Here is a 71,163-nt window from a genome sequence, read left to right as displayed (position 1 = left end):
AAATCACCGCAGCACACGATGAGTGGAGTGCGTCAGGAACGATTAAAAGACAGAATACCAGAGGATTTAAACAGATGCAAATGATCATGTGTTAATAATAATGTTTTGTTGCGCCACTTTGTGAATGTATCGTGGGCCGGACTCAGCGCGCGCACCAACGATCAGCACTCTGCGTCCTCTCCGCTCAACAGAATCCCGCTACGCTGAGAGTCCATAAATATTGTAATAAAGGTAGAAACTGGATCTTTCCCTGAAAGATATAGATGCCATAAGTCGATCCCAGCTCCTGGATGAAAAACAAGACACTTTATTCCATGTAGGAAACCCTGCCGAACGTCCCGGACAGAGAGTGAAAAGTGGACATGTCCGGGGTAGAGAGGACGTATGGTCACCCTATTTAATACGTCATTCTGTGGAGCTTTTCTGATCTGATGGATCACCACAAAAGCCTGAGAGATGGTGGACAGAATCAGCCCAGACTCACAGTTGAAGTTCAGGGGAAGGGCAGAAACATGGAGACACAATATAATTTGTTATCACATTTTTGGCTGTTTCCCTTTGGTTATTCCTTTAACACAGTATTTTGCAAATGCAAAGGACTTCACATCTTTTTTAGCCCATGTTTAACCCTGAAGTTTCCATTGATATTAACTAGGCCCGATCAAAAAAAATGTTTTAAGGCTAGTCTTAAAAGTAGAAAAGGTGTCTGCCTCACGGACTAAAGCTGGGAGCTGGTTCCAAAAGAGAGGAGCCTGATGGCTAAAAGATCTGCCTCCCATCCTATTTTTAGATATTCTGGGAACCACCAGTAAACCTGCAGTCTGAGAGCAAAATGCTCAGTTAGGAACGTATGGAACTATCAGGTCACTGATGAATGATGGAGCTTGATTATTAAGAGCTTTATATGTGAGAAGAAGGATCTTAAAATCTATTCTGAAGTTAACAAGCAGCCATTGTAGGGAAGCTAAGACAGGAGAGTTATGATCTCTCTTTTTGATTCTCATCAGAACTCCTGCTGCAGCATTTTGGACAAGCTGAAGACGTTTAACTACCTTCTGTGGACTTCCTGAGAGTAATGAATTACAGTAAACCAGTCTTGATGTAATAAATGCATGAACTCGTTTTTCAGGATCACTCCTGGAAAGGATGCATCTAATCTTAGCAATATTCCAAAGGTGAAAAAAGGAAATCCTACAAACCAGTTTAACGTGAGAGTCCTGGTCGAAGACACTAAGGTTCCTTACTTTGTTCTCTGAGACTAATTTAATGTTGTTCAGGTCAGATGATTGGCTAAACAATTTCCTTTTCTGAAGTTCCAGTCCAAAAATGAGAACTTCAGTCTTGATTTAAAAGCAGAAAGTTTAGAGTCATCCAATTTTTTATGTAACAGGAAGAAACTTGCAAAGGATCCTGGAGCCATCCGCCATGAACCACTGGGGATTGAGAAGACAGAACACACACACACACACACACACACACACACACACACACACACACACACACACACACACACACACACACACACACACACACACACAGGTGACTTTATGACCATATGTTTTGCACGTTTAAAACACTTTATTATGTACACATTTTGAGAAAAGGTTGCAGGAAACACATTTTCATAGATTAACAATATTAATATAAAAACAGGCATAAATATGACTCACACACACGAGTCATGTTTTTATATGAAATTTGTTACGATAAAAACAGAATTCAATACAAAAAGACAGTCTTGAACAATAGAGGAAACATCAGCTTGAGGTAAACTCCAGAGGAAAAACATGACAATGTGTTTATTTCCAGTCTACACTAAGCAGATCATTTCAGAACATTAATATAAAAATAATATTATTCTTATTTCTATGCTGAAGGATTGTTGCTTTATTGTTCAGTGTTATTGATCACTGCAGCTGTGAGAGAAGAGCTCCACAATCATCCAGCCTGTCCAGCTCCTCCACCACCTCCACCAGCCGCTCCACCTTCTCTGATGGCAGCACCACCTCTGCGTTGCTTCTGAACTTCTTCCTCAGGCTCTTATTTGTCAGTGGGTTGCGCCAGTGGCCGTAGAAGGTGTCACAGCGGCCCTTCAGGAGGTCTCCTCCAACTAGAGTCACCTGGACTTCTCCGTACATGCGGTTGAAATTGGCGGGGTTGTCCTCAGGATGCTCCATGCGAACACGGCTCAGCAGGAAGTGCAGCTCTGGGCGGCTCATGGCAGGCGGGCTGAAGGACTGCACGGTCACCTCACCGTCCAGCAGAGCGCTGCAGGCGTTAAACTGGAAGGAGTGGCGTGCCTCGTGCTCTGACTCGGGAAAAGGCCTGTTGATGTATTTAGACTGGGGGACTCTGAGCAGGATGTCCTGGACCTGATGTGGGGACACCTGTCCTAGACCATGTCCCACAAGGAGCTCATGGACCGCAGCTGCAGCATCAGCTACCCAGTGCATCCCCAGATGGGCAGGAAAACGCTTAAAAGCCATGTCCTGCTCCTCTAACAGGAACACATGTCCACCATCATCAGGTGACTCTAAAGGCTGAGGAACATAATCTTCATAAAAGGCACTGAAGCCCGCCACTCCTGCAACAGCATCCAAGACCAGAGGACTGGCCTCTAGGCCTCTGGAGGCCAGCAGAGCAGCTTCAAGCCCCAAACGAGAGGCGTTGCCGATGTGAAGGGGCTTGGACTGAGTGGCAGCATTAGCCATCGGAGCTCCAGCTAGAGAAGCTGCTATAGCCAAGGCATGACTGCACTGAGACGGATCCAGAGACAGGAGACGAGAACAGGCTGCTGCACTTCCCATAGGACCCACCACAGTGGGAGGATGGAACCTGTACACACACACACACACACACACACACACACACACACACACACACACACACACACACACACACACACACACACACACACACACACACACACACACACACACACACACACACACACACACACAGTTCAGTTAGGACATTTATTCTGTTGTAACTGAAACAATCACTGATCTGCATCACCACTTAAGAATGTTTCTATTGGTTGAATCTTTAGAACAAGATGAATTGATTTGACTCGTTTCAGGTCACCTGAGTTTCTAAAACACCCACCAGATGAAGGGTTTGGTTTGTGCTAATTCTGTTAACGTTACACCAAGAGCCCCTGCTGTTCCTACAGTAAGCATCATTACACTGACATCACTAAAACAGCCTCTTACACCTCAGTGCTGAGATCAGCACAGTCAAACAAGGACGTCTTTAAACGAACGTGTTCATGAAGATCGTGCTAAAACCAGACTTTCTGGTTCAAGCTTGACTTGTGCTGTGAGGCACTGACCTCTTGGGAATGCTGCGTGCTTCATTAGAGAACCTCATCAGACGGCCCTGGATCTCAATGCCGACATTGAAGGCCAGTAAGAAGTCCAGACCGCTTGGTTTGCTGTTAGCCGGCATCATGTCACTGAGAGCAAACAAAGCTGGGAGAACAGCTCCTGAGGGATGAGTGGCTGGATGCCACGTGTCGTCAAAGTCCATGGAATGAGTCTGGAAGCAACCAGTTTGTGTCTCATCATACTGAAGCTGAAAGGAGTCAGAATAATAACTTTTTCTGTGAGGGTCATAACTAGATCAGAACCCAGCTATGTCTATATCCTAACCCTGTGGTCTTTGGGAGCCACGCTGCACCAACAGCCGAGAAAAGCTTTTTATACAAAATGTCTCCACTGATGTTTATGTGGTTATTTATATATGGTTGTTTTCCACTTATGTTTCTCACCGCTACTCCATTAACGAAAGCTGCCAGTGTTGGGGAGAGTCTGATCCCTCTGCGTCCGTACACAGAGCTGATGTGATCCGGAGCATACATGTGCTAAGAACAAACACAGAAACAACCCTACATTCACTCATCTGTTCTGGACATATTTGGGTTGGACCTGACTCAGACTTTCACTTTGCCTCACCTGGCAGAACTGAAGAGCCAGCTCAAACACATCTGTCCTGCTCCCTATCAGTCCGACCCCGATGCTGTCCAGCACCATCCTTTTGCTGCGATGGAGCACAACCGGAGACAAATGCTGAGGCTTTATTTCACTGATGAACTTCCCAAAACTGGCTGTGACCGTATCTTCTGGGGCTGGGTGCTTCTGGACTGCAGGAATGAAAAGATAAAAGTTGTTTAATAAAGGTTATTAATTAAGATTATTATTATTATTTTTAATCAAAGTCAGCATATCTGTTTACCCTCCACTGCAGTGTTATGCAGTCTTCTGGCAGCCCGCACTGGTCTGATGGTTTTCTTTGGGACAAAACATAAATCAGAACAAAGCATTTCAGTTATTTTTCACATCTCAGGATGACTACAGGCTGATGAGTTCCTGCATTTACTTGTTAGCGTCTTTAATCTAATGTTTGTGTTTGAAAGAGCCAGTGTAGAGGTGTAACAGGTGTTTCCCAGCATGAGTGTTCTCCTCAACAATTAGCAGGAGTTATTTTATAGTTCCCTGCCTTGGCCGCACTACAAACCTCTACTTTTAGATATTTTTATGACTTCTTTATTTGAAAAGGACTTAAAACCATCACTTTTAGAGTCTGAAAACTGACTAAAAGCATAAATATGTCTGTAATCTTACCTGTAGCGTGGAGAACATGACTTCAAGTTTCTGTCACAATGATCTTGTTTCTTGTTTCTCTTGGATGCAGCAGCTGAGCAGTGAAGGATGCTGATGCATTTGTGGCTGAAAGTCCACCTGCCTTATATAGTCCAGGACTTACAATGACCGGAAACACCAAAGGAGCAGGAAGGGCAGGTTCCTTTTGCAATCCTGTATCACATCAGAATGAGGCTTTTCCACCCGGGTCATTATCTGTGGTGTAACGTTCACCATCATCAATAGCCTTGAGGGGGAGGAAGGAGAAAGAAGGAGGAAACGCCACTTTTGGGTAAAGTGAAAGGCAGTGATGTCACCTGTAAGTATGCTGCTGTGTGACAGAGTGGGGAATTCTCAGTAACTCCTCCTTTACACAAACAGATCATATTTAAGGCAAACCTTCGTCCCTCCTTCAGCACAACTCAGCTTTCCATCAGTCTGAACAACTTCAACAGGTAAAACTTTGTTCTTTCTTTTATTGCTGACAGGAGTAAATATTTTGTTTCTGCATGTCACCCATCAGAAATCCTTAAACCTGTAGCTAGATTATTATATACTCTGCTTTGTAGATTGAATCAGACCTAAATCTGCATAAAGGATGCTCCCTGACAAGAGTTTATTTATAAATATTAAAACTATTATTGCAATATCTTGTAGTTTTTCAACAACATGAAAATAACAGTAATGTTAGGGGTATTATTCTATTGATAAAATTGTTTTCATTTAGAATAAATTCTTCCTCTTCAGAGAGCCTGTTAGAGGAGCGTCGTAATAAATGACTTTTACATTAGTTACATGACAAGAGTGGCTCAGCCTACTTATGACAGGCAAGGACCGTTTTATGTTATATTATATTATATTATATTATATTATATTATATTATATTATATTATATTATATTATATTATATTATATTATGCTCAATCTTTCATTGGTTCCTTTTAAAATTAATATATTAATGTTGTTGTTGACGATTACCATTTTAGACTTTTATCATATGTTTGGATTGTCTACAGAAACACCATGGCAGCAGACAGGTTTCCTGCCAGTTTCTACGGAGAACCAGGAGTGTTAGGAATGTTAACACTCCAGGCAGCCTATGGATTCACAGCTGGAAGCGTTGCTTTACTGGTCAATAATGCCTTCCTCATGCTGATTGGTAAGGTCTAGTATCTGCTTTCAGCGCTGGAATTCACAGTTTTTATTCATTCATAATTTTGTACTTTTGTTTCTTCTATTAGCTGCTCATAGGAACGTGGTTCTGTTGTTTCTAACAACAATCATGGAGGTTGTTCTTGTCTGCTTCCTTCTCTCCACCCTGCACAGACTTCCATACCAACTTGAAAGTGAGTTAAAACCGCCTGTTATAAACTTTATGTATTTACGATACTGACTCTCATCAGAACAAATAAAGTCTAACATCCAGAAACGATGTATTGCAGTTGCCATGCTTGCATTGGTATCCATCATTTGCTTTTATGGCACCTTGGCTTCACTGATGAACTGCATCTTCTCACAAAGAGCTATCCCAATGGGTCCTCCCATAATAAAGGTAATGACTGAAGTTTAGATTGACCTACCTTTAAGAATCAGCGTGAATAATTAATAAAAATGTGTGTGTGTTTTGTTTTAGGAAAAAGTGAAACAGGAATCTTGTGACGAGCCGTCCTGTCCGATGGCTAGCTCGGGTCTCACCAGCGGTCTGTTGAAGATAGCTCGACTTCTCGAGGACGGGGGTGTGTGTGGTATTCCCACAGATACTGTGTACGCTCTGGCTGCTTCCTGCAAGAAACCTCAGGCGATAGAAAAAATCTACAACATTAAAGTAAGAAGATAGAGGAGGCTTGTTTAACAGCAATATACATTTTCATGAAGTCACCATCTTGTTGAATTGGACCTTTTGCAGGACAGACCTGCAGAGAAGCCTATATGCATTTGCATCTCCAGTGTGGAACAGCTGGTTGCAGCCAGGCCTCCTTTCAGCCCTCTGCTGTGGGAGTTCATGAGGAATGTGTATCCTGGAGGCATCAGCTGCATTGTCAGCAAAGGAGACTGGCTTTACAGACTAGGTCAGCAGTGTAGAGTGTTTGAATGTTGAGTGGCAGAATTCTGTATCAGTATTCAGTTTTTACGTGAACTTTAACCTCATTTCTGTAGGAGTTGGACCTGCTTATGACCGTGTTGGTACCAGAGACAGCATCATGATCCGTGTCCCAGACCACACCGTGACCTGCCACCTATGTGACATCACTGGACCCCTGGCCATAACATCAGCCAATCCCAGTGGAGAATCAGACAGCACCCACCACAGCATGGTCATTAAGTAAGAGTCTCCTCAAAGAAGTTTAATGCAAACTAACAAACAACACATCTCTAAAACTTTTAGCACCATACACTAATTACTGTTTCAAACTGCTTCTTTTGCTGCAGTCGACTGGGACACAAGATCCAAGGAGTACTTTGTGATGGTGACTCGAATGAAGTAGTTGCTTCAACTGTGGTCAACTGCCTGAGGATTGATGAAGGTAAGGGGCCATGATTTCTTCCTACTGGGGCTGTTTAAGGTCAAGTTTCTAACTGAAGCTCTTCTAACCTTTGTTCAGGAGTCATCACCATTGTGAGAGAAGGCTGTGTCCCTGCTATCAAAGTCCAACAGATCTTTGACAGACTGAAGAACTCCATGATTTGAGTGTCTCTTAGCGAAGACTGTCTACCTGGCTGATCATGTTCAAGTCAACTTGTCTAACCCAAGCTGTGCTTTGCTTTTCATACTGACAAACAGCAAAAGAGGGGAAAAGAAAACTAAAGATGTGTGTTTATATGGATGTAACTTTTGTGTCTTAGTGGATGCATAGATAGATGGCTAATTCAAAAGTCATCTTAAACTGCATGAACTCCACAATGTTTTGGACTATTTATATATTTATTGTTATATTTATTTTCAAAATATATCAACACAAACAATTTGAATCTGTAAATAAATATTTATGCTTTTTAATTTATAATGTTTGAACTCATTGTAAAACAGAATGTCTTTTTGTGGTTTCTGCATTGAAGCTCTCTCGTGCATTAATTAATTTGTGCAATAAAAATAATTAAAATGTATTAAGGCTTGCATCTTTAAATAATTACTAAATGTTATCTAGATGAATGCATTCTCTCCCTCGATACATCTTTATTCAGATCTTCAGATAAAACAATAACAACAATGGTGTTTAAAAGCTTGACATAAATAGATATATTTTTGAACAATTACTAAATAAGCACTTGAAAGCATCTAGTTATTTGCCAGAGGTCATTAGCAGCTAAAGAACTCTGAAACAATTCAACCATCTAATTTTATTATGAGCTCTTTATAGATGGGGATCCCTTGTTTAATGAATACATTTGCAGTGGTCTCTAGTAGTGATGAAGGCCTTGTAAGTCGTACTCTGGGGAAAAGAGAGCTCTGGTGCACCAGTTTCAGGAAGTAGAAATGAGCCACATCATAGTTGAGGATTTGCCTGAAGTAGCTAATGCTAAAGGTTATCTTATACTGTTGGAGACCCTAAACCAACAACAGCCTTCCCTGTTGTGAGTCAAGATAGACTAGTCCATGAATGCTATGTGACATAAATAAATAAATAAATATATATATATATATATATATATATATATATATATATATATATATATATATATATATATATATATATATACATATATATATATATATTAGTGGTGGGCATAGATTAATTTTTTTAATCTCACTGTAATCTTGGAATTAATCTAGATTAATCATTAAAACGGCTCATTCAAATTCTGCCAAAGGCATGTGTGTGTGCTACCACACTAATGAATAAAAGCAAGTCTTTGAGAATGGAGGCATATTTCTTGTTTCAATAATGCATCACAGACTGATAAAGCAGTTTTACTACGATAACTGATGATGAAAATAAATAATGATCAATAAGTATTTGTCTTTAATAGCTGTTTATTCAGTTCAACAAATTCTGCACTAAAGGTCTACAGAATAGGTCATGATTAACTATTTACAGTCAATAGCATTTGATCAATCAGTCCAAGCTCTATTTCTCCTTCTTCCACCAGTCACTCAAGCAGACCAGCTTGTTTACCAGTGGCGGCTGGTGAAAAATATTTTTGGTGGGGCTGTGCTATTTTTTTTAAACAAACTTGTGCTGTCTGAGCTTTGTGCACAACTTCACTATTTCCTGAATTAAGCACAGCTCTTTTATTTCCTGTCTTACATTATTGGACAAACTGATTAATCCAGGTGTGTCTGACTATTGGCACACTGCCTTGCGGACCAAGGTTGAAAAATACTGCATTAAATTGCACATAAAATAACATGACCATAAATGGTAACTAGGCAATGCAAGAGGCAAGTAACAAAAACATTTTGTTTAATTTCAACATTTGAGTGAACACGAAAAATTATGAGCAGGTCACTGTTACAGTAATGGTAGTAAACACTACTTAGACAAAATGCCAGAAATTTACACTGTTAGGACTTATGGAAAGTGGAAACACTTTCATAGGAAATAATGTCATCAGTATCCTCTTACAAATGTCATATTTCCCACTTCTCAAGCCGGGTAAATTTATTTGCTGCAGCAGAAGTGTAATAAGTAAAATGGAATCAGATTGATGTATGTACAAATTTACTTGAAATACACATTTACATGATTAAATATGTATAACAGGTATGTGTGTTGAAATTAGTTTTTACAGTTATTGCACATTAAACATTGTACATGTTATTAAACAAATGTCCCGGTTTGTGGGACAACCAAGGATTTCTGATTCTGTTTGTCTTGTTTACAGAAATGTAATGTACAGCTTACCTCTGCACCCAGCTGCTGTTCTCCCTGTCCAAACGTCCTCCGTTTCTTTGTTGGCTGCTGCACTGATGCGCTGCATTCCTCAGTCAGAGAATGAATGGAGTCCCCAATGAGACACAAGTTCCACATCCACCTTCTGTGGATCCCAGCCGTTTTGAATAACAAACACAGAAAGCAAAATAACGCATTAGCGTGATTGCATCCAGCTAGCCACTGCTTCCTGGTGTACCAATTTTGGGAGAAGCGTTGTGTGTACAGTTTACCCTTCTCCTTGTCCTGCTGGCTTATCTTTACGTCGGGCTGATCTGGTCCAAGCTCTTTGACATTAAGTTTTTCCACCATAGTTCTCCTCTCGAACGGATACTGGAGGAGACCGAACTGAATTCAGTGACTGCTGAGATCCGGTATCCATGTTGTAGGCGCACTGTCTACGTCTGCATCACGACCACCAAAACGTGCTGGAGTCGAGACTCTCCGAGTTCTAACGAAAGCCTTGGCGGTAGCTCTATCGCCCATCATGCTTCTGAAACGTTCTGAAACCATGTCGACGCTAATTGGATACATTGCCATTCCTACCCTTTGATTTTCTTGTCAGCAATTGGACAACTGGTCCCGTCCTGTTTGGGCGATTGAAAAACAGCACACAGCCTCCACCGCTCGGCAGAGACCGGCAGAGATCGGCAGAGACCGGCAGAGACCAATAGAGATATATATACATATATGATTTATTTTTGTTACAAAACACACAATTAACTTAGAATATGTGATTATTGTTAATTTTATTTATTTATTTTTTAAAATAAAAATTAAAAACACAGGGGAAACTGGGAGGGCGGCGCCCTATCGCCCTCTACTGGCCAGCCGCCACTGTTGTTTACATTGTCTGGTGACAAACTGGATCTTCTCTTCTGCACAATATGGCCTGCTAAAGAAAAAAGTCTCTCACATGGGACAGTTGTGGCAGGAGTCCCCAAATATTTACGGGCAATGTGGGCCATCTTACCATACACAGCAGTGTGTTCCGACCACCACTTCAGTGGACACTGATCTATATTGGCACTGGGCTCTACCTTGTACCTCTCCACAGTCAGTGCATTTACATGCAGCCAGTAACCCTTTTAAAACCTGAATATCCACAATAACCCGGTTCCGCAGGTCCTTGTAAACACCGCCAAAAACCCGGATCTGCTCATAACCGGGTTTTTAAAAACCCGGTTACTACACCTGGGGTAACCCTTTTCTAACCCGAATGTTTGGTCGTGTAAACGCATAGCGGGATATCCCCATCAAAGCGTGTGTTCTGCGCATGCTCTGTTCGCAAGGAATCTTGGTCTTTTGAGTAGCGAGACGTCTTGTATGCGCCAGAACACCGGAAGTAAACAACAAGTTGGGAGCAAAATGGCGAGTCGCGGCACAGCACCACACTTTTGGAGTGACGAAGAAACTAAAGTGCAAAGAAACACGGTCGCTATCTCTTCCGAACTGGGAAACATGTTGTTTTCACGGATTCTGGAACAAGAAGAACCGGAAATGACGCATATTGCGTCTGGACGTAGTCCACACGTCCTGACGCTACCCCAACGTCCGCATTTAAATCGGGTTATGCAAGTTAGAGGTAACTCTTTCTATTTATGCTTGTAAACGGGTTATTCTGATCAACTCAGAAACCTGAATACCGACCTTAACCCGATCATAACCCGGATATTGGCTGCATGTAAACGTACTCAGTGTTGTCTACTGGTGTCTCCTCATCTGAATCCGAGTCTGATCCCATTAGTAGAAGGGCTCTTTTCTTCTTGGGTGGCTCAGGGTTCTCCTCCCTGAGTGGCTTCAGAGTAGGTTCTCGTCCCTTCACGAACTCACGTAGCTTTACCCACACCGGCTCCCTCTCTGCTCTGGGCAAGCACTTGAGGTCCTTAAATTGTGGATCTAAGGCAGTAGCCACCTTTAATAAATAAAACAATAATTATTATTGATGAAAATTTCACTTTCCAAATCTAACCTCCATATTTGTTCATGACTCCTTCATTTATTCATTTGACCAACCTACTAGATGGCTTTCATTTCCACTGCGAACACCGCAAGAGCGATCTCTCTGGCAAAACCAAAAGGTGTAGGTGTCTGTTATACTAACAACAGTTTGTTTGGTGTTCTGATGTGACCATAATCTCCCAGCACTGTTCTCCTGATTTAGAATGCCTACTCTTCAACTGTAACCCTTTGTACTCTCCCCGTGATTTCTCCTCATTTATTCTGGCCACGTCTACATCCTGCCGAGCGCAGACATGCACGCAGTGCAGCGTGCACGTGTGGATAAAATTTTGCGCGTGGAGCAAAAATATTGTGATTCCAGCATTGTTCCAACACTCACCAGACTGTATTTCAATAACGACAAACCATGGCCAAACTCAGTCAGCTCAAGATGGAGAAGGAGATTGCATTTAAAAACAAAGACACAGAGAGCTACAAAAGAGGTGAAAGCAGGTTCAGCAGGGAGGTGAAAAATGCTAAATCAAGGTACTCTAAGAGGCTGAAAGAACAATTCTCAGCTAACGACTCGACATCTTGCACAAGTTCTGCCTGTTCTTGTCCAAGGGAGGCTTGCTGGGCATTCAGCTCGTCTGAGTTTGCTGGACTGTGTTTGAAATGTCTGACCACTTTACGGCACTTGACCAGAACGCCATCAAAACCACTTTCCCGAAGTGACACTACTATAGCTCTCTGAATAACATGTGCAACGCAGGGCAAATGCTCGAATGGCAGTATCCTCCCTGCTGCCACCATATTACGAGCGCTGTCTGTTCCAATAGTGCTGGTTTTGTCAGCTATCCCCCACTGATTAGCAACGTCAAGAAACTGCCTGGCACATGCGTCTGCAAATTGGCGCTCCTCTGTTTTCATCACACCTAACGGTCAAACAAAGATCAGAATAATTTCACAAGCAGTAAACAACTAGCAATCATTAAGAAGCAAACATATTGTGGTGGTAATTCATGGTGTTGTGCTAATTAATAAGTAGGCTAATTAAATTAAATTATACAACAGTTAGCTCTAACCAAGTCATTTGATTGGACAAGAGACATTCCTTGAGTGCTGATATTGCAGTACAACAGCACTGGGACATTTTACAAATATCAGGCATTCTAATGTTATGTTGTGTTATTGTTGTGTTGCCTAGCAACAGCTTTCTAGTTGGAACCATTTGTGTTGGTGGAGCTAAATAAATGATTGAATACACTAACAAATTATAATCTTATGTCGCTTATTATTGTTGAATAAGAAAATTTGCTCTTAGAATTGTTGTATAAAAACAATATCAAATGAGAGGGATTGCTGTTTTGCTAAATATCAGCACTGGTGTGATTATTTACGTATTAATGATATGAATCACACAAATGCATATAGTCAACACAACAGCACTCCCTCTCGCGTGTTAACCTCTCTGTTAATTATGAAATTTAAAAGGACACAGCCTACCTAAAGCAAAGGAGTGAAGTTCCCAGCTGGCACCGATGAGGTGTGCAGTAACACCGAAGTTGTTATTGTGACAATGTGAGCGTCCTGTCACAATGTCCCGATTGATCATGCGCCCTGGCTACTTGGCCAAGGGGATGTCGCTTTGGCTGACTGGTTAGAGCGTATGACTCTCACCTGGGAGTCTGGGGATCGAATCCCGCCCGGGCCCTCGTTTCTCCACCTTGCCACATTTGGCGTTGTTGGCAGGATCCATGTAGTACTGTCAAGTAGGTCCATGGATGTGAAGTTTGTGGCAGCCTGCGCGGGAGCACGAGGACGTGCTTGTGGAAAGAGGGGGGAAGATGTGACAGTGTGAGCGTCCTGTCACAATGTCCCGATTGATCATGTGCCCTGGCTACTTGGCCAAGGGGATGTCCCTTTGGCTGACTGGTTAGAGCGTATGACTCTCACCCGGGAGTCTGGGGATCGAATCCCGCCCGGGCCCTCGTTTCTCCACCTTGCCACATTATCATTACTGACAGAGGTCCAGTGGTCCCCAGTCAGTGCTACACAAGTTGCCTCCACCAACTTCTCATCTTTCGCGGCTTTTTCTGTTGCATGCTGGTCATGTATTTTCCTCACGATTGTTCTCCTCGCAGGTAGTTTGTAGGATGAGTCACCCGTGGCCGCCTGGAGAACAAGCTCGAGCCCATCATCCTCGACCACGCTGATGGGCCGGCAGCTCGTGGCAATCCACTGAGCAAGGAGATCATTGAGCTTACTTGATAGAGCTGCACTGATGGGCTTGCCTCGGTTGCACTCAAACATAGTAGTTTGACGAAAAGTCTTCCCCTGCGCAAGACCTGGTCCAGCATCTTCCAAATTAGCTGAGGGATCCTTAGCGTTTAGGTGGTACTTGAGACTGGAAGAACTTCTACAGTAAACAAATTCCGCATTGCACAAGGTGCATACAACTTTAGTCTTGTCAAGGTTTCCATTGGGAAGCTTCTTAAAAATAAATTTTCCCTGGAGCAAACCCAACAGCTTCATAGGTGCATCCATGTTGGCGCGTCACGTTTGAAGATTCCTCCGGCATTAAAGATGTTCTCATTCGAGCGATGATCCGCGCCAAGTAAACATCCGTGCCAACCAGGAATCCATCCGCGCAATGTGAAAGTCATCATAGCTTACTTAGTATAGACCCAGATACCAACCCAACTTTGAGAATAGATTAACGGCGTCATTATTTTTTTATCGTGCGATAAGAGTCTGGCTTTGCCGCAGCGCGTTAACGCCGATGACGGCCCACCCCTAATATATATACAGTACATATATGTTGAGGGTCTGACCTCATGAGGAAATTACTATGCAGTGATTTTCTCCAAAATGACTGTGCTTAAATTGCTCTGAAAAGCAAATAATCACATCAGCGCCAAGAAACTTCATTTCCCATGATGCTTTGCACACGGAAGCATTGGGATGATGTCACCGCCTAATACCAGAAACACGTTCTGCGCATGTGCGGGAGGCCGTGGAGCTTTTCCCGCGAACTAAGACCATAAATCTTCAGCAGAGACAAAGAAACCTCGTTCTTTTGCCCAGGATACCTGGCGGTAAGGACACGCTTATCGAACGCTCCGACTCCCTTGAGCACGCGGAAGCTCTTAGTGCCCAAGTTGAGGACACAGAACGGCGGAGGAAAGCAACAACTCCATCCAGCTCTCAGAGACGCTGTAAGTTGTCAAACTCAGCACAAAAGAAACTTCGTTCTCTTTGTGTCCAGCCCGTGGAGAAACACTCACGGAGAACGCCAAACAACGGAGAAAGCGACAACTCCATCAAACCGACGGACGACGCCAAACTGCGGAGAAACACGGAGAAACACGGAGAACCGTCAAATCAAAACAGTGAGGGACGCCTTGCATTTTCTGGTGATCAGAAAACTCATTTCTCTCTCACTTTTCTTCTCCCGTTTCCTCTATAGTCCAGAATAAGCAATAAAACCGCGCTATTGCTTAAAAAGTAGCTTCGTGTTTTCCTCTTTCGCTCCCAATACGTCCTTCGGGTCATTGTGAAAGAATAAACTGCTTATTGATCATTGTTTGGTATCTTAAAAGGATTTCGGCCATGGCCAGGCTGATAAACTAAAAGATATTAACTTGTGATTAATCTTTTGTGTTGTTTCATGATCCTTTGAAATGTTTTGAGTGATTTAAGGTTAAGTTACTACTGATTTTAAGTGCTTTGGAAGTTAAAGTGCAAGTTGCCACCCACACTTTAGCCAGACAAAGGGGTCAGCCATCTTGCATACAGACTCCATTTTAGAAACACACACACACATACATACACACAAAACACCTTGAACATTATTTTGAATATACATCCTTTTATTATATCATATGGTTATTATTCATTTATGCCACTGTTTATTCATTTGACAAATTGTTAATTAAACGTTATAAAATTCAGATTTTCGTCTCCAGTAGCTTTGTTGTGTCGAAGAGAAGTCTCTGCTCCAAGGATTCTACGAACTTCAAGAAAGACGGATAAGAGTTTTGGATTCAATTTTTCCCATTTGAAGGAAATGGTGCCCCGTATATACTTAATTGTATCTTAATTAATTAATAACTCAGTAAATATTACCATATTTACAGAATTTATTGAAGAATCCAAAAGTAAGTTGAAGCTTACTAATTGTTCGCTCCTAATAACCCCAACATATATATATACGTATATATATATATATATGTATATATATATATATATATATATATATATATATATATATATATCATAAATATGTCAGGATTTTCAAATCTTTGTGTTTCACTGTTTATGTTTTATCAGAAGCTAATGCAGGAGATAGGTGTAAAGAACGATTAGTTGTCATACACACTGGTGTGTGGTCAATATTGTTCTCTGCATGAGATCCATCCCCTGGGGGAGCGGTAAGTTGCCGACACGGCCATCCTCGGGAACTATGTGGTGGTTAAAACCCACAATCGAACCCTTTAACTCATTTACTGCCATTGACGACTAAAGTCGTCATTTGCATTTTTTACTCAGTGGGCGTCGGAACGAGCCCCCGCACCGTGACAACAAACATCCCAGCTCTAAAGCTGATTTTCTTCTGCATATGTCACACTTCACATGATCAGGAAGTAGAAAATCCATGTGTTAGGAGATCGTTTTGGGTCGCTGCTGTAAAATAAGCGAGGCGACAACGGATGAGGAAAGCACGGATAACACTCGAAACACCCAGATTCTTTCTGATGTAAGAGGTGAGTCTGCTCTTTGTTTTGGGAGTTTTGACATTGACATCATCATAGAAGGCCACTTTCTGTTTCAAAAAACTGTGAAAACGCTGAAAAACGCTGGCAGCGAGAGGCTTTTCTGATCAGGAAACAGTTGGCAGTTAATGAGTAAATGTTTAGTGTCAAGCAGGGAGGCACTGCGTTCCATTTTTAAAGTGTTTGACATGACTCGACCAGGTGATGAGATTATTTTTTTTGCAAGTCAGTTTTCAGATGTGCTCTAACCACATATCAACACTAGGGTACGTCACAGTGTCGTTCTTAATCATCACACCATCTTAAATGATGAAATTAAAGCAAAAATACGTGTTTTCAATTACAGTTTAAATCTGTAATACCTGTCTGAATCCAGGCTTGATCTGTGTCAAGAAGCTCATAGAGGAGGCAGGAAAAAAAAATGAAGCACCAGTGTTAGCACAGCCAGCTAACTAGGCATCTTCTGTCTGGGAAAAAGTAGACTGTGGAGAGCTTCCAGTTAAACTGAGACTCTGGTTTTCTGTGCATGCTTCAGGTGCAAAACCTGCGCCCAAAGGCTTTGTATTGGAGGGAGATCCAGCGTGCATTTGCCAGTTATGTTTGTCTATAGCAAAGATGTATGTGCCCTAAAGGAACAGGAAATGCATCAAATGTCTTTTTGGTTGTGGTAAAAGATCAGAAAACATTTATATACTAATGCAGATTATACACAGTATTTATAATATGTATGATGTATAGATTGTTTTGTTTATTATTCAAGGTGTTTTAATTGCTGACACTGGAACCCACCATGGATCTGAACCCACAACCTCAGGGCAGACACTCATACCACTAGACCACTGAGCTGGTGGAAGACTACTTTCATGTTCAGCCTGCATGAAAAACTTAGAGTGACTGATTATAACCAGAAGTAAGATTTATAAATGTACTTTTCAGTGTTCCACACCTTTAAGTTTGAAATGACCCTAACAAGGGTTCAAACCTATATATGTGAATATCTAGTCTGTCCAAGACCCATAGAGAGAGCTCAGTCGTTGGGTGGAATACAGTTGTCTTTCAAACTGTCTCTGGATGCTATTGGACAATTAATACCATGACGTACTCTCTGCTATGGATGTCGGTCAATGGGGCAGTCCGCCATACACCGCACTGCTCCGGCTAATGGTGGATGTGCGGAGGCTTCAATGGACCGACCTGCGAAGCAGAATTGTTTTGTCTGTACTACAGTCTGTCTAAATCTCTAGGCTAGTTTATCACAGCTTGCTTCTGATTAGGGAACAGTGCTTTATCAACTAACTCCATCATCTGCAATAGGCCATTTTTAAAGCCACCATCTACTCGACTGGAGCTCGCCTGATTACCAAAGCTAGCTTCTCAGGTGAGTCGGTTGGAATAGGCTGTTTAATTCCCTCTTGTTTCTTAGAAGACTTCTCTCTCTCTTCGATGCCATGACTATTATTGTCCCCAAGAGACGTCTGTCCATCCATTCATCCACTTTAACATTCACATTTCCAATATTATGTACAAACAATTAAATGTAATATGTAGCAGAAATCCACATTTTATATCCTCAGGTTAACTTTGTATGGATTTACATGGAAAATAACAATAAAATTTTCACACAAAGGGTTCTTTCACCCTTAGCAGGAAAAAGGGGGGATGGGAAACTGACCTACAATCATAAATTTCAACGGACCATTTTCGAACATCTGGCTAACTCCTACGACTCTCCCAGGATTGTAAATTGCACCAATTTGACTGGCCTCCCTTTTGCGCCAATCTGGAGGCGCAAGACTGGGCTGTTTTACATCAACCTCAGAATGACCCTTTTCTCACGATAGGGGAAGTCGTAAAAATTTATTTTAAGTCCTGGGAGTTTCAAGACCTGAGTCTTTATAAACCACGCATTTCTGTTTATCTACAATCAAAGAAGTTGTTTACCGTATTTTCCGGACTATAAGCCGCTACTTTTTTCCCAAGCTTTGAACCATGCAGCTTATAATGACGTGCGGCTTTACTGAAGATTTTCCTTCACCTGCCAGGGGGCGCTTTAGCAGAAAGTGAAACAGGTGGAAGTCAAAAGTGGAAATCGAAGAAAGTGCTCATTTTAATTTAGCACATGCAAGCAGCCAGCACGTTGAAGAATTTTGTTCTAATCCATACCCCCTCAACATGGTAACTACATGTATGAGTTCATATATTGCCGCATTTAAGTTGAAGGCCATTGATCTGGCAGTAAAGGAGGGAAACAGTGCTGCCGCACGTAAGCTTGGCATGAAAGAATGAATCCATGGTTTGGCGCTGGAGATGGCAGCGGGAAGAACTCATTCAAGCCAGCTTCACCTGGGGATGATGACAGCAACACGGACAGCAACACTGACATCGCCACAGAAAAGGTATGTGATGAAGCTCTTCTGAGGCTGTTCAACTCCCGACACTGAAGAAGAGGACTTTAATGGCTTTAATACGCATGAGGAAGATGAGAGCGAATGACTTCATTTGGTAGGCAAGTGTTTTATTTACTAACCAGGCATGTTTTGTGTGCAGTTTTTATTTTCTAATCATCCAGGGCTTATTAATGCTGTGTCAGCGCTGTTCTTTTTTTCTGAACATGCATGCAAATTACTGGTAAGTTCTGTTTTTATTTTATAACCATCCAGAAAGATGTATGCTATCAGTGCTGTTTTCTTTTCTAAACTTGCAGGCATGTTCACCTGTGTTTAAAATTTGTTTTGTTGAATTAAAACAACAAGGAAAAACCTCCGTGTAGCATCTTTCTGTCAAATTATCTTATGTTATGGCCATACATGCGCTGTGCGCCGGAGCCTCACATGTGGCTGCTGTTTTGTGTTTTCTTTTATGTTAAACCTCTGTGATTTGGTGTTTCTCCAGTTAAAATTCATGCTAATGGTAAAACTGTCCAGTTTTAAGACATGAATTTTATTCTTTCCTGTTTAAAGTAATACTTTGACGCTAAAGTAATACTTTTTGAGGCTCTATATGGATAACTGTGTTAAATTGGGTTCATGGACTTTCCTTCTCAGAGAAGGTAGTTTTTTCTCGAAGAGCCACAGTGCCTTCCAGTGGTTTTTGAGTGAGAGACAGGTGGGTGTGCCCAAAAGGTTATATTAGCACTCATCTGAACCTCGTGGCGGCAGTTTAAGAACCACAGACGCCTTAAGCAAACATTTGCTTGGCTTTTACATCTTGGTCTAGCAAGAAACCTTCGCTCTAAAGAAACCAAGCCATTCGCTCTCGAAAGTTTCAGCAGGACAGAGGCAACTCCGTTTGTTTTGTTTTGACACCCCACATGCAACCGAAAGTTGACGTGTTCAAGACAAGTTTGTGCATTAAGAGTTGAAAGCAATTTGGAACAGTTCTGATTTGGCACCATTTAAGCCACGGTGGAGGAACGTATCATTCTCCAATCCACAGACGTCCGTTGACCAAAGCTGAGGTGACAAAAAGTCCTACAACCCCTGAAGGCCACATTCAAGCTCCTGGACCGGCAGAACCAGCCCATAGGACGCCTCTTTGGCGACGGAGAAAAGGTCTGTGAATCATTTTCATCTGTCTGACTTTTCCTGCTAAGCCCGATTAGTGAATTCAGACAAACTTTTATGGCTTGTTATTTTCGATCCAAATTCCGTTTTTTTTTTTCTTTCAAGATTTATCTTCTTTCTCTGCTGCACACGAATTCTTATTCACACACACACACACACACACACACACACACACACACACACACACACACACACACACACACACACACACACACACACACACACACCCTCCTGTATTGCTATATCCATAGGAACGCACACACACACACACACACACACACACACACACACACACACACACACACACACACACCCTCCTGTATTCCTATATCCATAGGAACGCACACACACACACACACACACACATACACACACACACACACACACACACACACACACACACACACACACACCCTCCTGTATTCCTATATCCATAGGAACACACACACATGCTCACTTCTCCTTACAGAAGTTATTCCTAATATTTACTATAATCCCATGTGTCACCAAATTTCCACCTTTATTACAGACTAGTTATGTCATAGCACTGCCACAAAGCCTTGTGTTTATCATCTTACTTATTCTCATGCATGAAACAATAAGCTGTGTTTGGTTCTCTTTGTCAGGTGTCACAAATGATGTTTGTAATTAATTCACAAAACTTAAATCATGCCAGATATTTTCCTAGTGATCTTGAGAATAGCCGGCACATTCTGACAAGAATTCAGCTTTCAGATTAAAATGTGGTGTTAACTTTGAGACTTATTTTATTGAGAAGATATAAATATTAAATCCAGTGTCCCAGTTCACACAGGCAAAACTGGGTGGTGCCACGAGTTATTTAATATAAAATTATAAATGGCGAAGACAAGCTAGGTCTACAGCACATTTGAAATATAGATGTAATTCTATATTTAGCGCTCCAGTTTGTAGTATACATTATCAGCCGATACAGGAAATTACTCACTTGTAACTGATGCCTGTACTTTCTTCAGGTACCATAGTCTAGATAAGGAACAGCTGTTTGAAAAGAGACATAATGGTCTGTGAAGATTTCTTGCGGGGAAAATGTGGAATTTCTAGTTTCAGGTTGTTTGTTCTTCTGGCCTCGTGTTGCTGGGTCGTCTCAACCATATCTCAGACATCTCTTGCATTGTTGAATGAGTTGAATCGGCTTTCTGAGGGGGTGCTCGACCTGAAAAAGGTTTTCTATGACAGCATTGTCCCTTGTTCTTCTGAGTCACTTCACAGCAGATGTGAAGAACATCCTCATCTGTAGGACTTTCCAACCACTGGGAGGAATCGGTAAAACGAGACTCCACATTGAAAGATGATAAACATTTTTAATAAGACACTGATTGGGTTAGACTTCATTTAAAAAAACTTGTCTATGCAGCAAAACTGTTATGTAAGAACGTATTAGTAATCTGAATAGTTAATGTGTGAACTGATTGTGTTTTTCTATTAATTAGCCATTTCTAGATTGATTCAAAAATTATGAATAAAAGTCCCTGGAAGCTTCTTATAATTTTAAAGTTGAAGGGAACATTTCCACATGTTGGAGAGTTTTGAACAAATACTGAACATGTCACAATCTGCCCCATCCTTCCTGATTGTGTCTCTCTCCTGCCCCGATTAGTCCATATTGTTTTCACCTGTCCCTCGTTAACCTGCCCATGTTTTCCCAATCAGCCTTGTGTATTTATACCACCTGTTTTGCTCCTGTCCTTTGTCAGATCATTGTTGTTTGTTGTCACCGTTGTGTTTGTTCCTGCCGTTCCCGTTCTGTAATTAAACCATTTTTATTTTTCATCCGTGCCTGGTCTTCTGCCTCCTGAACCCTCCACCACACTTGGTCCGCCATCTCCACACCCACAACGTGACAGAATGATCTGACCAACCTGGACCTGTGGTGAGCTACCATCTGTTTTTTGGAGGATTCTTATTTTTTTTCTCTCTTTTTTCAGTGGAGGGAGATTCCGGCCTGAGGGGCTTCGGCGCATCCTACAGGTTTTCGGGGTGCTCGAGCCCGTTTGGGAGATTTTGGCGCATCCTACCTGTTCTCGGGGTGGTCAGAATCATTTCTCCTCTCCTGCTGTTTCGCCCCGTCCTGTTTTTTCCCACGGAAGCTGCGAATCCTGGAGTTTTGGTGAGATAAACACCCCTGCGCACACCAGCGTTCTTCGGAGTGGTAGGGCTGGTCTTCCTGCTCCTTTCCTGCTTCCCTTCACCCGAGCCTCCGCCGATGGACCCAGCAAATCGGGAAGTGCACCCGCTCTGACCAGATGTCGAGTACCTGCCGCCGAGCTGGGCATCCTCGCGTCGCTCCTGCAGTCCCATCCACTTCCTCGTCCACGCCTGCGGGGCCTACGCCTGCAGGTCCTTCTGGCTGCAGCCTTTTCAGCGTCCTGCTACTGCAGCCCAAACCAGAGCTCATGAAACTCACAAGGACCAGAGTTGTGCCGCCGAATTCAGAGGCCCCTGCTCTGCCATCCAGGACTGAACTCAAAGAGCCCTCAGAAGCCAGAGTTGTGCCGCCTATATCAGAGGCCCCTGCTCTGCCGACCCAGTGTTCGAGTTTCCAGTGTCCGAGTGTCCGAGTTCCTGAGTCTATGTGTCCCGAGTCAAGTGTTCCTGTGCCCCGTGTTCCAGTCAGCCCCGAGTCAAGTGTTCCTGTGTCCCGAGTCCAAGTGTCCCAGTTCCCCGAGTCCTCCGAGTCCAAGTGTCCCAGTTCCCCGAGTCCGAGTGTTTCCAAGTCTCCTGAGTCAAGTGTTTCCAGTCGAGTCCATGTTCCAGTCAAGTCTTCGAGTCCCCAGTCAAGTCTTCGAGTCCCCAGTCAAGTCTTCGAGTCCCCAGTCGAGTCTTCAAGTCCCGAGTGTTGTGTGGCCTTGTGGGCGTCTGGTATCCGCCCCTTGGGGGGGGGGGGGGGTACTTTCACGATCTGCCCCTTCCCTCCTGACTGTGTCTCTCTCCTGCCCCGATTAGTCCATATTGTTTTCACCTGTCCCTCGTTAACCTGCCCATGTTTTCCCAATCAGCCTTGTGTATTTATACCACCTGTTTTGCTCCTGTCCTTTGTCAGATCATTGTTGTTTGTTGTCACCGTTGTGTTTGTTCCTGCCGTTCCCGTTCTGTAATTAAACCATTTTTATTTTTCATCCGTGCCTGGTCTTCTGTCTCCTGGACCCTCCACCACACTTGGTCCGCCATCTCCACACCCACAACGTGACAGAACATTACCGGTTGCTGGAGTCTCATTGTTTAAAGAAAACTTTCGCTGTCACACGGAAAAGACAAAAGGGCTATTTTAACTACGCTTCTCATGTCAGTTCTCTTGTTCGCTCTTCCTTCTTCCATCTCAGGAACAGTGCTAAGCTGAGTCCCATTCTGTCCTGCTCTGAACTTGAGACTGTTATCCACACCTTCATCTCCTCACGCTTAGACTACGGCAACTCTCTTTTCATGTGTCTGAGCAGAACCTCCCTGAACCGTCTACAGGTGTTTCAGAATGCCTGTGCTCGGCTTCTGACCAAGTCCTCCAAGCACACCCGCATCACCCCGCTTCTCCTCCAGCATCACCGGCTACCAGTCAACTTCAGGGTTCATTTCAAGATCCTGGTTCTGGTTTATAGGGCCTTACATGGGCACGCACCATCTTACATTGGTGATCTTCTCAGTCCCTACACCCCCAGCAGGTCCCTGAGGTCCAGTGATCAAAGCCTACTGGTTGTGCAGTGCAACAAGCTAAAGACCAAAGGTGACAGATCATTTGCTGCTGTGGTCCCCAGACTCTGGAACTCTCTCCCCTTGAGCTTGAGATCAGTGGACTCAGTGGTCTGCTTTAAAAAGCAGCTGAAAACTCACCTGTTCAGGCTGGCTTTGGTGTGATCTTCATCACCCTCCCCTTGTTCTGCTCTTTCTACCTATTCCACCTTCATCAGTATCCACTGATTTCCCTCTTTCTTTTTTACTCTCTCTCTGTCTTTACACTTTTTAATCAAAATTGTCAATAATTTGCTCATTTTAAATATACCTTTAATAATTTTCTAAATTCTTTTTATATTTTACATTTTTTTGTTTTTTGAAGTGCCTCGTGATTTTTATCTTGAGAGGCGCTATAGAAAAGATCTTTTCTTCTTCTTTACTCATTCAGTAGAAAGACTGCAGGACAGTTTCACCTAAAACACTTTTAACTACTTAATATTTAATCTGTTATTGCAATTGGTAACTTAACAAGGAAAAGCTTTCCAGGCTGAGGGATATTTGTCAGTAACTTCCTGTTGAAGGCTGAAGTAAAACAAATCTTGTAAATGGAAATGCTCCTGTAATTATAGATCCTCTCAAAGTTTCAGTCAAAGACCAAACAGAATGAGAAAAGTGTTTCACACGTGTGTTAGCTAATGGTTTCCAAGAGGAGGAAAGTCTTTGTCAGTTCCATAGATCTACTGAAAGGGAACCAGTTTTATTTTTCTGCAGCTGGTTTCCGAATGACACCGGTACTTGTGGGAAAGTGTTTACTGAAAACCGTAGGATTTCTGAAGTAGCAGTAAAAGAGCTGTGTTTGAGAACAGGGCCAGCCAGAAATCTCAGGGAGTCATTAAAACTTTATCATATTTGTATTAGTGGTGACACATCATACATCACTGCACAGTAAAAAATGACCATGAAATTTACATAAAAATGGTGTAAATACACAACAGAAAAGTACTGTAATCTGAAAAACACATTTTCTGTTGTAATCACAGTAAATGTTTGAAAAATCAAAAATAATATGTTTATGTAATATTTACATTAGCAAAATTCTGATTTGCCAACTTGACCAAAACTCATAACATTGTGATTTATTTAAACAAGAATTACTTCCCAATTAATTCAGTTTCTAGCTGACTCTCGAACCGGCCAATTCAGGAACAAGCATCTTCCAGACATCGCTTTTGACATACAGTCAAAGCCTCTTTGCACACTGTAGGCTGACACAGCCAGACGGCTCTTTTAAGAGCCAAACATCCGCTACACACAGACACAGGAGGAGGAGAGTGAGCATGCGCTGACGGCCGATCACCGGATACACGGCAGCTTTTGAAGCTGATGGCAGCTCGTTAACAAACATCCACAAACAATTAAGACACATTTTCGCCTAATTTATTTACTGACAATGCAAAAAATAATCTGGTAAGTATAACTCAATCAATCTGGAGGTAAGTGAAGAAAATTCAGAAAGTTTACTAAATTATATTGACGAAGTTTTTGAGTTATTCGTCATGGGTCCGAAGAAATCAGCAGCTGAGGCTGAAACACCTGCTGGGACTCGCCTGAGGCCTCATCTCCCCGGAAGGACGTATTAGAATTATTAGATTCTATAGATAAACGGCTTCTGGGATTTGAGGGGCGACTTCATCTGCTCGAGGTTCTTCACCAGGAGTTTCAGAACCTCCGAACATCTCTGGAGTTCAGTCAGGAACAGGTTGAGCGGCTCGCTGCTGAGAACGCGTCTCTGCGGGAGTCCGTTTCTTCCCTGGAAGAGGGAATGACGCGGATAACCCAGGACAACAAAACTCTGAAGGAGACGGTTTTGGACCTTCAGGCCCGTAGCATGAGGGATAATCTGGTGTTCGCAGGTCTGCCGGAGCAGACGGGAGGGGCGGAGAACTGCGAGCATACAATCAAGAACTTTCTCCAGACCGAAATGAAGATACCCGAAGAAAAGGTACAAAAGATCACATTTCACCGGGTACATCGCCTTGGAGCTAGACGAGTGGACAGCAGAAGACATCCCATCGTGGCTAAATTTGAACATTTTAAGCAGAAGGATCTTGTTAAAAGTCACGGAAGAGAGCTCAAAGGGAAAGATTTCAGTGTGAAGGATCAGTTCCCAAAGGAAATTCTGGATCGGCGCAGAGTCCTCTTTCCGCTGCGTAAAAAGTTTATCCAGGATGGGAAGAGGGCTGTCATCTCGGTGGATACGCTTTATGTGGACAATAAACTTTACAAGGAGCGAGGAGTGACTGACTGGCTGTATTAGTCCAACATCAGGTCAGACATTTACTATTCTTATCAGGATTCACTGGGTTTGATCACGTCAGGATTAAACAGCTGCTAAATCCGTTTTCTAGATGATAAGATCACCTGTTCATCACCACCTTACACCCCATCACCTCTTCTTTTTAGTTCTTTCTTTTTTAACCTGTATCTGTACTTTCCCTTCCTCTTTATCTGCTTCTGTACCTTTACACCTGTACGGCACAACCACACAACTTTCCAACACAGCGTCAGACTCGACACACACACACGCGCACACACACACACACACACACACACACACGCACGCACGCACGCACGCATGCACGCACACACACACACACACACACACACACACACACACACACACACACACACACACACACACACACAGATATATTAAATTCACAGCACAATATCATAATTTATGCGTCAAATAATACAACCACAAACACTGTTGGATCTTTATTATTATTATTATTATTTTTATTTACTTTTTTGTTATTTATTAACATACTTTTTATCCATTTATATACTTATTCCATCTTATTCACATGAAGGCGTCATATTTTAGCAACTCACACACACATCTATGGGTACACTAAGGTTGGTCTCATGGAACGTACATGGGACTGGCTCTAGAGAGAAGAGATTAAAAATTTTTGATCAGTTAAAGACAGTGTAAGCAGACGTAATATTGTTACAGGAGACTCATAGATCTGCCACATCCGCAGATGAACTTAAGACACCTGAGTTTCCCAGCATGTTCTCTGCCTGCTATAACTCTAGGCAAAGAGGTGTAGCTATTTTAATACACAAAAACATCAATTTCACAGTATTGGACACAGTTTCTGATCCAGAGGGTAGATTTATAATGTTAAAATTATCTGTACAGAACCAACGCTTATGTATTGTCAGCATATACTGTCCAAATATTGATGACCCTCCATTCTTTCATAATTTTTTCTCTGTACTCTCCGAACACTTGGACTGTCCACTTAGGCCCTGTCCACACGTAGCCGGGGATCTGCCAAAACGTAGATATTTTTCTACGTTTTGGCCTGTCATCCACACGAAAACTGAGTTTTTTCACACGAAAAATTTTTTAAAACTCCGGCCAAAGTGAAGATCTGCGTTTTCTCCGTTTTGGGTGTCTGCGTGTGGACAGACAAAACCGGAGTTTTAAGGTCCGCAACGTCACTTTCCGCGACAACAAATGCTGACATCACGTGTGCGACCTGTGTTTACACTAGCCGACAGCATGGATGCCCTCAGAGCTGCACTCGCTTTATCAATTGTCCAAACGCTTTTTGCTTGTTTGTTTTTGCAAGTGGAATTACTGACCACAGACGAAGGACGAGGTTAAGAACGGGGGAAGTACTGCCACCTACAGGTCTGGCATGTTCTTAACAACGTATTTATCCGGGTACGTGTGGACAGAGTTTGTTTTTAGAACGCGGTGATGTGGATGCAAGTTTTTGGAGAGGCGGATATTCGTTTTTAAAAAAACCCGGCTACGTGTGGACTAGGCCTTAAACTTGGAGGTGATTTTAATCTTTGGATGAATTCCTTAACAGACAGGCTCAGTACAGCTGGGACTCAGCGCAATTGGCAATCCACTAACATAGTTAAACAGTACATGAGTGATTATGGGCTTTGTGATGCATGGCGATCTCTTCATCCTAACCGTAGAGAGTATACTTTTTTTTCGCACATCCATCACTCCAACTCACGTTTGGATTATTTTCTAGTCAGCAGCTCATTGTTGGCTGACATTTCAGACACTGAGATACACCCCATAGTTGTCAGCGACCATGCTCCGGTTTCTTTAGCTCTGGTAAATAAGAAGGCAATCCCACCAAGCAAAAACTGGAAGTTTAATACATCACAGCTTAAAGACGAAGGTTTTATAGATTTTTTTTTAAAAAGGAGTGGGCTTTATATTTAGAACATAATGACCTGCCTGGAACATCAGCACCTATTCTTTGGGAGGCAGGAAAGGCAGTGATGAGAGGTAAAATAATCTCTTTCTCATCACATAGGAAAAAAACAGAAAACAAACGTATTCAGGAGTTAGAGGAAATCATCAAGTCTTTAGAGGCATCCACAGAAGAAGAGTCAATGAGCAAATTATGTAAAGCTAAATTAGAACTTCATGGAATTATTGACAAAAAGACACAATTTTTAGCACAAAGACTACGAATAGAAAACTTCGAACATAGTAATAAATCAGGTAAATTCTTAGCTAGCCAATTAAAAATAAATAAAGAGAAAACTACCATATCTGCTGTTAAAGACTCAACCGGGAATATAGTTAATGACCCTGAAAGAATAAACAACACCTTCAGAGACTTTTACCAAACTTTGTACTCACCACAGATAAACCCATCAGATAATGAGATCAATGAGTTCCTTGACAGGATAACACTTCCTAAATTATCAGACAGCCAAGTTACAGTCCTGGACTCGCCACTAACATCAGCGGAGCTCCAGGAGGCCCTTAAATCCATGACTAATAGGAAAGCTCCAGGTCCAGACGGGTTCCCAGTAGAATTCTACAAAGAATTCTGGATCATTCTGGCTCCAACATTTTTCAGAATGGTGAGGGAAATCGAAGAGAGCGGGAGATTACAGCCAAACATGAATTCAGCCAATATTAGTCTCTTGTTAAAACCAGGCAAAGACCCAGCATTTCCAACCAGCTATCGCCCAATTTCTCTTATTAATGTTGATCTCAAAATAATTTGTAAAGCCCTGGCCAAAAGATTAGAGAAGGTAACCCCCTTCATAATACACCCTGACCAAACTGGTTTCATTAAAGGTAGACAGTCATCCACAAACTCACGTAGATTACTTAATTTGATCGATTTCTCTTACAGTAGAAACATAGAAACTAGTATATTATCTCTAGATGCAGAACAAGCTTTTGATAGAGTTAACTGGAAGTTCTTATTTGCAACTTTACATAAATTTGGCTTTGGGAACTTCTTCATAAACTGGCTAGAGACATACAGTTCACCAACAGCACGTGTCAGGACGAACGACCAAATATCAGCTAGCTTCTGTCTTCAGAGGGGGACCAGGCAGGGATGCCCACTCTCCCCCTCACTTTTTGCTATCTTTATCGAACCACTAGCAGCAGCAATTAGGCAAACAACAGATATTAAAGGGATAAAGTGTAAGAAAATAGAACATAAGATCAGTCTTTATGCAGATGATGTTTTACTCTTTCTCCAGAATTCTCAATCCTCTCTCTCCCAAGCAATAGAACTGATAAACTCTTTTTCCAGAGTTTCAGATTACTCTATAAACTGGTTAAAATCCACAGTTCTACCAATTAATTTCTCATTTGTCAATTTGCTTAATACACAATTGGAGTCAGGGAATATCACATACCTGGGAATTAATATCTCTCCCAAGTTAGCAGATCTAACCGCTGACGTCGTTAGGTCCGTTTTAGGGGGGCTTCAGCCCCCTAAAATAATCACAAGCCCCCCTATTATTTAGAGTTTTTTTTAGGGCTGGGACTTTAACGCGTTATTATGATTAATTAGAAAAAAACGACACGTTAAAAAAATTTCACACGTTTAATCGCAGCTTGCATTTCGAGCACGGCGGAACCTTTGTCATTGCACGACTTCCTCGTAGACTGAATATCACTGATGCACACAAAAATGCACAGTGCTAATGGCTACTAACGGAATAAAAACAGAAAGAAGTTGCCTTGCTTTGACTGATGCAGGATTTAGGAAACCTGTCCGCCTCTTTTCTTAACTTGAAAAAAACAAACTTCCAGACAACGGAGTCCGTGTCGCGGACATTTTTCAGAGATCGTCTCAGCTGCAGCTGCCCGTGGCAACGGGAACTTTACAAAAGTTGCGGTAAGCTATATTTTTAACATTTACGTAACATCTGTGCAGCGCTGAACGCACCAGCCAGAATAATTCTGTGCCCTAACAGTAGTTTATGAAAGTAGTCAGACAAACGAGAGGCACCTGGCTGCTGCTGGGAGAACGCTCCGTGTTCTCACTACTCTGTAAACAATCACAAACAATGTGTCTTAAAGTTGAAAACAGAAGTTTAAGTTAAAACAGAAACACTCTGAAACTTTTCTGATGATTTTCTAAACAATTCTGTCGAGGAGTTATACGTTTCTGAGACGAGTCTCTGTCTAAACATCACATGCATTACTATCATTAAGCAGCGAGGTGTGTTGAAGCTGTCATTCACTAAGGGGCGGATGCTTAAGTGCATCAGGGGCAGCGAGGAACGAGGAAGTTGTGATCAGGCTGGAGATCACACCAGATTCTCTGCTGCAGGTGTGAATCTGCGGGTCTGCAGCATCCCCTTCTTAACGTAACATCAGGACTTCCCATGTAGGTCCGCTCACCTGTTCGTCAGATCATTATTTCCTCACCATGATCTTTAATCTTCCCATCATCCTCCAGTCATCCAACTGGAACCATTTAGTGTTCCCGATCATTCTCAGAATATGTCGCGCCTGCTCTGGTGTTAAAAGTTAGTACATTTAAGTCCTAGATCATATTTGTGCCTGTTCTACTGTCCCTTTGAAGGATTATTATTTGTGTTTTTACTACATTATGAGTAGAAATGCTAATAAAAACTCCCAATTATACAAACAAGTAAAACTGGAAAAATTAGAATCTGGTGCAAAGTCAAATTTATTTCAGTAATTCAACTAGACAGAGAGACTATTTAAAGGCTCAGGAACCCTTTGCAGGTGTTTTCTATTTGTAATTATAAATTTTAGTTATTTGGGTCTTGTTTCATATCACACAGTGACATTTGATTAATTAAAATGCATTTTTTATTAAAAGCTTTAGTTTTACAGTAATAACTATGTCTAATGTTTAATTCTCTGTCTCATAATTTTAATTAAGTTTTTTTTTGAGAGCACATTTTCCTGAACGATTAAAATGTGATTAATTTAGATTAATTAATTACAAAGCCTCTAATTAATTAGATAAAAAAATTAATCAAGTCCCAGCCCTAATTTTTATATATACTGTTATTTTGTCTTGTAATTGTTAATTGCATACTCCTTTATTCCATATCATAGCAGTGTTATTCATATATTAAAACTGTCAACTGCACACTCATTTGGCAGAATAAGTTTGACAATTATTCATTTGTTCTTTATCATATTTCAGTAACATTTATAATTAAGCAAGTTGTAATTAAACAAATTAAACAAATGACTGCAACATTTCCCCATGTTAAGTGCAGTAGACTGAAATGAATAGCTTTATTTGGAAATATAACATATCTAATTTTTAATGAACTTATATAAAATCTTTCTTCAACATAGACCCCACTAATGAACTGATGTGTTATTTTTTATGTTATTTTTTTTTATAAAAAGAAGAGAGAAAATGCACAAAGGTATGAAAGGAAAAGAAAGTGATGAAATAATAGGTTTTGTTAAATGTTCTTCAGATGATGAATTAATTGACAAAGTTTTTGCAGGGTGTGAAAAAAATGTTCAAGGTCAAGCTCCTGGGGCTAAGCCCCCCCTATATCTCAATCCTAGTGACGTCCATGAATCTAACCAAACTAAACTACATCCCACTTTTAAGGAAAGTGGAAGATGATCTTGCAAGATGGAAATCCTTACCAATATCACTCATGGGGAGAGTTGCTACAATTAAAATAATGGTCTTACCCAGAATAAATTACTTATTCTCGATGATCCCAAACAAACCACCAGCTGACTGGTTTAAATCTCTGGACTCCTCAATTACCAAATTCCTTTGGCAGGATAAACCTCCACGAATTAGCTTAAAAACGCTTCAGAAGACCAAAGACAGAGGAGGACTGGATTTACCCAACTTTTATTATTATTTCGTAGCCAACAGGCTGCAATATATACCAAGATGGTTGCAAGATAACCCACTAGATGAGTCCTGGTTAGATATAGAACAGACACTTTGTAATACGATAGAGCGTTCTGACTTACCATTTATTAGCTCAAGCAAAAGAAAACATGAAAGCTTCAAAAGTATTAGTATCAGCACCTCTCTGACAGCATGGTGGGAGTATCTTAAAATGACAGAGTCTTCACTAGTACCATGCAGACGCACACCTATCTGGAATAATCCTGACATTTTGCAAAACAACAAAATGATGAACCTTCCGGACTGGAAAAATAAAGGAATCCTATACCTGGAACACATATATGAAGGATTGGACTTCATCCCATTTAATCAAATAGTCTCCCAATTTGGAATGGATAAGAATAGCTTTTTAGAATATTACCAAATTAAATCTCTAGTCAAACAAAAATTTAAGCTCATTAAAATAGAATTACAAACACCACCAAGGATATTAGACTTTTATAATCTCAAACCCCCCAAACTACTGTCTAAAGTATATAAGACACTGTCCAAAATAGACGATAAAATTGCAATCCCTATTGAAAAATGGGAGGTGGATCTATCAGTTAGCTTTGACCAGGACTTCTGGTCCCAAACTTGTTTAAAAACTTTTAAACAAGACACCCTAATTTACAATTAATTCAGTACAAAATTCTACACAAAGTACACTATACAGGTCATCGGATGTTCAAGATGGGGTTTGTGTCGTCTGACACCTGTACACACTGCACAAACAACATTCCTGAAAATTACATTCATGCACTGTGGTCCTGCCCACCTGTCCAGGAATTTTGGGGTAGAGTATGTGAGGATCTGTCAAAATGTCTGAAATGTCATATCCCAACTTCCCCCTCTCTTTGTTTACTGGGAAACCTGGACGATGTCCCGATTGAAACATCTTTGGTTCACGTGGTTCTGACTGCCATATGCATCGCTAAGAAAACTATCCTCTTGAATTGGAAAAATAGAGAAACTCTCCGATTTAACCAGAATAGAAATCTTTTGTTAGATCATATTGCACTTGATATAGCCTCTGCTTCCACTTCAGATGAATCTCTCTGGGCTCCTTTGATCGGTTCCATCACATAGCGAGGGTGGGGGGCCATTGATGTTGTCCTGCCAGATGGTGTGGGGGGGTGGGTCTGAGTTTGGAGTATCCGCATGTTCCCTGGGGGTGGGTTCAATGGGGGTGTCTGGGACTGGGGGGCCGTTGCCCCCCTCTGGAGGTGCTTGGGTTGCCTCGGGGGGTGGACTACTGGTGGTTGTGAGTGGGGCCCCTTGGGGATCTTGGCGGCGGCCATGGGTCACTGCCTGGCGGCTGCAATGCCCCTGGGCAGGTCTGGGTGGGGGCCTGGGGGCTCGGGGTTTGGGGGTGGCCGGCCCCGTGTGGGGATCTGGGGGGGGGGGGGGGGGGGGGCTTGGGGGTCGGGTCCTGACATGTATGTTGCCGGGAATAAGGCAGGAACACGCAGCAGTGCCTGGCCCGGGTTCGGGGGCCTCAGGTAGTCCTTGGCTCCTCTGCCGTTCCATCACAGGGGAGCGGGTGGTCCAGGAGGGGGAGGACCCAACCTTACCTGGATGTCCCATGTCTTATATATTCTGGAAGTGGTGCAAATGCAGGGATGGGCATAGATATTCTGCTGGGGTGGGGCTGGGTTGGTGCCCTCGGACTCCGCGGGGCTCTGTAATGCTGCTGCTTTGGGCCCTGGCAGGATGGGCTGGGGTCTCCATGCCCTGGGTGGCGGTTTGACAACAGAGGTGCCTATTGGGGCCAGTAGGGGAGCTGGCTCCCTGGAGGGCTAAGCCCAACCAGCCATTCCTCCCCATCACTGCATATTTCTCTCCTCCTGCTCCCTCACATCATCACACAAACATACACATAGGATCTAGGGGGGTGGGCAAGTCAGGGAGTGCGGGTATGGACCCCATTTCCGCATTCCTGTGGCAACCTGCCCCCCAATTTTATTTGCACCTTACACGCTTCCACTGACGACATTCCACACAAACACACACTTAGGGCCTTGGGAGTGAGCACATTCAACGGCATTTGGCAGGGGGATATTTCAGCCTCCTCACAGGGTGCCAGTGCCCACTTCCAATTTTAAACTGCACTTAGACACTGATGGCTGAAGGTGTGAGTGGGGTGGTGCAGTGGCATCAGCGGGCATAGCCCGGATGATGCCCGCACTGCCTACTCACCACAGCCATGGAATACACCTCATGATTACACAACACTATATTGGAGCAGGCGGAGGGAGACTAGGGGTCTTTGCCACCTCTGTTGTTGCTAGGCTTCCTGGGGCTGGAGGCTAGGAGGGGGATCTGGCCGTCTGGTTGGGGTTTGGGGTGGAGGGTTGCTGTGCTCAGCGTTGGGCGGGGGAGCCTGCTCATCAGCACCCCAGCAGAAAGGGTCAAACTCTGGTTACTGGTGATGGTTGTACCCAGTTTGCAGCAGTACCGGGACCAGAGTGAATAGGGTGTGTATGGGGAGCATGAGTGGGTGTCCGGCGTGCATTTTTGTAAGTCTTGGGTTGTATGTGCATGTGTGAGCATGAGGGAGGGAGTGTGTGACTGTGTTTGTGTATGATTGTATATGTCAGGTGGGGCCTTTGACTCCTCCCCTCTCCTGGATCCTCTCTTGACGATATAGATCGTTGTCCCCCTTCCCCCTGCCACACCTGGTGTGAGGGGTTGTGCCATGGTCTGCCTGAGTGTTCGTGGCAACCGGGTCTGGGGGTTTAAGTTTCAGGAATCTGCCTGATAGATCCCGGTGGCTGCCTGGTGGGGTCTGGGTCCCTGGGCTCTGCTGGGTCCCCGGCGGGGGTGGTCGCCCCTGGGTCCCGGGTCGCTGGGTCCCGGGCTCGGCCGGCTAGGGGGTGGGAGGCTGCGGGCGGGCCTGTGGGCTTGCCACTGATATCACCCGGGACTCTGCCGGCTGCTGGTTGTGGCCCCCCGGGGCGATCCTCTGTGCCTCTCGGGGGGGTGGGTGAAGGGGGGGGGGGGGTGCCTTTCTGGCTGCAGTTTCTGGGGCAGCGCCTGGATCTCTGGGACTTGGAGCTCCCCCCGTCTCCTGCGCATCTTTGGGGGACGGATCTGTGGTCCCTCACACTCTCTGTTGGACGCTCCTATAGAGAAACCTTACATAAACAAGCGCATGTACACACACAGGTGCTCACATGGTGCTCTCAAAAGTATGGGCTTGGGAACGTTAAACACAGGTCTTAAGACTATGGTGGGCACTGAATGCACTGTGATTTATTATCGTGATTCTTCAGTCAAGCAATGTTGATTATATATTTTCTTCATCAAGTTGACGCAGTGATAGCTTGATCTTGTTGTATTGTTGTTGTGTCCCTTTTTATTTTTTTGTCTTTTTCTGCAGGTCTAGAAGCAGACTCTTGTTCATTGTTTACTTTTTGTGGAACCTCCCCCCCCCCCCCCCCCCCTCTCCCCACCTTTTCTTTTCCTTTCTCTTTCACCTCTGTCTCTGTGTCTGGTCGGAATTACAAAGCATTCAACAGCAATAACAATAAAGTTTTAAGTATCAGGCGTGACATTAAAAGCAAACGCTTTGATGCTCCACCTGAGAATAAATCTGTAAGGCTTGTCACCAGCATTCAGACATCAATTCTGCTTGCTTCACAGCCAGACAGGACACGTTAAAAAAAAAATAAAAAAAAATAAAAACAAAATAAAATAAAATAATAAAGTTAAATACTAAGAACGTATTTAAGAAAATGACTAAATCTATTTGGGACTGAAAATGCAGGAATCACTTGTTTTGCTATTTACAACATTTAGTTTAGTTTTAACAAAAAACAAGCAAATCTTTGACCCTTTGAACCAGAAAGAATCCTGATATTCCTGGACTAAAACTCCAGCGGGTCATGTCTGACCACCAGGACTCAACGTTATTGTTTCACTGGACCGTGTCAGTGGTTTTGGTTCAGAAAACCCCGCTGAGCAGGAAACACTTACACAAATCCTTTCAAGGCAAAGAAAACATAAAAGGTTATTAAACTCATCACTCGTGTAACCGTATGATGTCACTAAAATGATCATTTGTTGTCAGGTGTTACTTGTTATTGTTTAAATAATTTAAAACTGAGTTAGATACAAAAAATGAGTTAAAGATAATTAATAAAATATCCGTAGCCAAATTGTCTTGTTCAAGTTTCCTTAAATGTTTCTGAGATACTTCAAAAGAAAATAATACTTTCTCTCTCTCTCTACCTCTGCTGCTCAGTCCTGCAGTATCAGATTGTCTCTTGACGTCTCACATTTCACCTTCTGAGTGCCTTAAGTTTGTCTTTTGTTCATTTCTTTTATTCCTAACGGAGACTCTCTTCTCTTTTGAATTCCAGTCGGGGTTCCTTCAACCTTTCTGTCCACAGTTAGAGGGAAAAAACTGCACATGAAGAAATCCTTCTCTGTTTTTCTGAGCTTGAACTGGTAGTTAAACACATTGAACATGGCTGTCTAATGACCTATGATTCCTTATATTTTATTTTTAATTTATACATTTATTATTGAAATGTTTGAATCAGGACTGACACAGGTAGCATAGAAAAAGTTCTCTCTGTACTAAAACAATAAAACATAAAACTATGTCTCTAAAACAGACCAGCTGCATGGATTTCCTTTTTCTTTTTGAGAAAAGAACCCAGATCCACCACTTGGTGGTGCACTTCACTGATTCAATCTCTTCACTTGGCAGCACTGAAACATCATCCTGAACCAGGGTGCAGCACACGATAAATATATAAACACACCAAAGTCAACCCTTCAAAGTGTGTCAGCACACAGAGGGTCTGTCTGGTTCAGTGAACTCAGCTCAGCTGAAAACCAGGACTTTATACCTGCTTAGAGTCTGCTCCAGCTTTAATATAGGGTGACCACATTTCCACTTCCAAAAAAGAGGACAGGAGATCTGTGCCTACTGATGACATCACACTATGGCAACGCCACACAAACCACGTTGGGACCCTTTTTTCCCAGGTGAAGAGCTAAAATTAATATCAGATCCTGCCAACAAAATGGCTCTAAAACATTCATGTGTAAATATTTTGCATATTTACTGCAAAATCTCATTTTTCTGCAGCTTAAGTGCTGCAACAACATTTTATTAATAAGAAATTATTATACCTTTTGTTTTACTACTGCATCTGTACGCTTCATGTGCACAGATTATTAAGGATGCTTGTTTCAGCTGTGAGATTAGACGATAGGATCAATGATAAAACAGTTTGTCATGGACTCCATGGAAACTTTCAGAGAATCCACAAATAGAGGCTTTCAGATGCTTTTGTTACTGACAGATGTTGGTAAGTTTAGAAAAGAAACAGATGACAGCGTGTCCGACAATTTTGTTTTTCGTCTGACAATATTAGAAGCTGTCAGTGATGTCTGAGATGCTTTTACAAACACTGTATAACTTCTGGGGAGCCCAGTTATAGGGGTGAGGGGTGTTCTGTTTTGCCTTGGCCCCCCACAATGCCTTGAAACGGCCCTGGGTTTGTCTGAGTTTTGAAGGTGATCTGAATTGTATCAGATGTATAAATATTACATGTGTGTAACTTATTGTTTTATACAGGTAAAAACGTGTAGTGAAGACAAATCTACCTACATTTTACTTTTCAACATTTTGCTTTGTTTTCTTGTTTTTATTTAACTGTCTGTTAAACTGTCTGTCCTGTCTGTCTCTCATCTTCCTGCATCTCCTCTAAACTCTCCAGAAAAACTGTTGCCTGGATTCTTACTTTTTCACCTCATCAGTTACTTTTGAACTAAACAGATCAAAGGGATCTCCTGACCGCAAAGCGTAGTGCGCGTTTCGATGCTGCCTCAGTGAGGTGAAATCACCGCAGCACACGATGAGTGGAGTGTGTCAGGAATGATTAAAAGACAGAATACCAGAGGGTTTAAACGAATTATCATGTGTTAATAATAATGTTTTGTTGCGCCACTTTGTGAATGTATCGTGGGCCGGACGCAGCACGCGCACCAACGATCAGCACTCTGCGTCCTCTCCGCTCAACAGAATCCCGCTACGCTGAGAGTCCACAAATATTGTAATAAAGGTAGAAACTGGATCTTTCCCTGAAAGATATAGACCCCATAAGTCGATCCCTGCTCCTGGATGAAAAACAGGACACTTTATTCCATGTAGGAAACCCTGCCGGACGCCCCGAACAGAGAGTGAAAAGTGGACATGTCCGGGGAAAAGAGGACGTATGGTCACCCTATTTAATACATCATTCTGTGGAGCTGATCTGATTGGATTGGCTGCACCTGGCGGTAAGGTGTTTCCTGTTTCCTGTTTTCAGTGTTGCACTACGTGTAGCTGTTTGGTGTTTGGGGCTCGCTCAAGCTGATTTAATTTCTCTGTACTAGGATATCTCTGAGTTATTGTAGCACTAAAGCACGCTAAAAGACACATTTTCTGTTGTTCCACCTAGCTTTTAGGGAACCATTTGTTTGCACGCAGTTTATTTGGTACTGAACAGTTTGCTCGTCCAGTTAGCTTAGCCTCAGCACGGCTATGGCTACTTCTGTCTCTGCTTCTCCGTCTCCTATCTCTTGCTCTCTGTGTCAGATGTTTAGTTACTCCTCTGCCTCCTTTAGTGATAATGGTACGTGTAATAAATGTAGCATTTTTGTAGCTTTGGAGGCGAGGGTGTCGGAATTGGAGTCCCGGCTCCGCGCTGTTGAAAAACCCGTGAACAGCTGTAGCTATTTAGCTAGCGCGGGGCTAACTAGCTCAGAACCGCCCCGTAGCGGTCCTCCAGCAGAAGAACCCGAGCAGCCGGGAACTCAGGCCGGCTGGGTGACGGTACGCAGGAAGCATAGAACCCAGCCCGTGGGCCACCACCAACCCGTCCACGTTTCTAATAGATTTTCCCCGCTCAGTGACGCACCCACTAACAAGCCGACTCTGATAATTGGCAGCTCCATAGTCAGAAACGTGGCATTAGAGGCTCCAGCAACCATAGTTAAATGTTTACCTGGGGCCAGAGCGGGCGACATTAAATCTTATCTGAAACTGCTGGCTAAGGATAAGCGTAAATACAGTAAGATTGTTATTCACGCTGGCGGTAACGACACCCGGTTACGCCAATCGGAGGTCACTAAAATTAATGTTGCTTCGGTGTGTAAGTTTGCCAAAACAACGTCGGACTCCGTAATTTTCTCTGGCCCCCTACCCGATCGGACCAGTGACAACATGTTTAGCCGCATGCTGTCCTTCAACCGCTGGTTGTCTAGGTGGTGTCCTGAAAACAATGTGAGCTACATTGATAATTGGAAAACTTTTTGGGGAAAACCTGGTCTGATGCGGAGAGACGGCATCCATCCCTGTTTGGATGGTGCAGCTCTTCTTTCTAGGAATATGGCCAGTTTTATTAGTCCTCCATGACTACCCAGGGTCCAGACCAGGAAGCAGAGTCGTAGTTTAACACACCCCTCTGCAGCTTCTGTACTGTTACCCACCCACTACCCCATAGAGACAGTGTCCTGCCCACGGCCAAAATCACACAGATTAAATATCAGGCTTAATAAAGCAAATCATGGAAATCTCATAAATATTAGAACAAATTCAACTGAGCAGAAAACTAGAAAAATTAAAGGTGGGTTGTAGAACATTAGATCAATTTTTTCTAAGACTTTGTTAGTTAATGACTTGATTTGCGATAATCAGATCTCTTTGCTCTCTCTCACAGAATCCTTGCTGCAGCAAGAGGACTATGTTAGCTTAAATGAGTCGACTCCTTCAAATTATTTAAATCATCATATTGCTCGAAGTACAGGGCGAGGAGGAGGAGTGGCAACTATTTTTCATTCTGACTTATTAATCAGTCCCTTACAGATTAATTGTTACAGTTCGCTTGAACATCTTATTCTTAGTTTTCCTAATCCAGATTTCAAAACTGTAAAACCACTCGTTTGTAGTTTTATATCGTCCACCAGGCCCTTACTCTGAGTTTTTGGATCAGATCTCAGATTTTTTACCTGATTTGGTGCTAAATACTGATAAGGTCATTGTAGTGGGGGATTTTAATATTCACGTTGACATTGAAAATGATAGCCTCAATGTAGCCTTTAGTAATATCTTAGACTCAATTGGTTTTACTCAAAGAATACATAGCTCTACCCACTCCTGCCATCATACATTAGACCTTGTGCTGACTTATGGCATACAGTGTAAGGAAATAACAATCTTTCCACATAATCCAGTCCTCTCTGACCACTTTCTGATAACCTTTGAGTTTTTTATAACTGAGTTCTCGAGACATGAAAGTAAATTTCACTATAGTCGGTCTCTGACAACGCAGTTGCGTCTTTTAAATCAACTGTTCCATCTTTACTGTCCTCAGCATCTCAGAGGAACGTAGCAGAGGGCAATATTTTCAGTTCTAGCCCCTCACAAATTGATGCCTTAGTTCATCATGCTAATTCCTCTTTACGTGTGGCATTAGATGATGTAGCCCCTTTAAAAAGAAGGTAATTAGGGACAGGAAGTTGGCTCCCTGGTTTAATTTTCATTTACGAGCCTTAAAACAAAACTCTAGGAAATTGGAGAGAGCATGGCGCTTTACGCACCATGAGGAGGCCTACCTACCCTGGAAAAATAGTCTTGTGCTTTATAAAAATAAGCTTCGACAAACTAGAACTGCTTATTTTTCAGCACTAATTGAGGAGAATAAGCATAATCCTAAATTTTTTTTCAGTACAGTTGCTAAACTTACACAGTGCTACACACCTCCCGGCCTAGGAGTACCAGGAGGGGCAACACAAGTGTGGTGGGAGCAAACACGAAGACAATATAAAGTTCAAAAGGAGTTTATTAACTAAAATTTTCCCAGGAGGGTGTAAATAAAGTATTTGGAAATAATAATGTCTATAATAACTGAAGACAAGGGCAAAGCCCCCCTCAAGCTCGGATAATACCCTCCTGTTTTGTGTACTTGTCCTCCTTTTAGTCCTGTGCTGCTCCTAACGTGGCCGGCGTCTCACGCTCTCCCGTTCTCTCTCTCTCTCAGGGAATGGGTTTTCTCCAGAAAAGATCCTCGTGTCATCTGTAGTCTTTAGTTCACTTGTCTCCACGATCTCCGGCTGCAACTCTCCATTTCTTTACACTGCTTTCCTTCGCAGCTCAGCTCGGCACTCCTTCAGCAGCTCGAAACTCCTGTACTCGGTGATTGGAATCCTCTTCCTTTACACGACTCTGTCAAGCGCTCCTTCACATCTCTCTCAAACTTCTTTTCTTTCAGGCAGCTCCAACCTCCGTCCTTTCTCCACAAGCGCACTGTCTGCAACCTCTCACCGACTTCTCATCGAACTCTCACTGGAAACTCCTCAACAACCTTTCACCGCTCTCCTTCTCAACCCCGTCTCAACTCCATTCACCTTCTCAACCACTCTCTTCTCTTCCTTTATAAGAAGCCCTGATGAGCGTGGATTGCTTCCAGCTGGTGGCAGCGGGCCAGCAGGAAGGGTGCGGCTCAGCGTGCCTCTCTCCATGGTGCTGATCCTGTCACAGCGGGGCCGGAGCAAGGAGCTGTCCTTGGTGCGGTGGTTAAAATGGAGCCCAGGAACACAGAGGTCATAACACACAGAATCATAGCTCTGAGCCATCTATTCCCTTAGTCCTCAGCAGCAATGACTTCATGGGATTTTTTTACAAGTAAAATTCATTCTATTAGAAACAAAATCTTTAGCATCCTCCCTAATGCGATTTCTTCTTCCTCAGTAAGTGAGGCAGCATCAGAGGTGACTGTAGAACCTCATCTGTGCTTGAACCGTTTTGATCCAGTTGAGCTTTCAGAGTTATCAAAAATATTAGCTTCATCTAAACCTTCAACTTGCATTTTGGATCCAATCCCAACCAAATTATTTAAAGATGCATTTCCTTTGGTTACTGCCCCAATTCTAGATATAATCATTCTATCCTTAGTAAATGGGTATGTACCACAAGATTTCAAGGTTGCTGTAATCAAACCTTCACTTAAGAAGCCTTCTTTGGATCCAGATGACCCAATGAATTATTGACCAATATCTAACCTTCCATTTTTATCCAAAGTCCTGGAGAAAATAGTGGCCATCCAAGTATGTGAGCATTTAAACACCAATGCTCTGTTTGGGGAATTTCAGTCTGGTTTTAGAGAGTACCACAGCACTGAAACTGCATTAGTGAGAATTACACATGATATTCTCATGGCCTCAGATAAGAATCTTGTGTCTGTTCTAGTCTTGTTAGATCTCAGTGCTGCCTTTGACACAGTTGATCACAATGTTCTTTTGGAAAGACTTGAACATGTTGTAGGGATCAAAGGAACAGCGCTAGGCTGGTTTAAATCCTACCTGTCTGACAGATTTCATTTTGTAAATGTACATGACAAATCGTCTTCATACTCCAGGGTTACTTGCGGAGTACCACAGGGTTCAGTGCTTGGACCAATTATTTTAACTATATATATGCTCCCAATTGGTAAAATCATTAGACAGCATGGGATAAACTTCCACTGTTATGCTGACGACACTCAGCTATATTTATCCATTAACCCTGATGAACCTAATCGGATGGGTGGATTACAGGCTTGTCTTGAGGACATAAAAAGTTGGATGACTCTAAACTTCTTGCTTTTAAATCAAGACAAGACGGAAGTTCTCATCTTTGGACCAGAAATCCAGAAAAGGAAATTGCTTAACCAATCGCCTGACCTGAATGGCATTACATTAATCTCCGAGAAAAAAGTAAGGAACCTTGGTGTTATCTTTGACCAGGATATGTCATTCAAATCCCAGGTTTCACAAGTTTGTAGGATTTCCTTTTTCCACCTTCGGAATATTGCTAAGATTAGATGCATCCTTTCCAGGAGTGATGCTGAAAAACTAGTTCATGTATTTATTACATCAAGACTGGTTTACTGTAATTCATTACCCTCAGGAAGTCCACAGAATGTAGTTAAAAGTCTTCAGCTTGTCCAAAATGCTGCAGCTAGAGTTCTGATGAGAATTAAAAAGAGAGATCATATCTCTCCTGTCTTAGCTTCCCTACATTGGCTACCTGTTAAATTCAGAATAGATTTTAAGATCCTCCTTCTCACATATAAAGCTCTTAATAATCAAGCTCCATCATACATCAGTGATCTGATTGTTCCATACGTTCCTAACCGAGCACTTCGCTCTCAGACTGCAGGTCTACTGGTGGTACCCAGAATATCTCAAATTAGTATGGGAGGCAGATCTTTTAGTTATCAGGCTCCTCTCCTGTGGAACCAGCTCCCAGCTTTAGTCCGTGAGGCAGACACTTTGTCTACTTTTAAGAATAGGCTTAAAACATTTTTATTTGATAGGGCCTATGGTTAAAATCTGATGTTAGGCTAAATCTGGAAAAGTGGGGGAGTACAGGGAGGTGGAGTGTTCAGTCGGTAAAGACGGCTCTCCCTTGCCCTGACTCCAACATGCCTCCATCTAAATAGGATAGATTATCCAGAGTTATCTCTGTAGTTATGCTGCTATAGGCTTAGACTGCTGGAGGATACACTGACCACTTTTCACACTCTACTGCTTTCTTCTACAGTCTGCTCTTTAACTGTACTATTTTCTGCAATTTCAGCTGTTAACTTAATTTTCTCTGTAAGTGTTTTTCTCCCCAGAAGAAGCTACAACGACATTCTGCTGAGCTGTGGTGGCCTCATGGAGGGGGCCATCGACTAGCACACTGCTGCTAACCACTAAAACATTCTCCCTCTCCTGATAATGGCTTTTTGCTTTCCTTGACGTTGGATGTGCTAATACTAGTTTATCCGTTTAATTATAGATCCACTAGGATGAATACAATAAAGTTTATTGTGCTCCAGCTGCAGCATTTTGGACAAGCTGAAGACTTTTAACTACATTCTGTGGACTTCCTGAGAGTAATGAATTACAGTAAACCAGTCTTGATGTAATAAATACATGAACTAGTTTTTCAGCATCACTCCTGGAAAGGATGCATCTAATCTTAACAATATTCCAAAGGTGAAAAAAGGAAATCCTACAAACCAGTTTAACGTGAGAGTCCTGGTCGAAGACACTAAGGTTCCTTACTTTGTTCTCTGAGACTAATTTAATGCTGTTCAGGTCAGATAATTGGCTAAACAATTTCCTTTTCTGAAGTTCCGGTCCAAAAATGAGAACTTCAGTCTTGATTTAAAAGCAGAAAGTTTTGAGTTATCCAATTTTTTATGTAACAGGATTCAATTTGTAAAGAATCCTGGAGCCATCCGCCATGAACCACTGGAGATTGAGAAGACAGAGCACACACACACACACACACACACACACACACACACACACACACACACACACACACACACACACACACACACACACACGCGCACACACACACACACACACACACACACACACACACAGGTGACTTTATGACCATGTGTTTTACATGTTTGAAACACTTTATTATGTACACATTTTGAGAAAAGGTTGCAAGAAACACATTTTCTTAGATTAACAATATTAATATAAAAACAGGCATTAAACAATAAATATGACTCACACGAGTCATGTTTTTATCTGAATTTTGTTACGATAAAAACAGAATTCAATACCAAAAGACAATATTGAACAATAGAGGAAACATCAGCTTGAGGTAAACTCCAGAGGAAAAACATGACAATGTGTTTATTTCCAGTCTACATTAAGCAGATCATTTAAGAACATTAATATAAAAATAATATTATTCTTATTTCTATGCTGAAGGATTGTTGCTTTATTGTTCAGTGTTATTGATCACTGCAGCTGTGAGAGAAGAGCTCCACAATCATCCAGCCTGTCCATCTCCTCCACCACCTCCACCAGCCGCTCCACCTTCTCTGATGGAAGCACCACCTCTGCGTTGGTTCTGAACTTCTTGCTCAGGCTCTCGTTTGTCAGCGGGTTGCGCCAGTGGCCGTAGAAGGTGTCACAGCGGCCCTTCAGGATGTCTCCTCCAACTAGAGTCACCTGGACTTCTCCGTACATGCGGTTGAAATTGGCGGGGTTGTCCTCAGGATGCTCCATGCGAACACGGCTTAGCAGGAAGTGCAGCTCTGGGCGGCTCATGGCGGGCGGGCTGAAGGACTGCACGGTCACCTCACCGTCCAGCAGAGCGCTGCAGGCGTTAAACTGGAAGGAGTGGCGTGCCTCGTGCTCTGACTCGGGAAAAGGCCTGTTGATGTATTTAGACTGGGGGACCCTGAGCAGGATGTCCTGGACCTGATGTGGGGACACCTGTCCTAGACCATGTCCCACAAGGAGCTCATGGACCGCAGCTGCAGCATCAGCCACCCAGTGCATCCCCAGATGGGCAGGAAAACGCTTAAAAGCCATGTCCTGCTCCTCTAACAGGAACACATGTCCACCACCATCAGGTGACTCTAAAGGCTGAGGAACATAATCTTCATAAAAGGCGCTGAAGCCCGCCACTCCTGGAACAGCATCCAAGACCAGAGGACTGGCCTCTAGGCCTCTGGAGGCCAGCAGAGCAGCTTCAAGCCCCAAACGAGAGGCGTTGCCGATGTGAAGGGGCTTGGACTGAGTGGCAGCATTAGCCATCGGCGCTCCAGCTAGAGAAGCTGCTATAGCCAAGGCATGACTGCACTGAGACGGATCCAGAGACAGGAGACGAGAACAGGCTGCTGCACTTCCTATAGGACCCACCACAGTGGGAGGATGGAACCTGTTCACACACACACACACACACACACACACACACACACACACACACACACACACACACACACACACAAACACACACACACACACACACACACACACACACACAGTTCAGTTAGGACATTTATTCTGTTGTAACTGAAACAATCACTGATCTGCATCACCACTTAAGAACGTTTCTATTGGTTGAATCTTTAGAACAAGATGAATTGATTTGACTCGTTTCAGGTCACCTGAGTTTCTAAAACACCCACCAGATGAAGGGTTTGGTTTGTGCTAATTCTGTTAACGTTACACCAAGAGCCCCTGCTGTTCCTACAGTAAGCATCATTACACTGACATCACTAAAACGGCCTCTTACACCTCAGTGCTGAGATCAGCACAGTCAAACAAGGACGTCTTTAAACGAACGTGTTCATGAAGATCGTGCTAAAACCAGACTTTCTGGTTCAAGCTTGACTTGTGCTGTGAGGCACTGACCTCTTGGGAATGCTGCGTGCTTCATTAGAGAACCTCATCAGACGGCCCTGGATCTCAATGCCGACATTGAAGGCCAGTAAGAAGTCCAGACCGCTTGGTTTGCTGTTAGCCGGCATCATGTCACTGAGAGCAAACAAAGCTGGGAGAACAGCTCCTGAGGGATGAGTGGCTGGATGCCACGTGTCGTCAAAGTCCATGGAATGAGTCTGGAAGCAACCAGAGTTTGTGTCTCATCATACTGAAGCTGAAAGGAGTCAGAATAATAACTTTTTCTGTGAGGATCATAACTAGATCAGAACCCAGCTATGAACACCTTGCCTGTGCCGTGTCTGAATGATCCACTTCTTTATGTTTTTTTTTCTGAAGTGAACACTGACATGTATTCTGTTCCTGGTGTGTTTTCAAAAGAAAAATGACTTTCATTCCTAAATCCAGCCATCGAGGGGGAAGAAAGTAGCTTCTTTGGAAATATTTGATGGGAAACTTTAAGGCCAGCTCAGCTGATTTTATTTCTATATCCTAACCCTGTTGTCTTTGGGAGCCACGCTGCACCAACAGCTGAGAAAAGCTGTTTATACAAAATGTTTCCACTGATGTTTATGTGGTTATTTATATATGGTTGTTTTCCACTTATGTTTCTCACCGCTACTCCATTAACGAAAGCTGCCAGTGTTGGGGAGAGTCTGATCCCTCTGCGTCCGTACACAGAGCTGATGTGATCCGGAGCATACATGTGCTAAGAACAAACACAGAAACAACCCTACATTCACTCATCTGTTCTGGACACATTTGGGTTGGACCTGACTCAGACTTTCACTTTGCCTCACCTGGCAGAACTGAAGAGCCAGCTCAAACACATCTGTCCTGCTCCCTATCAGTCCGACCCCGATGCTGTCCAGCACCATCCTTTTGCTGCGATGGAGCACAACCGGAGACAAATGCTGAGGCTTTATTTCACTGATGAACTTCCCAAAACTGGCTGTGACCGTATCTTCTGGGGCTGGGTGCTTCTGGACTGCAGGAATGAAAAGATAAAGTTGTTTAATAAAGGTTATTAATTAAGGTTATTATTATTATTTTTAATCAAAGTCAGCATATCTGTTTACCCTCCACTGCAGTGTTATGCAGTCTTCTGGCAGCCCGCACTGGTCTGATGGTTTTCTTTGGGACAAAACATAAATCAGAACAAAGCATTTCAGTTATTTTTCACATCTCAGGATGACTACAGGCTGATGAGTTCCTGCATTTACTTGTTCACGTCTTTAATCTAATGTTTGTGTTTGAAAGAGCCAGTGTAGAGGTGTAACAGGTGTTTCCCAGCATGAGTGTTCTCCTCAACATTTAGCAGGAGTTATTTTATAGTTCCCTGCCTTGGCCGCACTACAAACCTCTACTTTTGATATTTTTATGACTTCTTTATTTGAAAAGGACTTAAAACCATCACTTTTAGAGTCTGAAAACTGACTAAAAGCATAAATATGTCTGTAATCTTACCTGTAGCGTGGAGAACATGTCTTCAACTTTCTGTCACAATGATCTTGTTTCTTGTTTCTCTTGGATGCAGCAGCTGAGCAGTGAAGGATGCTGATGCTTTTGTGGCTGAAAATCCACCTGCCTTATATAGTCCAGGACTTACAATGACCGGAAACACCAAAGGAGCAGGAAGGGCAGGTTCCTTTTGCAATCCTGCATCACATCAGAATGAGGCTTTTCCACCCGGGTCATTATCTGTGGTGTAACGTTCACCATCATCAATAGCCTTGAGGGGGAGGAAGGAGAAAGAAGGAGGAAACGCCACTTTTGTGTAAAGTGAAAGGCAGTGATGTCACCTGTAAGTATGCTGCTGTGTGACAGAGTGGGGAATTCTCAGTAACTCCTCCTTTACACAAACAGATCATATTTAAGGCAAACCTTCGTCCCTCCTTCAGCACAACTCAGCTTTCCATCAGTCTGAACAACTTCAACAGGTAAAACTTTGTTCTTTCTTTTATTGCTGACAGGAGTAAATATTTTGTTTCTGCATGTCACCCATCAGAAATCCTTAAACCTATAGCTAGATTATTATATACTCTGCTTTGTAGATTGAATCAGACCTAAATCTGCATAAAGGATGCTCCCTGACAAGAGTTTATTTATAAATATTAAAACTATTATTGCAATATCCTGTAGTTTTTCAACAATATGAAAATAACAGTAATGTTAGGGGTATTATTCTATTGATAAAATTGTTTTCATTTAGAAAAAATTCTTCCTCTTCAGAGAGCCTGTTAGAGGAGCGTCGTAATAAATGACTTTTACATTAGTTACATGACAAGAGTGGCTCAGCCTACTTATGACAGGCAAGGACCGTCTTATATTATATTATATTATATTATATTATATTATATTATATTATATTATATTATATTATATTATATTATATTATATTATATTAAATTATATTATATTATATTATATTATATTATATTATATTATGCTCAATCTTTCATTGGTTCCTTTAAAAATTCTTATATTAATGTTGTTGTTGACGATTACCATTTTAGACTTTTATCATATGTTTGGATTGTCTACAGAAACACCATGGCAGCAGATAGGTTTCCTGCCAGTTTCTACAGAGAACCAGGAGTGTTAGGAATGTTAACACTCCAGGCAGCCTATGGATTCACAGCTGGAAGCGTTGCTTTACTGGTCAATAATGCCTTCCTCATGCTGATTGGTAAGGTCTAGTATCTGCTTTCAGCGCTGGAATTCACAATTTTTATTCATTCATAATTTTGTACTTTTGTTTCTTCTATTAGCTGCTTATAGGAACGTGGTTCTGTTGTTTCTAACAACAATCATGGAGGTTGTTCTTGTCTGCTTCCTTCTCTCCACCCTGCACAGACTTCCATACCAACTTGAAAGTGAGTTAAAACCGCCTGTTATAAACTTTATGTATTTACGATACTGACTCTCATCAGAACAAATCAAGTCTAACATCCAGAAACGATGTATTGCAGTTGCCATGCTTGCATTGGTATCCATCATTTGCTTTTATGGCACCTTGGCTTCACTGATGAACTGCATCTTCTCACAAAGAGTGATCCCAATGGGTCCTTCCATAATAAAGGTAATGACTGAAGTTTAGATTGGCCTACCTTTAAGAATCAGCGTGAATAATTAATAAAAATGTGTGTGTTTTGTTTTAGGAAAAAGTGAAACAGGAAGCTTGTGACGAGCCGTCCTGTCCGGTGGCTAGCTCGCGTCTCACCAGCGGTCTGTTGAAGATAGCTCGACTTCTCGAGGACGGGGGTGTGTGTGGTATTCCCACAGATACTGTGTACGCTCTGGCTGCTTCCTGCAAGAATCCTCAGGCGATAGAAAAAATCTACAACATTAAAGTAAGAAGATAGAGGAAGCTTGTTTAACAGCAATATACATTTTCATGAAGTCACCATCTTGTTGAATTGGACCTTTTGCAGGACAGACCTGCAGAGAAGCCTATATGCATTTGCATCTTCAGTGTGGAACAGCTGGTTGCAGCCAGGCCTCCTTTCAGCCCTCTGCTGTGGGAGTTCATGAGGAATGTGTATCCTGGAGGCATCAGCTGCATTGTCAGCAAAGGAGACTGGCTTTACAGACTAGGTCAGCAGTGTAGAGTGTTTGAATGTTGAGTGGCAGAATTCTGTATCAGTATTCAGTTTTTACGTGAACTTTAACCTCATTTCTGTAGGAGTTGGACCTGCTTATGACCGTGTTGGTACCAGAGACAGCATCATGATCCGTGTCCCAGACCACACCGTGACCTGCCACCTATGTGACATCACTGGACCCCTGGCCATAACATCAGCCAATCCCAGTGGAGAATCAGACAGCACCCACCACAGCATGGTCATTAAGTAAGAGTCTCCTCAAAGAAGTTTAATGCAAACTAACAAACAACACATCTCTAAAACTTTTAGCACCATACACTAATTACTGTTTCAAACTGCTTCTTTTGCTGCAGTCGACTGGGACACAAGATCCAAGGAGTACTTTGTGATGGTGACTCGAATGAAGTAGTTGCTTCAACTGTGGTCAACTGCCTGAGGATTGATGAAGGTAAGGGGCCATGATTTCTTCCTACTGGGGCTGTTTAAGGTCAAATTTCTAACTGAAGCTCTTCTAACCTTCGTTCAGGAGTCATCACCATTGTGAGAGAAGGCTGTGTCCCTGCTATCAAAGTCCAACAGATCTTTGACAGACTGAAGAACTCCATGATTTGATTGTCTCTTAGCGAAGACTGTCTACCTGGCTGATCACGTTCAAGTCAACTTGTCTAACCCAAGCTGTGCTTTGCTTTTCATACTGACAAACAGCAAAAGAGGGAAAAAGAAAACTAAAAATGTGTGTTTATATGGATGTAACTTTTGTGTCTTAGTGGATGCATAGATAGATAGCTAATTCAAAAGTCATCTTAAACTGCATGAACTCCATAATGTTTTAGACTATTTATATATTTATTGTTATATTTATTTTCAAAATATATCAACACAAACACTTTGAATCTGTAAATAAATAGTTATGTTTTTTAATTTATAATGTTTGAACTCATTGTAAAACAGAAAGAATGTCTTTGTGTGGTTTCTGCATTGAAGCTCTCTCGTGCATTAATTAATTTGTGCAATAAAAATAATTAAAATGTATTAAGGCTTGCATCTTTAAATAATTACTAAATGTTTTCTAGATGAATGCATTCTCTCCCTCAATACATCTTTATTCAGATCTTCAGATAAATCAATAACAACGATGGTGTTTAAAAGCTTGACATAAATAGATATATTTTTGAACAATTGCTAATTAAGCACTTGAAAGCATCTAGTTATTTGTCAGAGGTCATTAGCAGCTCAAGAACTCTGAAACAATTCAACCATCTAATTTTATTATGAGCTCTTTAAAGATGGGGATCCCTTGTTTAATCAATACATTTGCAGTGGTCTCTGGAAGGAATCAAGGCCTTGTAAGTCGTACTCTGGGGAAACAGAACTCTGGAACAGTTTCAGGAAGTAGAAATGAGCCACATCAGAGTTGAGGATTGGCCTGAAGTAGCTAATGCTAACGGTTAGCTTAGATCTTTGGACACATTGTCTGCTGTTTCCTGGACCCTAAACCAACAACAGCCTTCCCTGTCGTGAGTCAAGATTGACAAGTCCATGAATGCTATGTGACATTATATATATATATATCTTTTCTTTTCTTTCTTGGAATATATATATTCACTTTCTTTTCCAGCAGTCGCAGAGAACACATGCTTCTTATTTTCCTCCCTCATCTTTTTTCCCAAGGCTCTTTGTCCTGTCTGCCCACAGAATGCTTCTCTGCACTTCTTCTGAAACACCCTATTTTTTAGGAATGGATTTGATAAATTGGTCATTCAACGCAATTGATAAGATTTTTCAACGATTAGAACGGAGCAGGGGGCTCCCACTTGCCCACAAGGGACACACCCAGCAGGATATATGATGGATTCCTGGAAAGAGTGGAAGATCGTATGGCTCTCCTGGATTTCTATTGAGGACGTTGAAGACGGGTGGATGTCTGGCCTGATGATCACTGGATTTCTTCTGATTGGAGTGGGAGGATATCTGGTTTTCTGGAAATTTGGGAAGACAGGAGCGATTGGAGGGCGACCCACACCCACGAAGAGCACCGTCCTTTTGGAGACCTCACAGACTGGGATGCTACTCGAGGTGAATCGCAAGCTGGACAATTTTCTAGCTGCGATACCGAAGTTAGTGCACAAATGGATGTCATCTCGGAGAGGGTCACTGGACGGTGTGGAGATGTTTAAAATTTAAATTGGCTTCACTGGAGGACTTGAATGATCAGTTACAGACTGAAGGCAGAGAGGAAAATTATCTCAGCCTGACCCAAACAAAGTCTTGTTATCCGAATCTGACGCCATGGCAGCCTTGAGATGCCAACAACAAACCCCACGAAGGAATGCAGACAGATGCTGTGAAAACCCATACCCCCCCCCCCCCCCCCCCCCCCCGCCTTCACATTGGTGGACTTCAGCCTGGCGAGGTCATCAACCTGCAGGTGTCAAATTGCTCTGCATTCCTCCCAAGATCTCCCTCCCACCTGTGGCTACAGTGGATGAGCGCCATACAGGGCTGCTATCGCTGGGGAAACAGGATCCCAGCCCCCCCCCCCCCCCCCCCCCCCCCCCGCCTTCCTATCGGTGTCTCATGTTGTGAACTGTTGATGTTCGTGCTCATATGTTTGAGGCGTTTTTTGCATAGTAAAGCTGCGCTCTGCTGGGTGTAACTCTTGTATGCCTGTTTTCCCTCCCCCAATTTATCCTCATGTAATCCCCTTTTCATCTAATTGAAATGAGCACAGTTATGGCTGCTCTCGTGGTCTGCCTGTATCTGTTCTGTCTACATGTGTGTGTGTAACCTTGGTCAGGCTGTGCTGCGGAGTCGCACACACTCGGCTGCGAACCGCTCCAGCGAAAGCTGAAGATTACTTTCTGATGAAGCCAACAGGACCACATCATCTGAAAAAGCAGATCCTCAGGCCACCAAAACAGATGCCCTCCACACCTTGGCTGCGCCTAGAAATCCTGTCCATAAAGGTTATGAACAGAATCTGTGACAAAGGGAAGCCTTGGCGGAGTCCAACTCTCACTGGGAACGAGCCCGACTTACTGCCGGCTATGCGGACCAAGCTCTGATATCGGTCATACAGGGACCTAACAGCCCGTATCAGAGGGCCTGGTACCCCATACTCCCAGAGTACCTCCCACAGGGCCCCCCAAGGGACGCGGTCAAACGCCTCCTCCAAATCCACAAAACACATGTAGACTGGTTGGGCAAATTTCCACGCACCCCCCAGGATTCTCCTAAGGGTATAAAGCTGGTCCAGAGTTCCACAGCCAGAACGAAAACCACATTGCTCCTCCTGAATCTGAGGTTCAACAATCCGACAGACCCTCCTCTCCAGAACCCCTGAATAGACCTTACCAGGAAGGCTCAGGTGTGTGATCCCCCTGTAGTTGGAACACAACCTGCGGTCCCCCTTTTTTAAATAAGGGGACCACCACCCCGGTCTGCCAGTCCAGTGTGACTGCCTCCGATGTCCACGCGATATTGCAGAGCCGGGTCAGCCAACCCAGCCCCACAACATCCAGAGCCTTAGGGAACTCCGGGCGGATCTCATCCACCCCTGCTCGGCGCTTCTCAGTGGGAGCAACTCCAGAGTGGTAGAAAGTCCAACCCCTCTCAAGGAAACTGGTTCCAGAGCCAGAACCATGCGTTGAGGTGAGTCTGACTATATCTAGTCAGAACCTCTCAACCTCACACACCAACTCAGGCTCCTTCCCCACCAAAGAAGTTACATTCCATGTGCAAAGAGCCAGCTTCTGTAGCCGAGGATCAGACCGCCAAGGTCCCTGCCCTCGACTACCACCCGTCACACACTGCGTCTGCACCCGACCCCTTTGGCCCCTCCCACGAGTGGTGAGCCCATGGGAAGGGGGATCCACGTTTCCTTTTTGGGCTCTGCCCGGCCGGGCTCCATGGGTGAAAACCCGGTCACCAGGCGCTCGCCAGCGGGCCCCACCTCCAGGCCTGGCTCCAGAGGGGGGCCCCGGTGACCCACGTCCGGGCGAGAGAACACGGTCTCCATTTATATAATTCATCATAAGAGGTCTTCGGGCTGCTCTTTGTCTGTCCCTCACCTAGGACCTGTTTGCCATGGGTGACCCTACCAGAGGCAGAAAGCCTCGGACTACTTAGCTCCAAGGATCATTGAGACACTCAAACCCCTCCACCATGGTAAGGTGGCAGCCCAGGGAGAGGAAAACATGCATAAAAAGTATTAAAATGTGTCAAATGCAAACCAATAACTTTACCCAAAACTTTAAGTGCTTCAGACTGAGTGAATCTAGTATTTGCCTACATTTAAATGTCCCTTCAGGTTGTTTTACAGCAGTATATGGGCTACATAGAATTGTTACGTTGAACACTGTCACTGGCTTCAATCAGCTCCAAAACAAGCTGGTGAAAGTAACTTTATACATTTGGACTTTGTTCACTGTTCACATTAGGTTGGGTTTCCGATCCTCTCTCTGATTCTGTCGTGCTGTCACCAGGATGTTGATCCTCTTCCATTTGTGGAAGGAACTCGTCACGTACGAACCCTGGATTTGTCTGTTCCCTTCTGTGGTGATTACGAACCTCTTCGAATATCTGAAGAACCTTGAAATCAAGTCAAAAAAAGTAAAACCTGGATGAACACACTCAATAAAAAATAACAATTTTACATTGAATGAAGAGAACTGATTGTATTTAGAATACCTTGGATTTAGGAATCAGACCCACTCTGAAGAAACCAATGTTCCCAGTATCAATCTTTGTGCAGTCGACGAAGTAGATGCAATGTTTTTTAGAGGCGGTCCATCACACAACACTCCATCCACCTACATCCAAAGAAACATCAAAGTACCTCACAAAAAGTCCAACAAATCTTTATTTCCTGCTTTTTTATGAACACTAAATCATTCCCTTACCTTGTCTCCCAGTTTGGCGTGAACCTGGTTATGATGAGTAGTGTCTGCCTCGCCAGTGGGGTTGGCTGAGGTTACAGCAATAGGTCACACCTGAGAGAACCAAATATGATTTTTCACTGATGGTTCTGCTGTTTTAGCTTCTTTTATTCTAAGATGTGCAGTAATAAATGCTCAAGGATTTATCTGATTAATGAGATGTGTAGCCTCTGCAAAGTCTGGGTTTCTGATTGCTTTGTGGAGTCCCTGTGTGTATGGCAGCATCTCCTGGAACAAAGAATGCAGACAACCATCATCGGTCAAGAAGATGGAAACGTACTTGTAAGCTCTGGTGACTGCATCAGGCCTGTTGCAGGCTGCTACCAGCACATAGACGGTGTCGGTTGGCTCATGAGGATGAGCTGGAAGGTGAATGCTTACTCCAACCAGGCTACATTTAGAAACAGTGCTGAATTTGTCACCAGAAGGTTAAACAACATGAAGCTGATGATCCCAACAGCCACATTAAAGCCTCTAGTTTCACCGTACAGACCTCCATATTGTGTCAGCCCCCAAACTGTCCACATGACCCCGTATAGAATAAAGACAGTACTCTCAAAGGTTTTACCCCGAGCGAATGCTACCGAGCCACACAGGAGCTGCAGAACCCCACCAGCCACCACCACCCAGGGCAGAACCAGCTCAGACTGAGGAGTTCTGCCACCAACTGTGGCTGTGATGGCAAAAGCAGCCAGAGCATTGCAGGCATGACCCAACACCTCTGCATCTGCATATTTGGAGTAGCCCGGGCGAGGTTCATGTCGCTCTTTATCAAGAGCTTTGGGCGTGAGTTTCCCCATCCTGCTTACTAGGGCTGGGCGAAAAATCGATCAAATGAATTAATTCAAATTATTTTTTGCGGGCGATTCATAAAGTAGGTAAATTGAGTTTTTTGTAACGGCGCCTTTTTGGCCCTCCGGAGGTCCCGTAGCATCAGGTTCCTCACCCACGAGCGAGCGATAACACACAAAACAACAGACAGCAAGCGACCACATGGCGACCGGTGACGGCGGTGAGAGTGGGAAGTTTGTTCCGAAGAAAGGGATAAAATCATCTGTTGTTTGGAACTGGTATGGGTTTGCTGTAACAGACATAAAACAAGAGACCCCACGCTGCAACCTATGTCTAAAACCCGTCGCAATCAAAGGCAGCAGCACCACTAACTTGTTTCAACATCTTAAACAGAGGCATCCAGCCGAACACGAAAAATGCCAGTCTCTCCGAGACGAACAGAGCCGCAGTGACCAAGAGCCAGTGGCTAAAAAACAGCTAACTGTAGCCGAATCGTTCGCACAGGGGACCGCATATGACAAGAAAGGGGCCCAGTGGACTACAATCACCGACGCGGTCGCTTTGTACATAGCAAAAGACATGGTACCCATATATACCATGGATAAGACGGGGTTTATAAATTTGATGAAAACATTGGATCCCAGGTATGAGCTACCCAGCCGAAAGTATTTCAGTGAAGTAGTCTTGCCGCAGCTGTACAGAAACACACGCAAAAAGTTGGCAGAGAACTGGAGGAGCTGTCCTTTTTTTCGGCAACAACCGACATGTGGAGCAGTCGAACAATGCAGCCGTATATGAGTTTAACGTTGCATTTCATTAACAATGCGTGGGATTTACGTAGCATTTCCCTCCAAACGTCATACTTTCCCGAGGACCACACCGGTGAACTTATCGCCAAAGGACTGAGAGACGCTCTTGACTGCTGGAACCTGTCTGAGAACCGTCTATCCTGCATGACGACTGACAGCGGGACCAACATGATTAAAGCCCTGAAAGTGAACGGATGGCCAAACCTCCAGTGCTTTGGACACAAACTACATAACGCTATCGGTAAGTTTGACAATAAGTAAAATAAAATATTACATTTCGACAGCGCACATCAAACCACAGCCAAGCTGGATGACGCTCGTCTTTCACTACTGTAGCAATGGAAATCGCATTGATATTGTTTGTGTTCCGCCCGGAGGTTTTAGAGTGTGACACTGCAGGAGCGGCAGGTAAACATAAATGCTACCAGTTTGACACTGGAAAGTTGAATAAAGATTTCCTGTTGAGAGGGTAAAGTTCAAAGTTAAGTTTGGAAATGATTGTCATTAAATTGAGTTTTGTATTATGAAAATGGATTAATTCGGTTTGAAAGTGTATTTTATTCTACTGCAAATTGAGCCTCCAAACACTCACTTTCACCCCCCTCCCCTCAGGTTCAGTTTAGCTTATTTAAATTTGCTTCTGAAACTGAAAATTGTATTTCAACCTGGAGTAATTCAAATTCAGTTCCTAATGGCACAGAATATTAATCATGTGTCCTTTTGAATACTCTTTCTTCTAAATATGTTAATATTATTTGTGCTTATTTATAACTGTGCTACTGCAAAGTTCTGCCCATGGATTAAAACATAAAAATAATATACACCAAACAAATATTCAGTGTAACAACTGCAGGAGTTACTGTGTTCATACATAAGAAGACATACAGAAGAAATCATTTTTAGGTGGATGTAGTTGTTTATTCAAGTCCCCAATAGTGATGTATGTCTTTGTGTTTTATTCTTTATCATACAGAGAATGGTGTTAAGGATCACCGCATAGACCGAGCCATTGGAGTTTGCAAGAAGATAGTTGCTGCTTTTTCCTACAGTTGGAAGAAAAGAAGAGAGCTGGGTTTAGCTCAGTCAGAGCTGGGCCTCCCCCCTCATCAGCTTATAGTAGAATCTCCAACCAGGTGGGGCTCCTGCCAAAAGATGATCGAGCGATTCCTGGAACAGGAGAAGGCTATTGCCCGTGTCCTGGGGTCTGAAGTTAAAAGCCGCCATCTCGTGCCCTCTTGGCAAGACATCGAGGTTTTGGAGTCAGTAAACAAGGCGGTTAAAGCGCTCCAAGATTTTACAGATGCTTTATCAGGGGAAATGTATGTTAGTGTCTCATACATCAAGCCTGTTATCCATCTGTTCAAAACAAGTATTTTGCAGCCTGAGGACAACGACACAGAGCTTACCAAAACAATCAAAAGCAACATACTGTGATACCTTGTTAACAAATACAGCGATCCTGTCAAAGATGAACTGCTGGACATGGCCTCTCTGATGGATCCAAGATTCCGGACATCCTACATCGACCCAGACAAGGTGGAGCAAATCAAAAGAAGAGCTGTCAGTGAACTTCTGTCTTTCCCCACTGACAAAAGCACACCACAGCCTGGTCCAGTTGTGCAGGTGGACCAAGAGGCAAGGCCTCAGCCAAATCCCAAGAGGAAAAAGAACTTAGCAGCTTTCTTCAAGAAGAGTGTGCCAAACCCCTGGCCCTGACCAGTCAGAAGAGACTAAAATAGAGACTGAACTTGCAACTTATCTGCTCATGCCAGAGGTAGATCCTGACACTGATCCACTGCAATGGTGGAAGAGCAACAAATCAAAATTCTCAAGGCTCAGTCACCTGGCCAAGAAATACCTCAGTATCCCTGCAACAAGTGCCCCATCTGAGAGGCTATTCAGTGTGGCAGGGGGAGTTGTCACACTCAGCCGAGCTTGCCTCATGCCAGAGGCAGTGGACAGGCTGATTTTCCTTGCCAAAAATGTGTAAATGTTATTGACGGAAACTTAAGCACAGATCTCATGTTCAGCAGCTCAACCAAAATGTGATTTTTCTCCTGTTTCTACATTCAGGGACACAAATCGTTTGTTAAAGTTATATATTTTTTTACCAACGTTGGCACTTTATCAGTTTCAGTTGGAGTTGACGTATTATTTATTTTGCAATTTTTGTACTCTAAATTTTTGTTTACATTAGTATTTTACCCAAGAAAGAAGTTTTGCACTTATGTTTTTATTTAAAATTATATGCAAAGTAAATCATTTACCGTAAATACAAGTTAAAGACAGATAATTTTTTTCTGTTTTTGGATTGAAAAGTAAGATGCATTTATCCCTGTTAGTTGTCGCACTGTTTGGGTTGGTTTAGTTTTACCTGTATTTGAATGTATTGTTAATGTTTGAGAAAATGGTGTTACTCTAATGGGAATGTTTGTCTCATTTCAGTCATACAACAAAGTATGACTCAAAACACACCTGGCACTTTGATTCCAAGAGGGTTTTCAGTTATTCACTATTCATCCCTGAAGAGCATTACACATTTTGCTTTTGATTAAATAAAAGCAAAAGTAGCTTCAAGTGGTCTGCTGTTTGTACTTCTTGGTGTCCTTTCCTGGGGGGGGGGGGGTTAATCGGAAAAAATCGGAAATCGAATTAAAGCAAATAAAATCGGAGATTTTATTTTTTGGCCATATCGCCCAGCCCTACTGGTTACTAAAGCCTTAAACACACCCTGCCCTGCAGGAATCTTGGTACTGGAAACCATGTTGAATGCAGTGATGAACAGCATTCCAGACGTAGCTACAAATATAGCAACCTGCACTCCCTGAGTACCTCATTGGAAGAAGCCTTTGGGCTGTGCTGCAATGGAAATACAATAGGCTACAAAGAATAACTGGTAGAGGCCCACCAGCAGGCTCTTTTGACAGCTGAACGGAGCCAGAGTGGAGAAAAGCACCGCAAAGACAACAGGAAAGGGAAGCGGAGAGAAAGGCTGGATGGAGTACCAGGACAACAAAGCACTGTAGCCCTCTGCAAACCTCAGCAGGGCTGTAAAACCATAGAAAGTAGCAGCCAGTATGTCCAAAGAGCGATAAAAGAGGACACACAGGCTTAGCTGGAAGACTCCAGCTGTCCACAGCATGGGGACAAGTCCAAAAGAGAACAACACGTGACAGGGGACAGGCCAACACAGAGGCAGACAACAAGTTCATCACCAAACCTACACTTGCTACATCACTGCACCTCTGGTTCTGGTCTCTTTTCAGCTCAGCTATCAGCTTCAGGGCAACTCCTGGGGGTCTCACTTTACCCTGAGTGATTGTGGACAGAAGACGTCCAAATCCAAAGTGAACACACACCAGACAGACAAGAAGGTAGTTTGCAGCAGTGGTAGACTTTCCAAACCCTGCAGCACACAGGTCAGCGATTTGATGGGCAGAAGCTAAATAAATGCAGACGGCTATGAGGAACAGAACCTGTTTCTTCACAAAGAGTGCAACACTGCCTATGATGAACAAGGCCAGAGTAAACGCTGCCAGACCAGGAACCAGTGAGGCTTTCAGGTCTGTGAGCTGCAGCACCCCCTGTCCTACCAGAATGTAGATCAGACCTGAGCCACACCACAGAGCAGAGACAGTGAGACACAGAGTGGAAAACAGCTGGGCGTGGGACAGGCTGTGACGGACACCTAAGAGGGAGAGATAGTCCAGTTAGCAGGCTGGAAACAGGAAGTAAATCACATTGGTCAGCAGAAACTCCTTCAAAACAAACCTGCATAAGCTACAAGGACTGTGATGATGAGGAGCAAAACCCCCAGGGAAGTGTGGGGGATGAAGTATTTTAGAGGAGAGCTGGCAGAGCCGTTCACCAACAGCAGGAGAGAGCCTAACAACACAGACATTATTGTGTGGGTTAGGGTTGGTTCAGCTGTTGAAAAACAATCAGAAAAAGGCTAAAAAAAAGGCATCAGATGCTTCCATAGGCGTCATTTTAACCGGGGACGCCGGGGACATGTCCCCGGCAAAATGTGTGATTAGCAGCTGTGTCCCCCCCACTTCCAAAAAGCCTGCTGATGAGGATTTTTGTTTTACCAGCTCAGATCTTATACCAGGGGTCGGCAACCTGTTCCCATCAAAGAGCCATTATTACCCGTTTCCCACAGTAATGAAAACACTGGGAGCCACAGCGGCCGCAGCGTTGTGGGCGGGGCCTACCCTCAGACAGCAGAGAGCTGCTCACAACCAGGTGACAGCAGCCGGTACCGGTCGCTCGCATGGGCGTCGCACCCGTGGGGGATTCAACACCCACACTTTTCCAGCTGTTTTGCTCACCTCCACACCAGTCTGGTTTCTTTATGTCGCACTCACTCTGTTTGCCTCATCTCCTTCTTCACCTCCCGCTTCTGACAGCCGATGTCGGGTTTCCAGGAGAGCAGGAGAGGGAGGGACGGAAGAGCTCGACTGAATTCATAATTTTACATCATGACATTAGCTGTACAAAGTCTGAGTTTGATAAAGCGAAGAACAACAATTTGCAGAGGTTTGGGCCACGGTAATTTTGGACGGACCTTAATAAGCAGTGACTTAAGTGAAGCAGGCAGGTCGCGCTAGGGAAATTTCGTTTAAAAAGACGTCATAAATGTGTTCCCCCGTCATTTTTATTTCTAAAATATGAAGTAAAAACTCCCAGTTTAATTTTCATTCATTTGTCATTAATATGTAGTCTACACCCGTGCGTTAAGTGGACCATCTTCCAGTAAAAGCAAAGCATCCCGCCCACCTCTCCAAATGCGTAAAATGTGCATCACAGCCGCTAGTTAGGCGCGCCGCGCGCACCATCAGCTACGTCAGCCCAGACAAGAGCAGAGCAAATAGAGAAAGAATAGAGGATAATTGTGTCTGGATGTGGATGGAGATTACATTTTACAGCAGCCTGATCATCATTTAAATACGTAAACCATCACCTGTCTTCTAGTCCACACTATCAGCATTATTTTAATTGGTGTGTGTGTGTGTGTGTGTGTGTGTGTGTGTGTGTGTGTGTGTGTGTGTGTGTGTGTGTGTGTGTGTGTGTGTGTGTGTGTGTGTGTGTGTGTGTGTGTGTGTGTGTGTGTGTTTTCCACTTCAAACATTGGTCTAACCAACCAGACCAGCGTGTCCAGTAACATTAATGTTACAATTAAACAAATTCACTTCATGTAGTCTAGGAACATTTCACCTGCCGTGGCCCGACCGCTTCTGCTCCACATAAACTTTGTGCGTGATCAAATGTCTCTACGTGTCATGCGTCTCCATATTAGAGACGGGAACAAGCGCTGTTCATCCAAAGTTTCATAATTTCATAAAAAGAGCATTTTTCCAAGTGACACATCCCTCAGAGAGACCGGGTTTCCAGACCGCTTCAGTGGGAGGAAATCTTATGGCATGCGCTGTGGTTCTGCACTGCGCTGCAAACCCCTCTAGATCTTCAGCCCACTGTGCGCCGTAGGCGCTCCGAGCCGCGCTGAACACAGTGTCCAGTATAAAGCTCTGATGGGAATCAAGTTACCTCTGCGATGTGCGTTAACGATTAAAATGTCAGCTCATCCATGCGCATCAGTGTGCGTCAGGGTAATTCTTTCAAAACAACCAACATCCTTTAGTTTATCTGTCAATATGTGGCAAGGTGGAGAAACGAGGGCCCGGGCGGGATTCGATCCCCAGACTCCCGGGTGAGAGTCATACGCTATAACCAGTCAGCCGAAGGGACAGCCCCTTGGCCAAATAGCCAGGGCGCATTATCTATCGGGACACTGTGACAGGACATACACACTGCCACACCTGATTATGAAACTTTGGCTGAATAGTGCTTGTTCCTGTCTCCAATGTGGCGACGCATCCAGGAACCGTCTGAGGAGAAGCCCAGACTCTGACAGCCTCCAGCTCAGGAAGTGCCTATGATTACGCACAAGCGTGACACGTCAAGCCGGTCTCACAGTAAGACCGGGTTGGACCTGTTCAGGTTTACGCAGACAATATTTACATTTAGAATTGGCATACAGATGTAAAATTAAAACAGTAAAATATAAAGCTTTTTATTTAAATATCCATTCATTATTATACAAGCACAGAGAGCCGCATCAGATGGATGGAAGAGCCACATGCGGCTCAGTAGCCGCCGACCCCTGTGCTAGCCTACTTTATTGTCCCCAGCAATTTTTAAACCCCACTCAAGTGTATGGTTATTGTCCCCAGCAATTCTGAAAACAAACTGACGCCCTTGGATGCTTCTAGACTTAATCATGCAGTACACTAAAGACACGTTTGCTGTGATTTATTGGTAACAGAACAAGATATAGGTGGAAGACCGGAGAAAGCCAGAGGAAGAGTCGCCTGGCTGCTTGTGTTTGTCTGATCTGATTTGCACATATCTGTGCCATGTCTCATTTTTGGCTCCATTAGTGTTTTAAGGGTTTTAGTTTGAACTGTTTTAGATGGGAGAAAGCCATAATGCTTTTTGGCTTTTAAAACAGACGAGGGACCAGAGGCTCCCTCTCAGCTCCAAACATTTGTGAGTATGGTCAGTAGACCTCTGTAACATGTGTGGGAGCTTTTTAGATGTCTGTTTTAATTGAAAATCTCCATTTTAATCATGTATAACCACCTGTCTTTTTAACACTGTTATTTAGCTTTTAGACACTCCACCGTCAGAGATCAGCGGTACTTAGCTACATGCTAACCCAAAGCTAACAGAGTTTTCCCGGGCGTTTTTAGCAAGAAAACCTCTAAAGTGAAGGCACCTCTGGCCTGCTTAGTAATGAAATCATAACTAGGTAAGCTGACCGAGGACATCGGGCTAATACTCACAGTTCAGTGCAAACTATATCTATGAAGCCTAAAATGATTTTTTTTAACCAGGCTATTTATTTCTGCTGTGAAACTGGCATTTTTAACATAGGATTTGCTCACTTCTGGTGCGCGCGCACACACACACACACACACTGGCAGGCAACAACATTAACATCCATTACTGTAACAGAACAATGGTTATGATGGGGCAGTGTGATACAAGAAGCTGCTCAAATCTCTGCTGGGAACTTTCCAGTAAACATATTTTTGCATCTATGTTTTTTTTTTTTCAGTTCCCTCCCTGCAGTCCCAAAACATGTATTTTAGAGTAATTAGGAGTCTAATTTAATCTATGATCATGTCTCTGTGTCAGCTCTGTGTTATCCTGTTGTTCAGGTGTTATTAGTCTCTCTCCTGGTTAATACTGGTATGAGCTCCGTGACTCTGAACTGGGCAAAGTAAGGACAGAAAATAGCTCTGAACATTTTTCACATTAAACTGGTCAGTGAGTCATTTGTAAGTTTCATAGTTAAACAGCCTGGAAGTGTACGCCACCACATTTAAAACAGCTTTTATTTTCAGTTAAAATTAGATCACATTTACAAAAGTAATAATAAAAAATTATACAATAAATAAAATATATTAATAAAATATATTTTGTAAAATTGATTTAACTTTCTGTAAAGTTTAGATACACCTTCAAATAACAGGTAAGTTCAGTCCATTTCAAATGAAGACTTAAAATTTTATTTAGTTTAAGTTGTTGGCTTTTTATGACATAATGAGTACTTTTTTATACATACATGTACTTTTTATTGAATTAAAGACAGATACAGAAACAAATACTATTTTAAGTACATTAAACAGCTTTTAAATGTCACTGAGATCATCTAATATAAAGTATATGTGTTTCACTAGGCTCTGTGTGCTCATGGTAAAACACCAGCAGTCATGAATAAATACAGAGGTTAACAAAGAAATTATAATTTACTTGAACACTTGAATGTAATGCCTCTTAATCCCCTGGAAAACGTTACATTTTACTTTCCACATCTAAGCATGTTCACGGCTTATTTACGTTATGAAACAAGATCCACTATAAATGTAAGAAAGTGCTTTTATGTTTGTAACAAAGCTACTTTTTCAACCACATAAAACAGCAGGGTTGTTTATATGTTTCAGAGACAATTCAGTTCATCATCATAGTTAGTAACTTAAATCAATGAGATGGTGATAAACACAGAAAAGACTTTGATGAACGACTGCTGCCAGCCACATGGTTGATCCTTCATGAGCTTTTGTTGGAGAAATGATTGAACTGGTCTTCTCCACAAGCCAACATTGTTGCATGAAACTTCCTGGGTCGATCAGGATCCTAGCAGCAGAACCAATCAGAAACATGATTATATAAAGAAGGTCAGACGTTCTAAAACACCCTGAAGAGATTAGTCTCACCTGAATGGGGTTTGCACAGTGGGAACATAACGGATCACAAAGCCACAGCGCCTCCTCCGGGACGTGTTGGGATCACTTGCATGGACAAGAAATCCATCATGAATCTGTGGGAAAAAAAAGTCATCACGAATCAAGTTGTAATTGTCTTTAGAACTATTTTAGATTACAGCAACAACAACTCACAGACATCTATCCAGCTTTCAGAGGACAGAACACAGTCTCCTCCACCTGAACCAGCTCCTCTGGGATCTCCTGGTTGACCGACAGCATGTTTCCAGAGCGGGTGGCTTGGCGATGGGGTAGCATGCCAGAGCAGTGGCTTCCTACAGTGAAAAAGCTGATCATGAGACAAAGCGCTAACTAGGACTGTGGGTTAAGCTATAGCTTCAGACGAAGTACCTGGAATAACCTGAAGGGCTCCGTTTTCCTTCTGTGAGTCATCAAGAGCGAGCCACACAGAGAGGACCGGACCACCAGCAATTCCCCAATACCTGTAAAACCAAAGGCTTACACTGAGAATCAGTGAAGACACTTTTTACATTTATTTTTTCACTGGAGTCACCGGGACCTCATATCCTGTTGCCAGGCGACGTAAGGAAGACCGTTCTCCCCATCAGACTTGGTCGGACTTCCTTCATTCTCCAGGATGTTGGCTGGTTTGAGAATCGGGTATTTACAGATGAAACGAGAGTCCAGCAGGAGGACGTCTAGGCCCAGGACATCTTGGATCACTTGCAGGATACGGGGATGTTTGGTCAGGCTCATCACCCAGGGATACTGGAGGTGAACGTTGTGGAGGCTGTACTGAGTGTACTCTTTACCTGCATAGACAGTTTTGTTAGAAAATCAGTTTGGAACAAATGGATCAGACAGAACAAAATGTACTAAATAAATCCTGAATATTTGCAGCATGTGGAATTCTTTACAGCATGTCTGATTTGTACATCCTCCTCACCAAATTCATCCTCCAGCTTAGCAAAGGCGTCTCTGGCTTCCCTCAGCTCCATCTCATTCAGCACGGACAGAGGAGACAGGAAACCCTGCTGGTTGTAGCTCTGCTGGAGTTCAGCCATCTTTGTTAGAGCGTCTCACTGCTGAAGCCTCTCAACTGTTTAGATAACTAATCAGACAAAGAAAAGATCAGTTTTGGAAACATTCAGTCTTTATCTCATAAATGTAACAATAAATCCTGCCATGCCCAATTTTCCCAACTGGTTTTTGAGAAAAGACCAATAAAACACTCACTACCTCCCTGAATTTAATTATAACGGAAAAGTCACTAAATTGTTTTAAATCTTTCTTGTCATTTAATTATAACACACGCACAAAATAAAAACTGTTGTTCCTTTTAAAAAGAAAACATGATAAAACTATAGAAATGAGTATTTTCAGGTGCAAATCTAAACTTTTCTTCTAGGCTACAGTGACAGCAGAAAACAGCTGGTTCTGTCCGTACCTGTCTGCTCAGTCTTTTCTCGTGTTCTGAGTCTGGACTCAAACACACGAGGATCAGATTTTATACTCGCCGGCATCCTCTGGAAACGCCCGCTCTTATGCCAGCTGGAGTCATGTCACATATTTCCAGTAAGACAGAATCGAAGAGGAGAATCCGTGCAGTGATGTATCTATTGTTACAACATTCTGGTGTGTGGAGCCTATTCAAACATTTTTGTTCTCTCAGGTAACGAGAAATCTTTTGTTTTAATCAGCTTGTAATGAACTCAAGCTGGCAGACCCGTAAAAACACCCAACACAGAATGACACGTTTTAGAATGTTTATTAAAGAGGGAAAAGGGGCGATGACTGGAGAGGCAGAGGCTAGGTCAGAAGACAGGCGGTCGTTACCAGAAGATCCGAGAGGTTGAATATCCGACAGGGGAATCCGGAGACGTGGTCGAGGACTGAGCAGGGTCTGGGCCAGGAGGTCAGAGGGGCAGTAACTCCAATAGGGGAAATCCAAAGACGTGGTCGGGAGCAAAGCGGTAATCACAGGAGGGCACGAGGAGCAGGCAGGTCAGAGGACGAGGCAAGGTTCGGATCCGTGGAGTCAAGGTGGGTGAAAGGCTGGAGAATTTACTAACAGAAACGTGTTCAATAATCTGGCACCGGTTGGAGAGCAGGCTGGGAGTTATATAGCAGGAGGAGCAGGTGTATGTGATGAGCTGATGAGGAGCTAATGAGAGACAGGTGGTAGGATGATGTGGATGGTGAGTTGACTGTGGTTGCTGGGGAAACCGCTTGGCTGGAGCTTGATGAGGTGCGGGCTGTGGCTGCTGTGATAACAGGTCTTAGGCAGGAACAGGATCATGACAGTACCCCCCCCTCAAGGACCGGCACCAGCTGGTCCACCAGGCTGGTCAGGATGGGTCCGGTGGAAGTCGCGGACGAGGGACCCATCGAGGATGTCCCTGGCGGGAACCCAGGAACGTTCCTCAGGGCCAAACCCCTCCCAATCCACCAGGTACTGAAGTCCCCGACCCCAGCGCCTGGATCGTAGGAGCCGCCTGACATCCCAAACCGGCCCACCCCCCACCAGCCGGGCGGGCGGAGGGGGCCCGGAGGCGGGCACAAGTACAGAGGAGACAACGGGCTTGATCCTGGAGACGTGGAAGGTGGGATGGATGCGAAGCGGCCTGGGGAGACGGAGGCGTACTGCTGCAGGATTGATGACCTTAGACACAGGGAAGGGCCCGATGAAGCGAGGTGCCAGCTTGCGGCAACCCACCCGCAGGGGTACGTCCTTCGTGGACAACCAGACCCGTTGTCCAAGGCTGTAGGTCGGGGCGGGCAGGCGGCGACGATTGGCAGTGCGGGAGTATACAGCAGAGGACCGGACGAGGTTCCTACGAGCCAACCGCCATGCACGATGGCACCTGAGAGCAGCTGCCTGGGCAGAAGGAACCCTGGACTCATGGTCCTGAAGGGAGAAGATAGGGGGTTGGAAGCCATAAACAGCATAGAATGGTGACACACCTGTGGAGCTCGACGGAAGGGAGTTGAGGGCATGCTCCACCCAAGGCAGGTTACGTGACCAAGAGGTGGAATCATCCTCGCAGAGCAGCCGGAGCCTGGTCTCCACCTCCTGATTGACCCTCTCCAATTGCCCGTCTGTCTGGGGATGAAAGCCGGAAGAGAGGCTTACTTGGATGCCCAGCCGTGCGCAGAACTCCTTCCAAAAGCCCGAGACAAACTGAGGTCCCCGGTCCGAAACGATGTCCACAGGTATCCCATGAAGGCGGAAAACCTCCCTCGCCATGATGTCAGCCATGTCCTTAGCAGAAGGGAGCTTTTTAAGAGGCACCAGATGAGACATCTTATAGAAACGGTCAACAATGGTAAGGATTACCTTATGCCCATCTGAGGAGGGAAGACCAGTGATGAAGTCCATGCTCAGGTGGGACCATGGACGATGTGGAATGGGCAGGGGACGTAACAGTCCTGCTGGAGGTCTACGGGAAGACTTGGCTTTGGCGCAGGCTGGACAGGCTGAAACAAATTCCTTAACGTCCTTTTGCAGGGTAGCCCACCAGAAGTGACGGCGTATGAGGGCGAGGGTCTTGGAGAAGCCTGGGTGACAGTAGAGACGTGAACTATGGCAAAATGTGAGTACCTGGGAGCGAAGATCATCAGGAACGAACAGGCGATCAGGTGGACATGAGGGAGGAACAGGGTGTTGCTGATAGGACTGCCGGATTTGGTTCTCCAGGTCCAGTCTGGAAACCCCCAGTAAGACTCTTCTTGGAAGGATGAGAGAGTCATGGTCCTGGACGGGGTCAGGGTTCACGGGTTACATGGATCTGGATAGTGCGTCGGGCTTGGTGTTCTTGTCACCTGGGCGATAAGACAAGGTGAAATTAAATCTGCTAAAGAATATGGCCCACCTGGCTTGGCGAGAGTTGAGTCGTTTAGCCGTCTTGATGTATTCCAGATTCTTATGATCAGTCCAGACAATGAATGGAATGATAGCCCCCTCTAGCCAGTGACGCCATTCCTCAAGAGCCAGCTTGATAGCCAGCAGCTCCCGGTCCCCGACGTCATAGTTCCTTTCTGTGGATGAGAGTGTTTTGGAAAAGTATGCACAGGGGTGGATCTTATCATCCTGTGACCTCTGACTGAGTACTGCACCAATGCCAAAGGCGGAGGCATCAACCTCCACAATAAACTGCCTTGAGGTATCCGGAGACTGCAGGACGGGAGCCGATGTAAACAAATCTTTGAGAGTTTGAAAAGCAGTTTGAGCTGAGTTATTCCATAGGAAACTGACCTTATTGGAGGTGAGAGCATGAAGGGGTGCGGCGATCGTACTGTAATCCTTAATGAATCTCCGATAGAAGTTGGCCATGCCCAGGAATCGCTGAAGTTGTTTCCGGGTTGTGGGTACGGGCCAGTTGACGACAGCTGAGGTCTTGGCAGGGTCCATGGCCATCTGATTGGGAGATATGGAAAAACCAAGGAAGGAGATAGAGGAACGATGGAACTCACATTTTTCAGCCTTGACAAATAGGTTGTTCTGAAGGAGACGGAGTAACACGGCATGCACATGTTCTTGGTGGGTCTCTAGATCAGGAGAAAAAAATCAACACGTCATCAAGGTAGACAAACACAAAGTGTCCCACCATGTCTCTGAGAACATCGTTGATAAGTGCCTGAAAAACGGCTGGAGCATTAGTTAATCCAAATGGCATAACCAGATACTCGTAATGCCCTGTGGGTGTGTTGAAGGCTGTTTTCCATTCATCACCTTCTCGTATGCGGATAAGATGATAAGCGTTGCGTAAATCTAGTTTCGTAAAAATCTTGGCTCCTTGCAAAGAATCAAAGGCGGTGTTTATAAGTGGTAGGGGATAGCGATTTTTAATGGTGATATCATTGAGGCCTCTATAATCAATACATGGTCGGAGTGACCCGTCCTTTTTCCCAACAAAGAAGAAGCCAGCCCCTGCAGGAGATGAGGATGGTCGTATCAAGCCCGCCTGTAGAGACTCTTTGATATAGGTGGTCATGGCAGCTTGTTCGGGAACACTGAGGGAAAACAAACGGCCTCTGGGGGGAAAAGTGCCAGGTAGCAGATCAATGGAGCAATCGTAAGGTCGATGGGGTGGAAGGGAAGTAGCACGATGTTTGTTAAATACTTCTTTGAGGTTGTGATACTCCTGGGGCACCTTAGAAAGGTCAAGGTGCATCTCTTGGGACTCCTGGGCAGGTAGGGTAGAGGGAGAAGCGTGAGTTAAACAGTGGTTATGGCAATGATTGGACCAATGAAGGATTTTACCGTTACACCAGTCAATTTGGGGATTGTGTGTCTGTAACCAGGTATTGCCCAGAATGATTGGTATCTCAGAGGATATAACAAGAAATTTTATGGTTTCAGTGTGGTTACCTTCCATCTTCATGGTAATCGGATCAGTCTCCTGGGTAGCATGGTACATAGTATGTCCATCGATGGCCTGGATCTCCTGTGATCTGGATACAGGGTGGAGTCCCAACCCCAAGGATTTGGCAGTATTAAAGTCCATGAACTCAGTGTTGGCTCCTGAATCGATAAACACTGGAAGTTCTTTCTCCTGGTTATTATGGAAAAAAGTCGCAGAAATTGGGGGTCTGGACGAGGGCTTAGGATTAATATGACCCAGCAGATACCTCGTGTTTTCTACTGGGCCTGACCTTTTAACGGACAGTTCCGAACCCGATGACCCGACGTGCCGCAGTAGAAGCAGAGGTTATTATTTCTGCGCCTGACCCTTTCCTCTGGAGATAACTGTGATCTGCCAATCTGCATGGGCTCCTCACTCTGATTCCTGGGGGCTGGAGGGAGACTTACAGCACGTGGCATTTCCGTGGATGAAGGTTGTTGGGTAAAGCGGTAGGTAGTAGGTGGAGCCCTGTTGGGTGGAGCCCTGTTGTGATCTTTCCGGTACTCCATCAGCCTGAGGTCGATTCTGGTGACGAGGTCCTCCATCTCCACCAGGGTTCTGGGATAATCACGAGTGGCCATCTCGTTCTTGATACTATCAGAGAGTCCTTGGTAAAACATATCCATTAAAGCAGGCTCATTCCAATCACTAACAGCAGCAATGGCATGAAAATCAATAATATAGTCTGTGGCTCTTCTGTTGTTTTGTTTTAAAGTCATTAACTGGCGGGTAGCTTCTCTGCCAGGTAGCAAAGGATCAAAGATTCGAATTAGCTCACGGGCAAAATCCTTATAATTGTAACAGATCTCAGCATCTCTTGCCCATTCTCCAGTTCCCCAAACACGTGCTTGTCCTGATAATAGTGATATGACATAAGCCACACGGGACCGCTCCGTAGGAAAGGAGGATGGCTGCAGTTCAAACTGTATCTCACACTGAGTCAAAAAAGCGCGGCAGGTTTTTGACTCACCCCGGAAGACTTCAGGCGGAACCAACTTCGGCTCGTGCATAGGGGAAACCCGGGGCTGACTGTCGGGAACCAACGTAGGGCAGGAAGCGGAAGTCTGTGCGTTAGCTCGTAGCAGGTTAAGCATCTCCTCCGTTTTATTTTCCAGCTGGTGGATGGCGGTTTCCACACCAACACGCCACTCTGATGTTGGGTTTGGGTCCATGTTGGCCAGATTATTCTGTAATGAACTCAAGCTGGCAGACCCGTAAAAACACCCAACACAGAATGACACGTTTTAGAATGTTTATTAAAGAGGGAAAAGGGGCGATGACTGGAGAGGCAGAGGCTAGGTCAGAAGACAGGCGGTCGTTACCAGAAGATCCGAGAGGTTGAATATCCGACAGGGGAATCCGGAGACGTGGTCGAGGACTGAGCAGGGTCTGGGCCAGGAGG

The 71,163-nt window shown here is 43.6% G+C and overlaps 5 protein-coding genes and 1 pseudogene across 5 annotated transcripts; 1 reads left to right on the top strand and 5 right to left on the bottom strand.

Moving 5' to 3' along the window:
• Positions 1-1,744: 1,744 nt before the first annotated feature.
• Positions 1,745-4,371, bottom strand: LOC129160724 (cis-aconitate decarboxylase-like). Its single transcript, XM_070552499.1, has 5 exons — positions 4,234-4,371; positions 3,954-4,141; positions 3,770-3,862; positions 3,332-3,537; positions 1,745-2,835 (listed from the first exon to the last, which is right to left on the bottom strand). Exons 1-5 carry the CDS (start codon positions 4,319-4,321, stop codon positions 1,908-1,910), a joined length of 1,503 nt encoding a protein of 500 aa, XP_070408600.1. The 5' UTR covers positions 4,322-4,371; the 3' UTR covers positions 1,745-1,907.
• Positions 4,372-6,439: 2,068 nt separating this feature from the next.
• LOC139070364 (putative threonylcarbamoyl-AMP synthase) lies at positions 6,440-7,745 on the top strand. Its single transcript, XM_070552490.1, has 3 exons — positions 6,440-6,963; positions 7,071-7,165; positions 7,244-7,745. The coding sequence occupies exons 1-3, from the start codon at positions 6,842-6,844 to the stop codon at positions 7,327-7,329; spliced, it is 303 nt and encodes a 100-aa protein (XP_070408591.1). The 5' UTR covers positions 6,440-6,841; the 3' UTR covers positions 7,330-7,745.
• Positions 7,746-44,419: 36,674 nt separating this feature from the next.
• On the bottom strand, positions 44,420-45,295 carry LOC129156268 (cis-aconitate decarboxylase-like). The gene has a single exon (XM_070553532.1). It carries the CDS (start codon positions 45,293-45,295, stop codon positions 44,492-44,494), a length of 804 nt encoding a protein of 267 aa, XP_070409633.1. The 3' UTR covers positions 44,420-44,491.
• Positions 45,296-45,761: 466 nt separating this feature from the next.
• On the bottom strand, positions 45,762-46,799 carry LOC139070354 (cis-aconitate decarboxylase-like). The gene is made up of 2 exons (XM_070552451.1): positions 46,539-46,799; positions 45,762-46,101 (listed from the first exon to the last, which is right to left on the bottom strand). The coding sequence occupies exons 1-2, from the start codon at positions 46,626-46,628 to the stop codon at positions 45,865-45,867; spliced, it is 327 nt and encodes a 108-aa protein (XP_070408552.1). The 5' UTR covers positions 46,629-46,799; the 3' UTR covers positions 45,762-45,864.
• A 7,132-nt stretch (positions 46,800-53,931) lies between these two features.
• On the bottom strand, positions 53,932-64,536 carry LOC107372505 (uncharacterized; annotated as a pseudogene).
• On the bottom strand, positions 64,537-65,458 carry LOC129160701 (L-threonyl-[L-threonyl-carrier protein] 4-chlorinase-like). The gene is made up of 4 exons (XM_054737701.2): positions 65,303-65,458; positions 64,916-65,168; positions 64,747-64,838; positions 64,537-64,670 (listed from the first exon to the last, which is right to left on the bottom strand). Exons 1-4 carry the CDS (start codon positions 65,418-65,420, stop codon positions 64,537-64,539), a joined length of 597 nt encoding a protein of 198 aa, XP_054593676.2. The 5' UTR covers positions 65,421-65,458.
• Positions 65,459-71,163: the final 5,705 nt, after the last annotated feature.

The sequence above is a fragment of the Nothobranchius furzeri genome, chromosome 1 (assembly GCF_043380555.1).
Source record: "Nothobranchius furzeri strain GRZ-AD chromosome 1, NfurGRZ-RIMD1, whole genome shotgun sequence".
Classification (NCBI taxonomy): domain Eukaryota; kingdom Metazoa; phylum Chordata; class Actinopteri; order Cyprinodontiformes; family Nothobranchiidae; genus Nothobranchius; species Nothobranchius furzeri.
The sequence above is the reverse complement of the archived record's forward strand: the minus strand, read 5'-3'. Positions and strand labels throughout refer to the sequence as shown.

Excerpts from the sequence above, each read along its gene's own strand:
- LOC129160724 (XM_070552499.1), bottom strand. The coding sequence starts at position 4,321 with ATGCTTTGTTCTGATTTATGTTTTGTCCCAAAGAAAACCATCAGACCA. Across the intron at positions 4,142-4,233 it reads GCATAACACTGCAGTGGAGG|TCCAGAAGCACCCAGCCCCA; the intron begins GTAAACAGATAT and ends TCATTCCTGCAG. Across the intron at positions 3,538-3,769 it reads CTTTCGTTAATGGAGTAGCG|ACTCATTCCATGGACTTTGA; the intron begins GTGAGAAACATA and ends GGTTGCTTCCAG.
- LOC139070364 (XM_070552490.1), top strand. The coding sequence starts at position 6,842 with ATGATCCGTGTCCCAGACCACACCGTGACCTGCCACCTATGTGACATC. Across the intron at positions 6,964-7,070 it reads CACCACAGCATGGTCATTAA|TCGACTGGGACACAAGATCC; the intron begins GTAAGAGTCTCC and ends CTTTTGCTGCAG. Across the intron at positions 7,166-7,243 it reads CTGCCTGAGGATTGATGAAG|GAGTCATCACCATTGTGAGA; the intron begins GTAAGGGGCCAT and ends ACCTTTGTTCAG.
- LOC129156268 (XM_070553532.1), bottom strand. The coding sequence starts at position 45,295 with ATGGCTAATGCTGCCACTCAGTCCAAGCCCCTTCACATCGGCAACGCC.
- LOC139070354 (XM_070552451.1), bottom strand. The coding sequence starts at position 46,628 with ATGTATGCTCCGGATCACATCAGCTCTGTGTACGGACGCAGAGGGATC. Across the intron at positions 46,102-46,538 it reads CTTTCGTTAATGGAGTAGCG|ACTCATTCCATGGACTTTGA; the intron begins GTGAGAAACATA and ends GGTTGCTTCCAG.
- LOC129160701 (XM_054737701.2), bottom strand. The coding sequence starts at position 65,420 with ATGGCTGAACTCCAGCAGAGCTACAACCAGCAGGGTTTCCTGTCTCCT. Across the intron at positions 65,169-65,302 it reads TAAGCTGGAGGATGAATTTG|GTAAAGAGTACACTCAGTAC; the intron begins GTGAGGAGGATG and ends CTGTCTATGCAG. Across the intron at positions 64,839-64,915 it reads GCCTGGCAACAGGATATGAG|GTATTGGGGAATTGCTGGTG; the intron begins GTCCCGGTGACT and ends TTGGTTTTACAG.